Below are 70,859 nucleotides of genomic sequence, written 5' to 3'. Positions count from 1 at the left end.
AGTTTATGCCTTAAAGGGTGAATCACCCCCACTGCTAATGGCTTGCCAATGGCCAAATTCCTCACCTAAGTCCCATGTTATGGACATCATTAAGGTTCAGTGACGCGTTATGCCTTCCGCTGGTTCTCTGCATAGGGGTGAATTTCAACCTAACTCAGGAAGAAGCATTTCTAAAAAGTTGCAGTGGACTTTCATCATGTTGAGAAGTAGTCAGCTTTAGTTTCTTTATGGGCTGCTTTGTGCCAAGTGTCTCAAGCAACTTTGATAAATGTCAATACAGCTATGCTGATTTACACCAGGGGAGAAAATGGCCCACCGTATCTTCATGTTTTCTTGACCAAAATGCAAAAATCATGCATGGATCTCCAAAGGGTCAGGAAGCAAAAGTTTCAACAAGATTCATTAATATTTTTAAATGGCTTTTGTAGGAGATTACACTCAGAGAAGACTGTCAGGCGAAAACTGATGGCTTCCAGTACTTAACTCTCTCTTGGGAGTGTCCAGATAAAATAGTCTTGGTTTATTTGAGGATGCTTTCTCTATTAGCTGGTGCTGGAGACTGAATCTGGGCTCTGAAAAATCCTGTTGTCCCATCTATCTCCATCCTCCAAGGCAAAGAAAATTCTGCAGCCAGAACTCAGCTCGCAACTTGATGATGGACAAGAAGGACCAGGATCCAGCTCACTCTCAAGTAGTCACGTGAATGTTTCCAGGGCTAGCAGTATGACTACTAGGCCAGTCTGAGCTAGAGGCACAGGGAGCAGATTCTGTACGTTGAATAAGAAAATGTCTATTATGGCCATATCAGCCCTTCATAATGCTTAGTGGTCGTGGTGTGGGAGCAGACTAGCCATGGTGTAACCCACACCCTGCTATCCCCTTTAAATACAAGTTTTATGTGAAGTATTCCACAAACACTTTTTTGAGATGCCTAGGACATTTCTGGCTGTACTTTCTTGTTTTCGCATGGTGGAAGGTGCCAGGCTGCTTAACAGGAAGAGCTGCCACTAGAAATCTTGGAGGCCTTATTAATTCTGAAAGCTAAGTGGAACTGCAAACAGAAGTCATTGCTGTATTTCCTGGGCAGATTATATCATCCTCAGATGACTTCTCTCTTTTTATTTATTTGGCTATGTTTGCATCTAAGCATGCAGAAAATATCTAATATAGATATATAAACCACACAAAAGGAGCATTTCCTCTTTGCATTTGAAATATGTTCAGCTAAGCTGTCAATATGTTCAATTTCTCTGCAGAGCAACTTATTTTTTAGTGATTATTTATTCATATTCCAGTAGTACCTAGAGGTCTCAGCTGAGATTGGGGCCCCATTGTGTTAGGTGCAGTACAAGTACACAATAAGAGATAGTCCTTCCCTGAAAACTTGTAGTCTAAATAGACAACACAAAGGAAGGATTATTATCCACATATTACAGCTGGAAGCACTAGTTCCTGTTAAGATAGAATGTTTCAATTCATTGCTGATCCCTAATCATCAAAGAAATATTTATGCTTTTAAACCGTCTAATTCTGATAATCTGTACATGGGCAAATGACGAGTCTGATGAGTTGGCTGACAGCAGAGGCTGTTTCAGGAGAATGAGTTATAGCCCTGTGTAACTGAACTTGGAACCTTTGTGTTCCAATAAAATACTTGCTAACAGATACTATTTATCCACAGGAAATATTTTAATTTAGGCTGATTTTCACCTTCACTGTCAGTATAAAACTCAAAACCCTGCTGTTGTGACAAATAACACTGTAGAGCAGAGATTCTCAAACTGTGATGCATGGATCACTAGTGAAACAGGCTTCAAGCAGGTGATAAATGGGTTGGTTTAAGAATAATATCAAAATAAGAATCTATTGTATTGACACTGGCTCAAATTATGAAGGTGATACACTCAGTCCTTCTGAGCTGCTGGTGTAGTATGCTAGGCCTTAAATATGAGAAATACTGCTATAGCTGATTCAAGTGGAAGGGATAGTTACACAGCTCATTTAATTTTCTTGGCTTTTTTTGCATTTTGGACAATGAACACAGAATGGGCACTTTTATTTCCCATTTCTGCTCAGTATCATTGTTTTGTTTCTCCCAGGGCTGCTGCTGTGTTGGAGTTTCCAGCAGCAGAAGGGAATGTTTTAATTCAAGCCTACCCCTCCATCCAGGTTTCCATTTCATTCCCCTTCCACACCTCCCCAAAAAACACCCCCATAATAAACACAGACCTCACTGCTTCTTGCGAACTCTTCCATCATAGGTTGCCTTTAGCAGGACATAGGAATTGCCAGACTAGATCAGACCAGCCATCCATCTAGCTCAGTAAACTCTCTCTGACCAGTGCTGCCAGAGTTTCTTAAGCCAGAAGCCCATCTGAGATTTACAGTACCCTCCCTGACTCCAGGGCAGCCTCTGGACAGTATGGCTAGCCCCATTATGTTTGAGGCTCGAACCCTCTTATGAGAGCAGGGTGGGTAAGTTCCAAATCACAGAATGAGTAGCCAGCTTCCCCTGCAGGCAGGTAGGGTGGGGGTAGGGGAGAGGAGGCATAGAAAGGGGAAAATGTCACAGAAATCACAATCCATCTGCTACCCCCACAGCAGGAATCCCATGTATATTACTCCTGGTAGATCTTCTATAATGCATTGGGGATGAGAAAAAAAAAGAAAAGAAAATGTTTCCTGCACGGGCATGGAGATGTCCATTCTTATTTAAGAGAAGTCACCAATCACACCCTCTTTGAATCTGCTGAGCTACAGAAGCATTTGAGCTTCGGACCAGCAAGGAAAATAGTGCAGTTCTGTTTTGTCCAATTTTTCCCCCTGTTAACACCATGCACCTTGTTTAATAAGCGAGTACTGCTCTGGGATAGAAGAAAGCCATCTTTTTCACAACTTTTGAACATAAAGGGCCTTTTGGTTTCGCTCTCTGAAGTTTTTAGAACCAACCTAGAAACCAAAAAAGAAAACCATATAGCTTTATAGTTCCTAAATACAGGAGCAGAGGTTAAACTCAAGTCTTTCACCAGCTTACATAAACATTTCAGAGCTGAAGCCAAGCTGACCCCTGGCAGTGTTCTCACAGCCAGCTTTCTTGGTGTTCCAATGAAGCGTGGACAACAAATACAAAGGTAAATACTAATAGAAAAATGTAAGTATCAGATGCACTCAGACCAAAACTCTAAGTGAGATGGTTTGGATAAACTTCTTTATGTTTTTCTTGCATGGAGAGTGTAAAACACATGTGATTTACAAAGAAAACAATTGTAACTGGATTTTTAAAGGGGCAAAATCATATATATATATATTTTAAGAAGGATGAATTGTAAAGCAAAATTTAAGAAAATAGATTTTGAACTTTATTAATTCTTTATGAGGAACAAATAAATGGATCAGACTCCTGGTCCAACTTGTCCTGTATCCTAACTTTGACTGTGCTCACTACCAGAAGCTTCAGAAAATGGTGCAAGAAACCCCACCGTTGACAAGTGTGGAATTATTTGCCATATGAGAAGTTTCTTCCTAACATCCATGAATTAGAGGTTCATTTATGCCCCAAAGCAGGAGAGCTTATAGCCCTTCCAAATTTGGTTTCTTAAAAATGCTGTGTAAGCTAACTGGGGATAGTCTCATTACACACATAAATGTCCAATCCTTTTTTTTTGACAAAAACTTTGTTATAATGATTTCTTCTAGAAAGGACCTTCATAGAGGTGCTAGATCTTCTTAATGAAGCAGCTGCAAAACATTTGTTAATATTAGCAAGACACTGTTTTTCCTAACCAGGTTCTCAGAAAGAGCTGAACCATTTTAGCTGAAAGTTTCCCCCCATCTCCCATCCTCCTTCCCCCAAAATTTAGCCTGAGGCAGATACCCAGGATGGAAAATTTCATCCCAAACCCTTAAAGCCCAGCAACGTTGCAAGCAACTGAAAACAGGGTCTTAGAGCGAAAAGAAGGGGATAGCACTGCCTAGCATTAAGATTACCAGCTCCACCTATAATTAGGACCCTACCAAATTCAGGGTCCATTTTGGTCAATTTCACAGTCATAGGATTTTAAAATAATAAATATCATGATTTCAGCTCTTTAAATCTGAAATTGCACGGTGTTGTAATTGTCGCATCCTGACCCAAAAAAGAGTGGTGGGGCGGGGGTGGGGGGTGTCCCCACAAGCTGATTTTAGGAGGATCGGAGAACTGCTACCCTTTACTTCTGTGCTGCTGCTGGCAGGACACTGCCTTCAGCACTGCGCACCTGCCCAACCTAGCTCTTAAGGCAGCGCAGAAGGATGGCAATACCGCAACCCCCCTAAAATAACCCTGCGACCCCCCTGCAACTCCCTTTTGGATCAGGACCCCCAATTTGAGGAACGCTGGTCTCCCCCGTGAAGTCTGTATCGTACAGGGTAAAAGCACACCAGAGACCAGATTTTACGGTCGGTGACACGTTTTTCACAGCCGTGAATTTGGTAGGGCCCTACCTCTAATCATCACCAACTTAGCTTGGTAATTTTTCACTGTAGCTGAGCTAGCTGGTGCAGAAGCTGCCACTGAGTACATGAGACACATCATGATGGAATTCTTGATTCAGAAATCCTTTTACCATTCATCTTTACCAGAGTGGTTACATTTGACACCTGCCAATGCCACCCAGCCTTCTCTGAGATCATTAAGGTTGGCTCCCTTTTTATTGCTTTGCTGCCAACGTTTATTAATTTTGAATTTTCCAATTAGGTCACTAATTCTTCAACAGTTCCTGGGGTTTCTTGCCATATGCTGCTGCTCACTTACCTCCTGTTCAGCACATAGGCCCTGCAACCCTCTCCCTGAAATCCATTGCAAGGGAGTGATTATTGCAGCAAATGACCCAGGCCACAGGGCTACAGCCCAACTCTAGAATCTCTATCCTAGTCAGATCCATAGAGCGATGTCAGCGTTCCCCCATGGCCTTGTCCCTTTGTTTGCAATGTGGAGTATATCCTCAAAAAAACAAACTCTTCTCCTTTCTGTCTTCGTCTCAAACCTTGATGCTGTCATTTCTGAGATGCTTCCAGATACACTGTGTACAATTGTACGAGCAGCCTTACCTGGAAAAACATAAATCACCACGTTCCACACTCTCCGTAGCACCAAAAACTCCATCCGCTTGTTTTACATCCACAAGACAAAAAGAAAAGGAGTACTTGTGGCATCTTAGAGACTAACAAATTTATTTGAGCATAAGCTTTCGTGAGCTACAGCTCACTTCATCGGATGCACACAGTGGAAAATACAGTAGGGGGATTTTATATACATAGAGAACATGAAACAATGGGTGTTACCATACACACTGTAACGAAAGCACTATTACACATTCACACAGGAGTTCTCTACTTGGTCAAATGAAGGCTTTAATTTGGTTATGAAACAGAGCTGAGGTCCAGTTTACAGCACAAAACTGTAGCTATGGTCCTGCTCCTGCAATGGGACTCCATAAGGTTCTGCTTATGTGGATCCACCAGCATTTGTAACCATGTTGCAATCAGGTTCCCCGATATGGTTGAATTTGCCATGTAGGCAGGGCTACATCAAAGGTTCAGTTCCAGAAGTGACCAAGTTCTAGACGTGTCTTCCTTTCCTCACGCCTCTTTCGACTACCACAATTTAAGTCCAGTGTAACCCCCCCCATCCCCAACTCTATTACGCACAAAATCTGTAGGTTTAGCATCATCTGAGATATTTTAGGGTTAAGGCCATTCTTCACTGCTGTCTGGCCATTACTTCTATATAATAGCTTGATGCTATTCAGAGGTTCCCTTCCAGTAGCTCTGTAACAGGGTGGGGCACGGATCCTCGATCTCTTCTGGTTGGAATATAGGAGATCTGTTCGGAATCGTGACAACGTACTTAAGATAATTCTACTGACTGTTCCTGCTTTTAGAGGCTTGGGTTAGGGGCTTTGTTTTGAGCCAGTTGCATCTGTGTAATGAGACGGCCGTTTTGGTCCAGTGGTCTAAGTACAGGCCTGGTAGCCAGGAGCTCTTGATCTCAGCTCTGAAAATGACTCCCTTTGTTGAATCACTTAGGGAAACTGAGGCTGAGAAACTCGCTGTAAAATGGGGATAATTCTTACCCACCTCATGGGCCAACTTAATGTTTGCAAAAAATCAAGAGAATTACTTAAGAATTACTCACGAGAAAAAACATTAATTCCCAACTATTATTTGGCAATAGATTATTACAGACAGGGCCTTGGATGTCAGACTGAATTCCTGAGAACCACAGATCATCTGTACAAGGTCTTCTATAGATGGAGTGGCAAGTGCAAGTGGCTAGGTGGGGCATGTGTCTGATATCACCACCCCCTGTGGGACGCAACAGGCTTGCTTGCACACAGGTTCTTCTTGCAGGCTGAGCTAGTGAAGCCAAAGTCAAAAGCTCTGACAGAATGGAAGTGGCATACGTTAAATTTCAAGTGAAAAACCTTTAGCAACAGGAGACCAAAGCATCAGTCAAGCCCACCAGTGCTTAATGCTGCTGTGATATCATACTGTCCATATCCCTGTTAAAACCCTAATAAGAGATGGCAGATGACAAACGATAGGGCAGGATTTTTTTTTTAAATTTAACTTGTTATAGAAATAATATCCGGATATCTTATATAAATGAGACCATTACATAGTTACAACTGATATTCAACTTGTATGTTAAACATGGACTGCTGATTTTACTTCTGTTTGAAAGTCTCTGCTCTATATGTCAATCAGAATAGCAAAGTGCACACTGTAAGGGTCCTGATTGTGATCTTCCTTGCACTTGTTTTACAACAGTGTAATGCTACTGCCTGCAATGAGTTACTCCTGTTTGACACCAGAGGGACAGCAGAATCAGGACTTAAATTCCATAACATAAATCAGATCTCACATTTTATTTCCATTTAATAAAGCGTGCCAGCTACAGAGGAAGGTTCTTTGCTCAATATTTATTACCATTGAGGCTGCTTTGGGAAGGGTGCTACAGGATCGCCAATCAGCAATCTGAAACGTTTTATCTCGTTTCACTGACCTTTCTAGAAACATCTCTGCATCCTCCCCCAAAACATCATTTAATTACTGTACTTTTTGCAGCAGTAATCCAGTGATACATAGGGAATATCCCACCACCTCCTGCAGCAAACATGCAGTAGGAGAGGAGCTGTTTTTCTTCTCAGACCACTGCGGTCACAAAAGTCTGCGCTACATCAGGATGCCAGCCCTCCCACAGCCAATTACTCGCTGGAGACCTCAAGACCAGTGCAGAACTAGTGCTTCCCCCAAGTGACTCTCCCTGCCTCCCCTAGCAAGAGTCTGGAGATGCCACCTCTGCCATTGGACTCAAGCCTGCCACATGGCAGCCTGTTCTGTGCTCCGGGGCAGGAAGAAATGTGACTGAAAAAAATAACGCAAAGGAAATTTTCAAAGTACAAAACTGCATTTTTCTATTTAAAACCAATTAAGAGGCAAACCTGAATCACTTCCATTTGTAACTTTTCATTTTCCATTCCAATAGGACGGTGCCTGTGCTTTCTCCAGGAACCAATGCTGCCCATGCCTTTCCTTCTTTATCAAAGTGTCCAATCCTGCAAAATGCTACGCATTCCTAACACTGGCTGGGTACTCATCAGAATCAAGCTCTAACCTATTCCTAACCATTTAATTATGCACCCACCATTATGGTGTTCATGTGCCAGATTTATAATACAAAACTACATCTGATCAGAGGGAACATTAGGACAGCAGCACAATTTGGCAATGGCCAAACGAGGCCTTTAAAACTATAGATTTTTGCAGATCTGAGTTGTTTAGTTGGGCTGCAAAACAGGAGAAGAGGAAGATACAGGACCCAAACAAATGAACCTACAAAATCCTTCATCCAGAAACTAAGAGGAGTTTCTTCCAGACCACCTCATAGATGGACCCAAGTTGTAATGTTCAGTATGTCCGGACCATCCCATTATAGTTAAGAATCAGCCCAATCTCCCACCACGTTTAGGGTTGCTCAGAGTCAGGGTGTATTTTAGTTCCACCGCTATGCAGAAATAGATTTAGCACAGTGTGCTTTTTAAACTGATGCTAATCTTTAATGGTATAATACTTTACTGAAGGAAAAGTACCTACTCATAATTCCAAAACAGATCCTTCTAAAACACTCCTTTCCCCTCACCCTTCATAAACAGTAAAGGGTTTTCTATGCTACTTCCACAGCTGTCTTGAGTTAGACTACATGAATAAGCTTATTGGATAACTACCTAATGGCACATTAGCACGGAACCAAAACCCTTAAAATGTCACTTTACATTTTCAAGATGACTAACTGTTTTAATTGTTAACACAGTCCACAGAGGGTCATCAGGATGCAGTGATTCAAACCCAAACTAGTCAGGAGAACAGAGCAGAAAGAGGAATAGGATTTTCTTTATTTCATCATTCACTTTTCCATTAAAAAAAAAAAAGTCTGCTGAAGTGACTAAAGCCTCAGTTTAGTTTGACTGGTGCTCATATGTGAATTTCCTGAGCTTAGTTACTGTTGATTGCACTGACTGATAAGGACACATGGAACCTCAGTGTACGGTTAAACCCTTGTAGAAAGAGGGAATTAAGGATGACATTTTGAAAATTAAACTTATTTTTACGACTACATTGAAATGTACTCCCCAGCCACACACCAGACATCACGTGTAATAATACGACTGCACTGATGTAGCACTTTTCACTCCCTACATCTCAAAACATTTTACAAAGGGGAGTTTTATCTCCATGCTGCAGCTAGGGAAACTGCTGCACAGAGAGCTGGAGCATCTTGCCCCAAGTCACAAAGTCTGTGGCAAAACAAGCAGCAGAACACACCTGCCCTAGCTCCAGATCCTACCTAGCAGCATATTGCACTGCCTTCTGATAGCACTTGACCGAAAGTAGTCTTCATTTTGTTTTCAAGAAACTGAAGTGACCGAACAAACCTAGCTGTGTGCATTTGAGAGATGCTATTGCCATTCTTTACCCTTGTTTTCTACACCTTTGAAACTAATTGCTGATGGTTCCATTGTGTACCAGACATTCTGGGATCTCTCAGTATACATTACAGTGTTTTACTAGGGATCCAAGTTGGACAGTAATTACCAGGATCACTCTTTTCCTTTCATGAGGACTGGCACCAAAATCACTTTATTACAATACCTCCCAAATTCTCTTGGACTTTGATCAGATTGTTCCAGATTCCCTTATACAGGCCAGCTGATTTGTATACAGCAAACCTCAGAGTTACTAACAGAGTTACAAGCTGACTGGTCAACCACACACCTCATTTGGAACTGGAAATATACAATCAGGCAGCAGCAGAGACAAAAAAAGCAAATACAGTACAGTGCTGTGTTAAATGTAAACTACTAAAAAATAAAGGGAAAGTTTAAAAAAGAAAATGTGACAAGATCAGGAAACTTTCTGTGCTTGTTTCATTTAAATTAAGATGGTTAAAAGCAGCATTTTTCTTCTGCATAGTGAAGTTTCAAAGCTGTATTAAGTCAATGTTCAGTTGTAAACTTTTAAAAAAAATTAAAAAAAAAGTTTAGTTCAGAGTTCTGAACATTTCAGAGTTGCAAACAACCTCCATTCCCGAGGTGTTCGGAACTCTGAGGTCCTATTGTATATGCTGCTGTTGATAGTGGATCCTTGTCTACTCTTAACGTGCAGCTAAAAAGCATGTTCTCACTACCTGCAGGCACGGGTGTTTGAACTGTGAACCCACCGTATTTAACAAGCTAGACGGAGTAAACACTTGGATAGGACAGGCCGACAGAAAACTTGCATGAAGTGCCTTGGTGACGCCTTTAGTGGTGCTCTCGCCTCGGCATCAGTAATCAGCTTGATGGCTGTGCACAGAAGACTGAGCAGCCACATTATTTTCAATGATAATGTACAGCTAGCTCTATTATTTACCCTAGTTTTGCTTAGGTAAGAATCTTCTTTATCGCATGTCCTAAGCTATTGTGTGTTCACTGGGCACTGAGCAACTGCCATACCCCATTCCACATGCACAAATCTATTACCCAGGAAGGGCTCCCAATGATTTTCCAGGCAGTAAAATGGTCCTAAGGCCATATCAACATTACAGACTTCCTCTACATGGGTCAGGGTGTAATCTCTGACTCGCATAACTGTGCTAGAAGCAGCTCCTAGAGTGGATAGTTTACACTGGCAAAGCTACACTTTTGCAAGTACATCTTATTCCCATCCCCTTGAGTGAAATAAACGATATGATCAAAAGCAGCTTTGGCAGTATAATCTGTATCCACACTAGGAGCGCTCTGCTGGAATAGCGTATCTGTATACATATCCCAAGCACTCAGTGTAGACATGGCCTGAGGCACAGATTCAGTTCCCTTGTAAACTGATCTTAAGGCAAACTCTAGCCCCACAAAGAGATGAGCTGGTGCACTGATCTGTTACATGCACACAGTCCTCAGGAAAAGACCATCTTTAAACAGGAAATCTAAAATGAGAAGAGTGCCTTGTTAACTCTTTAGGCCCTGAGGCTTTGGTAATAAAACATATGGTCAGGATTATTAGCCAAAGCAAAGCAAAGAGCTCAATGTAGATGTTCCAATAACTTAGAAATACTTTAACCTGGGTCACAGCATTATAATTTCTCTTTATATCAAACTTTTTGTTTTTAATGGAAACCATTTTATTCTGCAATAGTTTAATTCCTTCAAAGAATATATCTGATGAAAATTAGACCTGTGTTGTTAGATTTAGATCTCTCAGCAGGATTTCTGAAGTTTAGGATCGAGGACATTTTTTATAAATGAAGTTTCATGGGCTTTGGAGTAAAGTTGACACAATATTTATATTCAAAAAGACAAAGTTCTTCCCCCCCTGCTCTTCAGCACACAACTGGGGTGGGAAATCTTTGCCTTCCATCTACTCTGACCAATTTGCAACTCGAAATTTGCTAAGCCCATCAAGAGATTTACAGCTGCAGCATTCATATAAATCTAAAAACAACCCAGCAGATCTTTAAAAAGACCTTTGGATACATTATTTTAATGAAAGAAATTTCAATTTGCTTTAGAAATCGAGTCATACGTATGGAAACTGGAAATAAGTGTAGGTAAAATCAGCTGCTTAAATTTACTTGGTGCAATTCTCCTTGGAACATTGAACACAGGGCTTGTTCAATGAGAGGTTTATTATAATAGGACTTGGTTATCACTTGGTTCTAGGAGATTAAATATTAGGGCTGGCCTTCAGTTAGGTGGCAATGACTTGTTAAATGCTACATCACTGTACGAAAAATATCCAGCAAAAAGTAGGACTCTTCCTCTCCTTCAAAGTACGAGTCCTTAAAAACAATGTAAAACTAAGATCCCCCCAAGAAGGACAAAATGCTTTATTACAGAGTCGAAGGAGCATTTTAAAAATTTCTGCAGATTCTTTGTTCAATTGCTTTGTGGGTAATGGAAGTCCGTATTTATTCCTGGAGGTTGCTGCTCTGTTGGCTCTTGATGCAACTCCTTGTATCCCTCAGTCAGTGGGGATTCAAAGCTTGGTCCCTGCCCTCAGGCGAAACATATGTTCCACTCTAACCTGACTCCACCAAGGCTGTTTGGAATGGAATAATTGTTTTATGTTTATTAATCACCTGCGTGCAGATGGGTGCCAGTAATAAATAAAAAACAAAGAAAAAAACCCCAACAAAACACAAGGCAGATCCTTTGCCAGGACGTAACTGGGGTTTAATGGCACAACCATCACACCCATATGTTGGTGTCTGTTAAAATAGTGAGCCTCCTATCAGGGGATAGTTAAACACTTTTTCTATTTGGTATGCAGCGAAGAAAACATCATACCAGCTCAGCCAATCTGTAATGAGCTCTTCTAAAACAAACAGGAAACATGCAAAAACATTCAAGATTGGTGGTAAAATAAATTAGAGATGCTGCTTACGAAAAGCTAAAAAAGACAGTAATGCAACACAGTGAGGGTGAGATTTCAACCACCAAAAAGTCAGGACATTCCAAGTTAAGGATCCTCCTATCACGTTAAATGTGACCTGCCAAGAGAAAATAATTTGGTTGAAATCTTGTTGCTTTACAATGTACAAAGTCTGAAAAGTTTTTTAAAAATCTGAGTTAAGTTCAGCCCAAGATTGTTTCAGAAAGGTTTAAAAATAAAAGCCACTGTTGCCACAACTATAATAAAAACAGCTGATAAATAAAGGCAGACTAGCAAAGCCTGATGGTAACAGAGGTCAAAATTAGATACAACTAAGGATGGCCTAGAAAGGAAGAACTGTTTCCTAGTTAAGGCACTGAACTGGGACCCACGCTCTGCCACAGACTTCCTGTATACCTTGGGCAAGTCTCAAGTTCTCTTTCTGTAAGATGGGGATTTAGTACTCTCTGTTATCTATTTAGACTGAACTCTTTGAAACCCCGCCCCAATGTGAAATCCTAGCCCCACTGAAGTCAATGGGAGTTTTGCCACTGACTTCAATAGAGTCAGAATTTCACCCAAAGCATATGCGGAGCACCCACAATAAGGCCCAATCTCAGGTAGGGCCTCTGGGTCATACTGGAAATACAAATATGTTCATAAAAGGATGTTTGTGTAGGGGATCAAGAATGCTTTGGAGGTTAAGGTTGCCAAGTCTAAGCCACTCATCTTCCTATCTGTCAGAAGGATCAAATATCTGTACTTGGGAACTAGACCATGATGGGTACAGTGCTGAAAATACTATCCACTGTAAATAGTTTTTCACATGGCCACCTTTATTTCTGAGCAAAAAAGCACATGTCACATGTACCATCTGAAGATTTTAATCAAATGTGTAATTATCCAAGCACAAAACAAGCATCTGAACAGAACATTTGAAATGGTTGAAAACCGCTTCAGCCCCAGATTCAGGTAACTCACATTTCTGTGTGAAGTTTGAGCCTTTATAAATGTTCAATTCTAGGCCAAGATTAAACAAATGTCAGCCACTATATGGCAATTATTTGAGGAAGTTACATGACAGATAATAGAATGGATAATTTAGAATGGAAGCACCATCTTAACCCTGGACAGGTTAGTGATTGTTCTCATGGAATGAAAAAGGCTCTCTTTATTTAGCGCGGAATAGTTCACAGAAGCTCCATGAGAGGCACAAGTAACATTTAAAAGTTCCCTACTGTGCATATTATAGTTAAGCCCAATTCAAAACAAGTGTTAAAAATGGATGCAGTTTAGCACACATTCTTTTGGACATGCTGACTTGTGGTGCTCTCCTAATTCACATGATTCATACTAAAATAATTATACTGTTAAATTTAGAGTGGCTAAGATCCAACTGGCAAGCAAAACATTACTTTCCAGAAACTGGATTTCTTCCCCAACCACTAAGCCATAAAGGGTACCAGTTTCTCCGGACACTCATTTTCTATCCCTACATATACTCTTTCCCAGAAAAACCTCTTCCCTCAACTTCAAGATGGTCTAAATAACAAAATCTAAGAGACCAAGAGAACTCTATTAAGATGTTCTGATAGTTGACCCCTTTACTATAAAATAAAATTGGATAAATTCTTGTAACTATTCTATAGATCAAGTTAAGCTGTTTAAGACAAGTGGAACGTTATACCAGCTGCTTGCTGGACTGCACCACGTACTGACAGGATGGATGATGGATACTTAACTGCTAAAAGGGAAAATTAATATTTGATCAAGAATTTAAGAGGGAAGACATTTGGAGCAGCAAAACTAGAACAAGCTGAGAAAGCACAGAGACACACTGATAAGGGCGCAGAACAGCAAGGAAGGAAGTTGCTATCTGCACAGTCAAGGATTGGCAATCCCAGAACCCATCCGCAGAGCGATGATGATTTAATTTACTTTGGGAGAAAAGGGTTAATGGAATAAAGTGATAAGATTGATATAGCCAATGTCAATCTTTATTTGAAGTCCCCAAGTGCAGTACATTAATTGTGTAGTACATCAAACAAGTAGAAAAAAACCCCAAAAGTGAACTGAAAGAAAAATCCCAGGAAAGATCCCACGGGTTAGGATGACACTTTTGGAAAGGGTATGTTGTCCACTTCGTGGATGCCGTCTTTGTCAATGAACCGGACGCTGAAAGAAGGCAGGTTCAGGATGAAGCGTTTCTGAAGCTGTTTAACAGACAGAGAGAGGGGAAAGATTTGTTCAATGCTTAAATAAAAAACATTTCTTTGAGAGAGACATCGTTGCATGTCCTAAAAGCATTAGTTTCTCTCCTCCAATTTCTCCTGCTTCCACTTTGTTTCTGCAACATCTCTGGACACCAAAACTGAGAAGTGCCTTTTATATTCAGAAATCCTGGAGAGCTAGAATTGACTGTGATCTCTGTGGAAGTCAGTTTGGAAATTAAATAGAAATCGGAGGGTTTGCATAGTCACCTTAAAGAATTACATGGATTTTACAAGTAGAAAAAAGCCACTAGCAGCAACGTTTTAAGCCTACAAACTTGTATAAGCAAATAAATATATTTTAATTCTGCTCTTATGTGAGTTTTAGTATTTACCTAAAATTCCTTTTGAACAAATCTGAAGCAGGACTTGGGATCTGAATAAGGAGCTTGCACACCCAGTGATGTAGTATGTTAGACTTGATAAGAGAATAAACTTGTCATGCCCAAATTTATCTTGATGTACATCTTAAAGAATCTGTCTTAAACTAGTGCCTAACAAGAGAACAACTCTGTTGAAAAAATTCACTTGACTATGTGCCAGGGCTAAGTATTTAACAGGTCCCCACAGTACACACTGCTTGGGATATAAACTTCAGTCAATCGTGCATGAGACGTTGGCAGCATGAGCTCCCTCTCCCACATGCCTGTTATTTCAGCATGAATTATCTCAGTTCTCTAACAAGATTTTTCATTCAAGTGAAAGTGGAGAAGATTACAATCATTTTCTACCATTACACTTAGATACAAACAGGCAAACATTTTAGAGGGGCCTGAGCTCCTCTGCTTGTGATGTATTTACATTTTTAAACTTCTCCACCCAATAACCAACACATATGAGTTAAGGTCAAACCCTTTCTTAGGCAAATGCTGAAGTCACCTTTAGGGTAAGACACTTATGAGCTCATAATAAATGGTCAGTTTGATATATGGAGGATAACGCCACTTCTTACCTTGCTTGAGAGCAGGATGCCTTGATTATATAAAATACAATGTGGTATTGTTTGTTCCTTGTATTAGGATGAACTGCATTGAGTAAAGAGGCTCTGCTGTCACATTATTTTCTTTTGTAGCTTATTTGTACATTCTGAATTTTTGGGTTAGGGTGCATTGATTACTGAGGGTGCACCAATATAGTGAGCATTTGTGACATTCTTGGTTTTAATTTTTTTTAGCAGTAGTGATAATTGGGGGTACCACGGTAAGCATAGATATGAACTAGACTGCTGAGGCAAGACATGGAGGGCAAAATGTCAGCAGGTCCTCCATGTAGCACTGTATGGTAATATACTAGTCTTCTTTTAAGATGATTCTTCACATGCTCCAAGTGTGTTCTTAGTTTATACATAGTTACCTAGTAGGCCAACTTCTAGAAGAACTGGTCCTGCAGTTCTTGAGGCATATTCAAGGCAGGATCCCTAGATTTATGCACATTTCTAAAGCACATTTACAGTGGCATCCAAAGTTAAGCAAATTAGTGGAACTTGGTAGTTCTTGCTGTGTCCCAGAAACCATGAGCTCAATAGCATATGACAACAGCAAAGCTGACATGTACTTATCTAGCTACTGAGTTACCATGCGAGACTATCCTTTCAACTCACTAGCTGTAAGACAGGTAATGGTCAGAGAACTATACAACACAACTTCTTTCAGGATAGGGTTGGGCAGCACCCACCAAAGTAATTTGTAAAGTACTTTGCTAACTATCAGACACCATGATTGACAGGAAAGCTAATCTACTAAAAACCTTACACATCACCAAAATGCTTGTAAGGCCCTTTGCAGAAGACTTCTCCCCAGTAACACCAGTTCACCTCTTTAACCTCCAAGAGACAATGACACCGAATACTGCTCTGATAAAGATTTATGATGTGAAAAGGATATTTTTGCTAAAGCTGCTGATCAACTGCTTCAGTGCCTGAGGTCAAGTCATTATTGGAGTTAGACTTGGTTATTCAACTTATGAACTAAGGGGAGAAAGCAGTTTAAAAATGTCTAGTAGAAAAATAAACTTACCACAAGCACAGGAGGATAAGTATCAGAAGGATAAAAACATTTTAGGCAGAAATAACATAAAAAGACAAAGTCAAGGGCTGTCTACATCAATATTATGTTAAGTATGGAAGGACCAGAAGTAAAGAAAAGCAATTAAAGTTTACATTCTGGAGGACATGAACCATGCTAAGACAACGTAAGTACGCACAAATCCTTTTCCTCAGTAGCTGGTTCCACATCTGGCCAATGTATATTTATTACCCCTTCTGGCAAAGGCAGGGAAAAAATGTGACAGAGGAACAGGAAAAATATCAGTAAATGAAGGCAAACAAACATTCCTTTCTCAAGATCACACAGGCCCAAGTCTTTGGTGACTCACCTCCTCTAGACATTTCTTTAGGAGCTCCATTGCCTCCTCGCGTGTGATACCTGAAGGAGAAAACACCCACAGATTGCTTTAGTTAGAGGCCATCTCTCTCAAGTCAATCTTTTTATTAAATTTAAACAACTTTTCAGCTGAGCACCAAAAAAAACCCTCCTTCCCAGTTCACAGAAAACACATTCCATATGTACTGAGGATGCCCTGCACTGAAGCACTCGCGCTGCAACAAGCCATTGAGAATCGATTTGTTATACCAATGGGAAGCATGACGGAATTTTGCCTCCCATGGCCAGGGACTGGGCTTCGGAGAAGTCCAGCCGTCTCTCTCTCCTTGAGTTTATTACAGCTTTAAATCAGCTCCATCTGTCCACAGCCGGCTGCAAGTCAGTGAACGTGGGCGGGGATTGGTTTTAGTGCTACATTCCCTGCTGGGTATGAGCTTTAATAATGGGAAAGGCACGTGTGTGATGCCCCTGCTAGTCTCACACATTAGGATTAAAAAAAAAAAAAAAATCAGCATTCAGTGGGGATGGCCAACTGTGACAACATATTGTACTTAATTTTTTTCCTTTTGGAAGGGGTGGGGAAAGAGAAGAAAGGCAGCATCGCTTCCAGAAGACGCAAGTAATGAAAAAATTACAGAGATGCATGCTTAGCATGCAGCCTACTTGGTTCAAGGGCTTTTGTTCCCAACTCACACCTGCTGCTCAGGTGGAATAAGCTCCAATTAGAAGAGAACTGCCAGAATCCTGCTGCACTGGTTGCAGGAGGCAGATAGAAATACTGCTAAAGGAAGGTCTCTGCTATGAGTCAGTAAATTAAACCTTGCACGCAAAATATTGCTGCCAATGGGTAAGGTGCTTTTGTGGCTAAAGTACAAGGGAGTCAGAAAAAGCTTAACTCTATTCCCAGCTCTGCAGATTTCCAATGCGGACAAGTCATTTCAGTTGTGTTTCAAGTTTCCTCATCTGTAAAATTGGGATAATGCTGCCCTGTCTTTTGGCAATCAGAGAGGCTAAGTTTGAATGCTTTAAAAACATTGAGAGCTACAGATGTGCAAAGAATTATTCTGATGTAAACATTAAACAGTAGGAAAAGGTTGAAAAGCAGCCAAAACAAAGCATCCCCATACACCAGATCTGCAAAAGGATGAGATAAACATATTAGAAAAGAGTGGAGTTTTATTTTTCTGGTTTTTTAATATGCTATGAACTGAGCGGATGCAGTTATGGAGAAATGGGAAACTAGACTGCACTCTGAAGAGGGACACTTCAGGAGATAATTGTATGCACATCATAGCCAGCAAACTAGGTAACATACAGCAGCAGCAGAGGTATTTGAACTATAGCTTGTAGAGGCAGATGCTAGTTGAAGACATCTTCCTGCCTCACGGTTTAGTTTTGAACAGCATGATTTAACTACCATTTGTTAGTCTCTTGGTACAGGATGATAGAAATGCTAAGTAGTAAATTATCAGTGCAAAACCTGGGGCAAAAAGTCAGTAGTACCCAAAATACTACAGTAAAGCCATCAAAACATTATTTATTAGATGAAGATGGCCAGGAACTAACAGGTCAGTTTAAAAAAACCAACAAAACTTCTTAACTTTAAAACAGGAACAGCAAGCACTTGGAAAAAAGTCTAGTTTCACTGCAGCCTCCATTTCTGCTGAAAAGCTAGTCTATAGATTTTTAGATCTTTACTCCTCAATGAATATCTAATCTCTGTGCCTACTACAGCAACAGAACCGGCTAGAGTGACTCAACAGGATTCACAAGCGTGAGATCCCACTTTATTAAGCCTTTGATTTACTAGTCAGTAGAAAGAGAATGGTTTCTTTGCCACAGGCTTCATACTTACTTGGCTTGTAATAGCGGTCAAGAATGCTCAGGGTTAGGAATGCACCATATCCATGTGCTGCAAAGGGAGCTTTAGCCAGGGCTGCAAGGTAATCCATATAATAAAGGGCAGGGCCTTCATGTTCATCGTAGCCGGCCAAAAGAAGATTGACATGGTAAGGGGTCTGCAAGCAGAAACACAGAATTTTGATTAATGCAGCAATACTAACCACCCTCCCCTCTACTGTCCCCCATAACATGTAGAGACTGGTAATCCAGCCCGTTTCAACATGCTCCTTTGGACACAAAATGTCTCTAGTAACTGTGCAAATTGCTTCTGAGGAACACATTTGAATTCAAAACCCCGGAGTGGCTGAAATTTTTTGTTGTTGGGAAGCAAACTTCTTTGCCCACTGCATTCCTTTAAAATGTGTAAGACTTTTACTTTCCCTTCAATCTGCTCCTTAGGACCCTTTCACAGTTAGTGTTTCAATCTTATGGGGACAAATCATACTTAAAAATACTTTCCCACCACTGTCCATCTCAGAAAAATGCTTAGATTTTTGACTGTCAGCATGCAAGCAAAATGTGGACTTTTTTGGCAGGTACAAAGTTTCTGTTAATTTAATATGCTGTTTATTTAGTTACACTGAGTTAACCACGCAGCATTTTAAGCCAGTATGAAAACAGAACACAGTGTGAACAGTTTTATATATAATGTTGCATTGTAACATTAATTGCCAATTAGACTTTTATTCCACCTACCAGATTTAACCTAAAAAAATCACTAAGCTTATGTGAATAAATTTGCTTCCATCTAAGACTGAAGACTCTGGCCCACTTTCTTGTTATCATAAAATCAAGATAATCCAAGTCCCCCCCGCATCACAAACATTTAAGAATTAAATATTTTCACGTGTGTCTTTTAGGTTTCAGAAATGGTTTGACAGATGCAGAGAATTAAGTGTTAGTCTGCTCCAGTTTAATTCTTTCCTCCCTATTCTTGTTTAAGACTTTAAACGCAACCCATTAAATAAAGATGTTTTCATGTTTATTCTTTAGCCAAGAGAGACCACCCATTTCCCTAATACAACCATGCCTTTTACTGGGTTATAAATACAGATCTAGTAATTCTGCAAAGCCCCAGGAGTTTGCATCATGTTTTATATGGGTTATCATTTGCTTTAAAAACCCATGTATTCTTATTGCATTTTCCACAGTGGGAAAGTGGTTGTGTAAGCACATAGCTATAGATATTCCAAACACATGTGAACACATTATATGTGATTCCATACCCCACACACACACACACGATTACCAATTTGTGAAGCACAGGCTCATACAAGGAGTACATGGGATCACCATATGCCTGCTCAACACTTTTACACTTTTAGTAGTTCCATACTGATTTTAGTACTTGGCATTAAGAAGAAACGGTCATTGATAACAGCGTGTTCATTAGATTTTCAGAAAACGTAGATCAACAAACCAGCCAGCCAGAGTAGGGAAGATTTCAGAGTAGCAGCCGTGTTAGTCTGTATTCGCAAAAAGAAAAGGAGGAACTTGTGGCACCTTAGAGACTAACCAATTTATTTGAGCATAAGCTTTCGTGAGCTACAGCTCACTTCATCTGATGCATAAGTCGGGAAGAATGACATCTACTACTAGTGCCAGAGCAGAGAGCAAACTCATTTTGAAAGTCTGGGATATGTGCCGTTGGTAGGAGCTTGTTTCTTATATACTTGAGAATGTAAGAAAGTGGTTAAATCCTTAGGAGCAAAACTGATTCCTTCCTTCCCAGAGTGCTATCTGCAGTTATTCTGTCACACTGATTCCTTCAATGAGAAGTTATTAAAAATCTTAAAATAATAGATTGGTATTACATGGTTGGGATAACATTAAGTTGAGACCAAAAAACCATGACAGTAAAGGACATCACTGGATACAAGTGTTACAAAGAACCTTGAGTTGAAATAGTTTTTAAAATGAAATGACAGTGCTATAGTTTGAATGCCCTCCTCACAAAAGGAACTGAACAGGCTGCTGATCTTTCCCACTTCATGAATCAACATATCCTTATAAAACGGGTTAGCAAATTAATTCACGCAATGGTTTTGGATATTCTATTTCACTACACTGCTTTTATTATATACATTTTAAGGGTTCATCAAACTTTTAAAAAGTGTTATTGAAAGATATTCCATGAAAGATTGTTTCAGTTATTCCAGAATCAAGTTGCTACACAAATGTATTAGTTTAATTAGCCTGTGTATTATCATTTATTTATGCTTAAACATCTCACATGCACACCAAAGTTGTCATTTAAAAGCCATGACTAGCACAGAAGACAACTCACAAATTATTGTGCTACTTCGAATTACCAACTTTTGCATGTGTGAGAAGCTTAAGCATAAATAAGTGGTGTCACAGACTAATTAAAGGTTTCAGAGTAACAGCCGTGTTAGTCTGTATTCGCAAAAAGAAAAGGAGTCCTTGTGGCACCTTAGAGACTAACCAATTTATTTGAGCATGAGCTTTCGTGAGCTACAGCTCACTTCATCAGATGCATACCGTGGAAACTGCAGCAGACTTTATATATACAAAGAGAATATGAAACAATACCTCCTCCCACCCCACAGCTGGGTAACAACTTGCAGTTTCCGAAATTCTTCTGCAGAAGCTCCATGAGCTTTTTAAAGAATCTTTTGTTTGTGCTTTTTAAAAAATTTCAAATGTAAATAAATCTTATGCTATTTTACTACTAGAGCAAAGTGGGGCTCAAACATTAGATAATTATTTTCACATTTTATTTACTATTTCTACATCTTTTCTAACTGATTAACACCCTTTGGGATGCACATAGTTCCTGATCTGTTTCAGAGCCTATGCTTACAAAGAAATGCAATATTAAAAGGGCATTTTCATACATCATTTTGGGGAGTAAAATTCATGTCTTCCACGGAAGAGGTCTCTTTTCAAGGTACGTCTTTTCTTGATATCTAAAGTCATCTTCGCTTCCTGCTGCAGCGCCCACAACACTCACCTACTGCTAGAATTTTAAAGTATGCCAAGATTTGTTTAAAATCTAGCAGTTCAGGACTTGAATCCAAGGTCCCACAAGGCTACATTTTGGAATGTGGCATTCTAATGGGGAATTGTTTTGGGTTTTGCCATGACATTTTACTGGTTTAAAAAAAAATATGTATTTTCATAGGTGAAAGTTAAAATGGTTTAACTTGATTAACCTTAAAACATTTAAACTGCAATGGTATTTGGAGCAAAAGGTAAAACACTAACCTAAGTGTTGTGCCTTTAATGCCAGGTGCTGCAATTTTTCCTGTTGTGAAGGCTTAAGGAACCAACTTCTAAAAGACACTGGACCACAAGGAAATACCAAACTCTACACTTGTTGAATTATGTGCTCCTGACCCATCAACCCCACAATATTAAAATCAAAATTTGTCCTACTCTGCTTTTTTTAGTTTTGCTGCAAATATCATGTAAAATATGAGCCTTCCAGTATCCAACGACCTGACACTCCCATTTACCAGACACGCCAGCCAAACAAATAAAATCAAATCTTGCAAATGAACCACCTCAAATAGTTTTTACCCCCAAAAGGGAGGAGGATCCAGAGACTCTAGAAGTCCACTAGGAACTTTGCACTTTCTATGTAAAAATTAAGACCACAGATACTATGGTGACTGGCAGCATTACAAAACCCCAAGAAAACCTTCATATGAGCATTAATGTTACGCTTTTTAAAGTGCCTGGTTCTAATCTTTCATAGCATGGGTAGGCATGGTGGAAGTTTCCCCTACTACAGATCACTGCACCTTAACATGGACCGGCAACAACCTTGCTAGTCTAGTACTGGGGTCCTCTTGCACCCTCAATTCTTCTATGCCTAGTCTTCCAACTCTGAGGTTTTGAGCAGAAAAGCACCAAGTCAGACATTTGTTAAATACTCTCTACACTGAACTTTAGTTTAGTAGCAGGATGTTTATCAATTTCAAACTAGGCATGGAATTTTGTTGCTAATTAACATGAGCAAGAGCTTTGAACTTTTTAGAATGTTACTGTGATTACAAAGGTTTAACATGAGAGATGATGGGCTAACACTTTGGGACGGAGTCAAAACAATCCATTTTTTCGTCTCTCAAGAAATGCAAGCTTTCCCTTCAGTTAAAAGAAGTATTTTCCATCTCCATCTAGCTTTGCACTCTATGCCATTGGATTTAAAATAACTGCAGTGATTAAGAAGAGCGTGAAATTCTTCAGAATTTACAGCTGAAGAGAACAGTTGTGAGAAATACACTGAAACAACAAGATCAGCGATGGGAGGCTGGGCGGTGACAAGCAGCGGTGTGACATCTGGCGGAAGCCAAAGTCACAGCAAGGGGGAGAGAGGTGGGCGTTAGGAAGCATCCTGCCAAGCGTGGACAGCAAGGGAGGAATTGACAGTCTTCCTTTGGACTCAGTCCAGACCCTGTCACCTATAATTAAACATAACACAATAAGAAGCTGCACTTTAGAATTTGGGTTTTTTTTATTTAAACAATGTGCTGCAACTTAGTAAATATACCAACCTTGGCACTGGCATTCCCAGCAGGTAAGTCACCTGGGAGATTGGGGAAGGCAGTAGGTCGAGAAAGGAAACAGCAATAGTTTCTGCACCAATAAAAAATGGTACCAGAGAAGTATGCATGTAGATTTGTGCTGCAGCAGCCAAATAGGCACTGACAAAAGGTCTTTTCAGAGAGACACACGCTCACACAAATACACTGATTATGCCAAAGTGTGTCCTCATCTGCGAGGGTGTATACCCAGTATGAGGAGCACAGCACATCAGAAGTGATCAATCAGAATTAAAAACACTTCCTTAACCAGTACAGTGTCAACAGTTTGACCTGGGAGACATTTACAATAAAGCCCTTTGACTCCTCCCTGGGAGTGTAAAGGGGCCTTCAAGTGAGTGAACACTGCCAGAGTAGCATGAAGAGCCCTTCCCGTAAATAAGAATCAGGTTCTATGATCCCAAAGGAAAGTGTGACTTCTACTCTGAGCTTAGGCAGGGTTCCACCAGAAATAAATCATGGACCCCCTCCCGTAAGCTAAGGGTATGTCTACATGCGGGGGGTGGGGTGGTGAGTGGTGGGGGGAAAAGCTATACAATTCAACTTGAGTTAGTAACCTGACTTCCCATGTCTTCACTGCTATACTAACCTGACTTAAGAACACACTTTCTATTTTTGCAGGGTAGATACACTATATTTGGCTTCATTTTCACAATCCATACAGAAAACTAAGGCCTTGTCTAGACACAGTTTTACACTGTTTAGTTAAACTGGTGTAAACCCAGGTGGAGGTTCTTATTTTGGTTTAAAAATGGCTTACTTTAATTCAGCTGTTTCTAACAGAATTAAGCTAAATCAAAAGAAGCCTGGTTTAAAAACAAAATAAGAGCATCTACACAGCATTAACCCAATTGAAACTGGTTTAAAAAAAAAAAAAAAAGAAAATCACACCTGAAACTAAAAGAGCACAAATGCACATGTAGACAAGCCCCAAGTCCAACTGCCAATGAATTAAGTGTCAGAGTGTAAAGTTTAAAGAGTTGGAAAGCTACCAGTTACAGCTATTGCTGTGCATCTTCAGGACTGCAGTGAAACACTACAAACTTGACTTAAATTAATATTAGCTATTGTCCATCAGCAAAGAGGTGGGCCATTTTCTTGTTGCTACACACGATGTTATACTCCGGCAGCAGCTCCAAATTTGCGTGCTTTCTTGTTAAAGGTGCAGCCATATTGTAATTAGAGAGGTTTCAAAATTTAATGACTTAAAATGCAACATGGCACAGATGCCTTATTATACCAGCTAGTTAACACAGTATTTGTCTTCTCCATTCATTTCACTTGCTAATCCAAAACGCTGTCTCTACCCAACAAATAAAGCTCACAGATAAAATCACTGACTGTCCAATGGCAAAATGTAACCCCTGTGTTTATTAATCGGTAGTGTTTTTAAGGGGAATTCAGGCAAAATTCAATATTTTGGGGCAGACTCCACATGTTGAAGCAGAATTACATGCTGCAAGGTAAATGTAGCAAGTTATGAATGCTAAACACTCAGCAAGTGCTAGAAATATGAATAACTATGATTGCAAAGCATTACATTAATGCTAGTTCATCCATAGAGATAGACAAATGAATTCAAACTAGCTGAAGTGGTGAGGGACACAGATGGTGGTTAATAGTGTAGAACATACCTCAGTTTGGGTTGGGCTGTAACACTCTAATACCCTGCAGAATATTGTTTCAATATAACACACAGAGACTCAAAATAATCTATTTCAGTTGGTGACATTTCACTGAAGTAGACCCAGTGCAAAACACCAATGTCCCTGTGTTGCCTTCACTGCATAATGTGGACAGCCATAAAACCAAGAAAAAGCTATGAAGGGAAAAGATTATATAAGATGTCCCCTCTCTCCTCCGCATCTGGCACTTTTGTAAACACACAGTCAGCAAAAAAAGGGGAGGGGCCAATAAGGAGGACAACTACCCAACCAGCAAGCTCCACCCCCTCCACACACTAAAGGACACAAAAACAAAGATTCCTTCATGCAGCTTCTCTGATCTGCAACCCCCACCAAAGAGGTCAGAGCACAAAAGCTGCCCAATGCCAATTGCCATGGGGGAGCGAGTTGGGAATAACAACAACTGAATGGCGCACACAGGAAGAGTTCCTATGGCCAGGGCACCTTGGGACTGAGGCATTCCGCAGGTGAATGACCTTCTGGAAATTTTCTGGTCTTACCCCTGCTTGCAAAACAACACTTACGGGTCCCTCAAAGTAAGGAGTAGGAGAGTACAGCCCAGCCACATAGCTAGTCCCATGGTATTATTCTGTCCCTTACTGTGAGTTTTACCCCCCCAACTCCTTTACTTTTCACGTGAAGGAATGTCGACTACTAATTATAAACAGGAAATTCGGAGTTGGACCCCTGGGTTGCATTTCTGACCGACCTTGGGCAAGTTGCTTCACCTCAGTTTGCTCATTTGTAAAATGGAGATATTATTTATTCACCTTCCTAAAGTGATCGGAAACCCCTGAGTGGACGCAAAGCATTGGCATGAAGTTAGACCAAGACGTCAATAACAAAGCAGCACCGAGTGAGTGCAATGCTCAAGCTCAGATTATAGCAAACTCTTCTACATTTTGTAACCCACTAAAATGATTTAAAGACTCCTGCATGTTAATGACCAAAAGTCCTGCTCATACTCAACTTGCTTCCTGTTCAGATTTGTACCTTGTAACATAATTAGCTAGAATACCTCCAATTATTGGGTTTATCCCAGATACATGTGAATGGGGCCCAAGCACCTTTTGGCATGGAGCCATTTCACAACCTATTTGGAAAGAAGAGGGTAGTGTTGAGAAGTGTTCTGGATTTAAGTCACCAATTTCAAATCATAAGTATTAAGACAAACAGTTTCCATTACCAGATTCTCAATAGCTGAAGACAATTTTTATTCTGAAGACAATTTTTCTAATCAGTTTATCTATTGGTTTTAGAGTTAAAAGTTACAGATTTAAGACAGTTGTGTGGGATTAGTGTGCAACTCCTTAACGAGTAGAGATTCAGAAAAATTAGGGTTGGAGTAGACCTACAGAGGCTTTTTACAAAGCCAAAATCTTTGATATAATATCACTATACTTCCAATGCGACTATTTAGCACAGAAACAGGGATTTCTGATCTCAGCAGGCACCTAACTGGGTAGCACACACACTCTAGGAGTGAGAAAGCAACACCTTCTCACATACAGTCCTCCTGAGAGAGGGGATTTACACCTGAAAACTCATAACTGTATCAGCACTGTGATGGGCAAAACAGCAAGTTAAAAAAAAAATTCTAGTTAATTTAAACCAGTATAGCTCAGAGTATAACCTCCAAAAGCATTACTGAGACAGAACAGTGATTCTATAGCCTGGCTCTTCATAAAGGCCAGCCCAACATAAAAGGTTGGACTTTTGAGGGTACAAGTAAAGGAAAAGACAGAAGGGATCATGGATGAACTACACCCAAAAGCTGGAGAAAGGCAATATCAAAATACAAATTAGGGGATGTTTTCTAACTTGCCTGCTCTCCTGCCCCCAAAATTAGGGGAATAATCACAGTTTGGTAGGGTCATCATCTTTTATAAAATTCCAGTATCAGGTATTCAACCCACTAAGGTAACATTTCCCATTGCCAGACCTAGACAATCCCTGCCAATACATGATCCCACGTTTAAAGTGCTCCCTTGTGTCAGCACAGAGCAGAAGACACATGCAACTCAGGTTCAGTCATAAGTGACTTTCCAAATATTAAGAAATAAATTGGATTTGGGCAAGGCAAATTGTTTTACATAGCCAAAAATGGAATATCTTAAAAAACCTCTTCATATTGGCCTGGCCAAGTATTAGCTGCTATTAGCCAAGGGTCTAGGCTCAACTCAGCTTGCAGGGAACTTTCCACACCTTACTGTGCATCAAGATGAAAATATATATTTAAACATGTAGGTAAACAACCTAGTCCCCTCCTCTTCCCTTCCCCATAAAGTATAATTTAGCTTGGCACATATATTCTGTTTTATGGCTATAACCAACAGTATTAGATTAATAGACTTCCAGAGTCCTATGTGAATGATTTCTTTGTACAAAGCACTATTGGCTATATTTTTATTGATTCTAACTGGGTCACAACAGGCACAGAAATAACAAATATCTGACAAGTGATTGAGCAAAGAATACAACTTTCTGATGCCAATGTTCGTAACTTCGTGTTGAAAGCTCCGCACTTTCATACGAGCACTAAGTGCAAAGTTTCAAAAGATGATAGTGTTCTCCCTACAGCACAGAGATCCCTGTAGTCTGACAGCGGTGTCAAAGTGCGCCATTTGCTCAGGGGCATTGCCATCTGCAGCAGCACAACATTTTGTCTCCGGTAAATAAACACATCTGCCTTTGCCAGTGTCCTCCCCACTGTGTCGCCCATCTGGAGCAGGTGAGCTGGAAGGCAAGCCTGGGCACAGGGAGGAAGGGGGGTGCAGAGAGGATCAGGCCTCAAGGGACATGGCACATAGAGGAAGAAGACAGTGCCGCATCATGTCACATCCTGCTAACCGCATTTGCCAAAAAGCATGTTAAATTATTACCCTCGTTAGTGATATTTTTATCATATGTAACAAATGGCTGTCTGTGCTTAAGTAGGCAGGACATTCAAAGACAATTTCACCTATGCCATCTGCTCTGAGGGTCCTGTGACATTGAGACAAATAATCAGCCTCTTATGCAACTGATAGACAAGTCTGTGTATGCACAACAGAGGGAGGAGAATTACAATACTGCTTCTCATGTCACTCATGGAAACTCAGAACAGCTCCATGCAAACATACAAGCCTTTCAAAATGTGAACACTTGAATGAAAGTTAAAATAAATATAATTCTTATAGGACTAACATCTACAGTCCAATTTGTATCCATTTAATTTGCAAGAGGTATATTACACTGATTTCTAAACAGAATGAGGTGTGGTTTAAACAGAGGACTAGGAGTCAGGACTCCTGTATTTTATTCCCAGCTCTGTATGAACTTGGGCTAGTCAGAGCCTCAGGTCTCCCCTTCTTCCACCCCTTTTTTGTCCTGTTCATTTAGACTGAAAGCTCTTCAGGGCAGGCTCTATGTACATATGAGGCCCAACAATAGGGCTCTGATCTGGGTTGGGGCCCACAGGTACTACTCTACTACAAATAAGAAGACTGACGGCAACCCTGAAAAAGGTTCCCTGGGAAATTTCTATAAAATGTCCTAGCAATAAACAAATCTCATCCCTGTTCCTCCCCATACTAACATATTTGCTCAACTTAATTCACAGCATCATCAAGTCCTCTTATTTTCCCTGCTCTTCTTTTGTGTGGAGAATATACATGTGCCAGGCAGAGGACTCTTGAAATCCCAAAACTTGTATATTTAGATACCACTTTGCCTTTCTGTAACAACTTCCAGCAAAGAACTTTATAGCACTTTACAAGCAGTGAATTAAGCCTCCTCTCCCTGTGAGGTACCCAAGGATTACGTATTTATATCCAATACCCATTTTACAACTGGGGGAAAGTGAGGCACAGAAGTGGATATTTGACCTTGAACATGTCGCATGGCAAGCCAACAGCAAGTGTAGAACCCTGAAGTCCCGACTTCCTCACTATAATTGCCAAGCATCAAAGGGCACTTATAGGAGGCATCTGAACGATGAATGAGGAGACAGCATTTATTAGCAATGCTTTGAAATATTACCTTAAATTAGTCCGTCATTACACTCTGCTAATTCGAAAAAAACAGCTTCCACTTGGTTTTGATATTTACTGAAAGCTTCATGTCTGTTTACAAAAGGGGCTTGTTTTGCTAAGTACATCAAATAGTTTCACTCTATTAAATCATTTTGGGAGAAGATTAAATGGATTCAATGCATTTGCATGAGAAGTGTTGGCCTTATCTCGATTTTAAAGGGGCTTAATTCACTTAGCTGTCTGGTATTTATGGCAAAATGTTTACTGGGCCCAAAGCTGGAATCTTAACACTGTAGTTGTATTAGTTTCTGATAAGTGAGGTGATAGGCAATTTAACGAGAAGAAAGAAAAAAGCAAACCATAGCTTACAATTTCCATAAAACAGACCATTTTGAGAAGGAAAAACCATAGGTGAAGAAAGAAGAGACCTCTTGATTAGAGTTCATCCATCTGCAAGTGAAAGTTATTCCCTAGTAATTCATAGTGGGTAGTTAGCGGACATTTGGTCTTCACCAAGACCCTGGATTCTGGGCCATATCCCAACTTCTATGCCACACTTTGAAGACAATTAATCAATCAGATTGTGATCAAAACAAAATCTGAAGTTTTTCACAGGTTGAAAACTTCCCCCCTCTTATATTGCTTCTATCCATTTTTCATTTTCAATACACAGATATAGATAATTTAAATGAACAGTAGCAGTGCTAACAGGGTAGCCATTTGGGTAAAGATATTAAATGATACTTCAAGTTTTTCGCGTCCTTAACATGAAAACACAAGCAAGCCTATTATAAAAATTGGTAAAAATTCCTTTCACAGGTAACATTTTACAGAAAATAGAATAGTTGTCAATGTCATCTCCTTAAAGCTGAACACAATGTTATTGTAGCTATTTAACTAGTAATACAGGAGAACCTTAATTTGCCAAATGTCTCCAGGGTCCCCGAACCAATAGGGGTTTGTTAAAAAGAGAACATGAAACAACGAACACAAGCAGACAAAGATGGACAACAGGAGGCACTACTGTGGTACAGTAATACTTTATTCATACCACTGAAATTATTTAGGGCGTAATATAGCACGTAGTATAATTAAGACACAGGAACCACAAGGGTGGATCTTAACACATGTATCTCATAATGGCAGCAGTTTTTAAGGTACTTTGTGAGGTTTATATTTTTCAAATAAGGCATTTCAGAAATGTGGGTTTAGGAAAAAAAATCACATTTTACTGTACACAAGTTACATCAAACAACTGAAGTAAAAATCTAGTTATGCTAAATGAGAAATTGCTAAAATTATCTGCACCAAGCGTAAGAAGAGAGCATGGAATTATGAAGTGAAAGTGAACTATATAAAACTGACACAAAAGGGAAATGTCTTCTCCACCCCTTTTGTAGCAACAAAACCTGATCGCTCTCAAGGGTCTCAGTTCCACGCGACTCACTGTGGGGAGCCTATGGCTTCACTAACTCAGACCATACTCAAATCATTTGCTTATTTCAGAAGGAGAGAGAGAGAAACTTGGCCAGTCACATGTTATTTTCATTTTTATTTTGTGTTTGCTGCCCTGGAGCATTCAGTCATGTGTAAGCACATGTTTAAATTGTGAGCCCGAGGGAAAAGAATGAAACAAAAACATTGCTGAGAAGAAAAACGCTGTTGCAGCAGGAAGGGATGTAGGGAGGGAAAAGGGCAAACATAGTGTTTGATTTTTGCGAGAAGCCCTTAGTAACTTCAGCCATTGCTGGTATGCCTCAGTTATTACTTACCCGACTGCGCAGGTAGTCTGCCAAGTTTCTGCGTGTAAAGTTTGCTGCTGCAGTAGGAGACAATTCATACCCTGATATAAGAAACAAATGCATTGATGAGGAAACTGGAGTGCAAATGCATTCTTCTTACTGCTTTGCTTTCACTATTTGTTTCATAATAAAACAGAAAGGCAACATGATCGAGGGCAATTCCAAGTTCCTATTCTGACTCTGACAACTCATTTATTATGTTCCCTTTACCTCTGTCTCCATTTTCCTTTGTTAACTGGGAATAATTATACTGACCTATATCAACAGGGTGCTAAGCATTCAAATTACTCATATCTATACAGGGATTCAAAATACAAAGCCCTAGAAAATTGCAGAATATTACACATCTGTATTCTGAAAATTTTTTCATACAAACTGTAACCCAAAAAATGGCGTGGAGTTAAATAGGAGAGACACGAAGAGGGACAGAGAAGATGTTTTTCACCCAGGATTTGAAGACCAATGGAAAGTTCCTACATTTCTCTAAATCACAGGGTATGCCTACATAGCAATTAAACACTCACAGCTGACCCAGGTCAGCTGACTCGGACTGTGGGGCTATAAAATTGCTGTGTAGATGTTCGGGCTTGAGCTGAAGCCTGCGTTCTGGGATCTCTCAATTTTTAGCCCCGCAGTCCAAGCCCTGCAAGCCCAAGTCAGCTGACCCAGGCCAGCCACAGGTCTTTTATTCCAGTGGAGATATACCTTCAAAGGCCTGGACTGCAGAGAGAGAAGGCTGTTGCCCCACAGGCAAGACTGTGGACAGGAGAGAATTCTGAAACTAATGCTGAATCTTTTTTGGGGGGTAAAAGCCAATCCTTTAGATGTGTAATTCCATTTTAGTGTGTGTACAGGAAAGAGACTTAGTAAAAAAGCATGTGAAATGTTCTACAACCTGTGACAATGAATAAAGAACCAAATGACTGATGGCTTCCATAAATAATACAAGACACTTGATCAAAAAGCCTAATGCTAAGGAGAGCAGAGCAAGTTATTACATGATATCCTACTGTCATTAGAACCTTTACCCTGCCCTAAAGGATAAAAGTTTTTTCTAGTAGTCTTTGCTTTTTTCTTTTTTTTTTTTTTTTAAAGCGATGACATAAGGTGCTCAATCTATTGCTTCATAGAGATATAAACAGTGGATTTCACCAAAATACACAACACAAATACTTTTACAATTCAGTAACGACTCATCTATATACTGAGTATACGTGAACCAAAGATTATTTAATTAAGAGTTCAAACATTTGCAGTCACTCTAGAAATCCAGAAAGCTGAAAGACCATACGGCCAAACTGTCTGCTCTTTTCGACTAGGTCAGTACAAATCTGATTAGAGATCTGAACACACCACAGGAGGTGATCAGTGCTTGCAAAGGCAGGAGGAAAGATTTTACAATGAATTGTATATAGCATATTTCACTAGATGATCTCAGAAGTGCTCTGCAAACTAATTGCAAGTACTCTCATAAGTGAAGTATTTTCTTCTCCTTTTGCAGATGGAGACACTGAGGCAGAGAGGTCAGATGACTTGCTCAAAAATCAACCCACATCAGAACTAGCAACAGATACAAGAGTCCTGATTTCCTGTCTTCCCCTTTCTAACAGCTAGGCTATCTTCCCTGTTTTGTACAGACCCAAGCGTACCAATTCTGATGTGTAGTTATACTGGGACATATTGTTGATAGGGAAGGGAAAAAACTTTTTTTTAAAACTCATTTAAGAAATGAATTATTGAAATCAAAATGGAGACGTTCATATACATATTACATACACATACACACACACACACACACAGCAGGAATTAACTTTTTATGAATATATAAATCTGGGTGGCTTCAATGCCAAGTATTCAAGCCCCTAACTACCTATCCTGCCCTCATCACCATATTTACTTGAGCTCCTAAAAGGCAGAAATCCACAAACTAGACAGACTAAGAAAATGAAGTGTCTCTCCCCTCCCCCACCCCATGACACCAACCTGAAATAATCTAATAGTCATCTTTAAAGGAACAACAACTTTATTAAGAATCACCCCCTATGTCTGAATGTTTTTGAACTACTTGTTAGAAATAACTCCTAAAATTAAGAAAACTAAAAAAATTAGTACATTTCACAGTACTTTTTATATAATAAGTTTTATTGTTTCCCTTGTAGAGAATCTGTTTATTATTTTTTCCTGTTTGTGCCAGTTCTTCACTCAGCAACAGGAAAGGTCTTTTTAAAAAAGATTAGCAGTAAACTGTAAATCCACAAAAACTGGCATGGTCACTAAGGGCCATTGTAATACTCACAAATATATTTTATTTAAAAAAAAAACAAACAAACTAGATTTCTAGCTGTCCTTTAAACTCTCAGTACCTCTAACAACATGCAGTCATATTAGCTCTCATTCATATAATTATAAAACATGACCTCTTGTTCTGGTGTTGTACTTACCATTTCTCATTTTATAGAGCTGAACATTTTTCTGGATGTACTCTGCAAACTGCACAGTGTCTCCAGCTTCCCCCACACACAACAGCAAGATCTTCTCACTCATTTTAAACATCTTATCATGGTCTAGGCAATGAGACAAGAACAAACACGACAGTCATGCTATTTTGCCAATACCATAGCAGTTTCACAATTTATTTAATAAGTACCAAATTAAAGGATTTTAATCACTCAATTATGCTAATCAAAGCATCCCAACTAAATTACAATATTCAGCTTCTCTCAGTCTCCCAAATTAATCTGTTGCATAGTGTTCCTATGTGCCGTTAAAAGCTGTCACACTTCAGAGAGGTGACTGCATTTCAGTGATTAATGTAGCGCCCTACATCTACTCTGTGAATCAGTGTATGATCCCAGTTGTGCAACTGGATCCATGCTGACAGCCTCTGCACCTGCAGGGAGCATTCATGGAGACAACTGAGCTCAACACAAGGGTCCACATGTGCAGATCCAAGAGCAGAATCTGGAACTAAATTTTGAAGTGCTTTGATATTCTTCAGGAGGGAAGATGCTACAGAAATGCAAGCTGTTACTCATGTACCAACGTTGGTTAAAACTGCACAAATACAGAACAATACATTTTAAAAAATTAAGTATTAGCTCTTTCATTCTATTATTTACTCACCAATAAAATATTCAAGAATTTTGCTTGATAAGCTGTTAGGTTTTGCTTTATATAAATACATGATAGTTCAGGGCAAGTGTAATTCTGGGTAAGTTGAAACATGTGAACACATTAAGCAAAGAAAAATTATGAAAAATGTAGGATCAAAGTGTATGTCAAAGAGACTTCCGTTTCCTGGATATCCAAATCCACTAGCAGCTGTTTCAGAAGGGAGTAATTTGGATAGACAACCCTTGACAAACAAAACCACTTATTTTAAAATACGGGGTAGTCAATATCATGACTGAACTGTATTAGAACACTGGTGATAGGAAAAAATAATAAATATTGATTACAAATTGAAAAAATAGCCCATTGAAAAGCAACAAAATCATTAAACTCTAAAACAGAATTCTTTCCTTGAAATCAAAACTTTAAAACTGTAATTTTCTGAGGTATTTTTCAAATCTCAGCTATGACATCAAAACTATAGGAACACAATTTTGTACTACTCCTAATACTGTAATCTTATCTGACCACCAGTCTGCTTTAACTAGATAAGATAGATAAATATTCAAGCAGCTGTTAGTGCCTAGGGAAAACTGCTTCTCCACATTCAGGCTAGGTCTACAGAACAACAGTCTAAATCTCCATATCTGAATCTCACTTTCACTTTCAATTTACTAAATACTGCTGAATAATCTTCCCTGGAAGACATTTTTGAAAGCTTCTGAAATGTCACAATCCTTTAATAGGATTTGGAGAGTATTATGCAGTTGTTAAATACTTTAAAAGTTGCTTTTGAGTGTTTAGGGATTGCTATTCAGATTGATAATTCTCTGCAATCTGTTTACAATTTGAAGGAAAAGACTACCAAATACCAATATGACTACTACCTATAGCTTACTATTTTTCAAACTAGGATTAATAAATCCCACATCACTATGTTTGCCTAAATAGATTAAATAAATTCCAACAGGAATTAAACACCATTAGTTTACAAACCAAACTTTTTAAAAAAGTTGACTGTATTTGGTAATATTTAGAGTAAAAACTGCAATTTATTACAGAGATTTCTCCCTAACTTGGTGTCCTGCTTATGAAACAAGAACATCACCTCTGTTCATTTCTGTAGCCATGAAGTAAGATATAGTGGTCAGATTCATCTAGCAGCATAGCTAACGTTTGCAATTTTATTGAAATACTCCCAATATTTGCGGGGAAGGCATGGTGTTGAGTTTGCTTTATTTTTGAAGCCCCAACTGCTGCATTCATGTGATTATGTGAGAATATACATTTTTAAAGAAAGGAAGTTTAACTCTCCATGTTGAAGAAAAACACTTGGAAGTGGAACTGCATTAACATAAAGGCTCAAATGTGAACATGAAGGCTGAAACCCAAAGTCAAATTAAAAACTTTTTTTTAATCTCATGGTTTTGGGGGCCTGACTCATGATTTCTCCATGCTTGTGGCTGACAACACAGATCTAGTACAACTTTTTAAGAGGAAAAAATTATATGTGGAACTTGAACATTCGACTGCACTTGTTTTACTTTGCTAACATAAAACTCAGTCCCACAAACATATGTGTAGCTTTGTGCATGCGAGCAGTTCCACTGACTACATGTAAGTGCTTGCAGGATCAGGCCCTGAAACCTGATGTGCAGTGGGGAAATTTTAAAGTGTCTTCACCACCAGCTCTAACACCAGTTCAACTGAACCACAGTGAAAGTTGGTCGGAACCCTAATGTTGATAAGACTTTTGTGTCTGGACCCATGTTTTCTACCCTTTCAATTAGGCTTACTTTTAAATAGGGTTAACTAAAACAGGTCCAGCCAAGGAAGCCTTGGGTCCCACTAGTTCAAATGAAACTGTGTTAAAATTGCTGGGGGAAATATTTTATATATTTTTCTAGTGAAGACATAGTCAATTGCCTTTGGATGAAGGCTCAGAAAGGATGTAAAACCTGGGAACATGTAGTATCTGTACTAATCTCCAACACTCGAGTAGATAAAAGGTACACATGTTCAGGTAACTTATTGTTCAGATGGCTCAGCATTCTAACTGTTTTCATTATTTAAAAACTGTTGCTAGAAGTGAAAAAAACAAATAATGGGTGCTTTATAAATCCCAAAGATCAGCAACAGCTCCCCATAATATCTTTTCATGTTCAGTTGTTACATGTGCACAATCTGAGACACAAAGTTACCTCTTTTGGTCTTGCTCAGCTCTCTCACGTGAGCAGTTATGGATATTTTTCTATTTGAAGTAACTTAGAAATGGGTGGACAACTTGGCTCTTACATCTTCCAAGAGCTAACTAACACCGAACACTTTACAGATGTTCATTTGATTAATTTCTGCTGAATAACCCTCAAATACCTTTTCACTTCTATGCTGCTTCTCATGTAAGGGAGAAGAGCCAATAAAAGTCAGAAAAAAACACTACACTGTCAGCCATGAAATCCCTCCTCAAAACTCACCTTTGCTGTGATGCCTACGCATTGCTCAACAATGGCTAAACAGTGGGTGTACTGTGACTACTGCTTATTATACCAACCATAATCGTTTCACCGATACCTTGACCTCCCTGCTGATTCTTTTTCTCCACCCGTTGCCTCTCATCTTATATTTAAATACACTATGGGGCTGGGATAGAGTTTTCTTTTATAAAGGTGTGCAGTGCCAAGCACAAGGGAACCCTAACCTGGGCCTCTAAACTCTACTGCAAGAGATTGAGGCGACAAATACATTAATTCACTGTAGAACCAATACAGAATAAATAAAAATATCTAAAGTCACAGCAGAGAGACTAGGAGATCAATTGCTTTTTGAAAACTTTTCCCCTCTGCCAAGTTTGCTACATCGTGAAAATACCTTTCCAGTGGGAAGTTAGCAGCTACACAATACACTCTTTGGGGCAGGGGCCAGGCCTTCCCAGGTGGCTGCACTGCATGCAGCCTAATGGAACCCGGATTCTCAGCAGGGCCCCGGGGTGGTGTCACAACACACCACCACAGATCTTGGTGAATACCTTGGGTTTTTGTTGGTTTGTTTTTAAATAAGAAAAGCAAGTTCCTTCAGGGTCTTCAAGGTAACCTGCTTCCCAGTGCAAAGGTGCATAAATAGTAAATGGTGATACAGCAGCAGGTGCACCAGGAAAACCGCCATCAAGGGGGCAGGGATCTCCCGGACGTGTACCAGTCCCCTGGGCTCTGCAGCAGGGGGGAGGGTAAAGAGATCTTTACCCCCCCCCGAGCAGCTGGCCCCCCCATCACCCACCACCCCCCTCCCTGAGCAGCTGCCCCCCCAAGCAGCTGGCCCCCCATCACCCATCACCCCCCTCCCTGAGCAGCTGCCCCCCCCATCACCCACCCCCCCCTCCCTGAGCAGCTGCCCCCCCCGAGCAGCTGCCCCCCCCATCACCCACCCCCCCCCTCCCCGAGCAGCTGCCCCCCCCGAGCAGCTGCCCCCCCCATCACCCACCACCCCCCCCGAGCAGCTGCCCCCCCCGAGCAGCTGCCCCCCCCATCACCCACCACCCCCCCCGAGCAGCTGCCCCCCCCGAGCAGCTGCCCCCCCCATCACCCACCACCCCCCCCGAGCAGCTGCCCCCCCCGAGCAGCTGCCCCCCCCATCACCCACCACCCCCCCCGAGCAGCTGCCCCCCCATCACCCCCCCCTGAGCAGCTGCCCCCCCATCACCCCCCCCTGAGCAGCTGCCCCCCCATCACCCACCACCCCCCTCCCTGAGCAGCTGCCCCCCCCCCCGAGCAGCTGGCCCCCCACCACCCACCTCCCTGAGCAACTGCCCCTCCCTGAGCAGCTGCCCCGCGACTTTCGTATCCCCCCCGCCCCCGGGCCCCACCGACGCCTCCCACCGTGCTTCATCTGGACGATGCTGGAGGCCGCCACCGTGTCGGACGCCACCAGGATGTAGTCGGGGCCCTGGATGCCGATCAGGTACTCCATGGCGGGACCGCGGGCGGGGGCGCGCGCGCGCTTCTTCCTCAGGCCCGGGCCGGCGGCAGCTTCCCTCCCTTCCGCGGCGCGACGTGACACAGCGAGGCCGCACGGCGGGCGCAGGGGGGATGACGCAGCCGCCCGCTCTCGCGAGAGCCCCGCCCGCCACGTGACCAGGCCCGCTCCAGCCAGCGACCTCTGACCTCTGACCCCCGCCCCTTACCCCGGGTCCGGGGACTCCGCCCGTCTTCCGCCCTCCTCCGCGCCGCGGCCTTGGCTTTTCCGTTGCCGTGTCTCCACCTCCGCGAGGCTGCCCCCGCCCCTTCCCCTCCCCGCGGGGGAGACTGAGGGGTCTGGGTCCCCTGCCCGGTGGGGCCCCCTGGGCTCCCCGAAGCCCGGGGTTTCCTGCCGTGCCCCCGCGGTGTCTGAGCCCCTGGCCCGGCTGCAGGCTGGCCGCGGAGCGGGAGCGGCCCGGCTCGCCTCCGCTCCCGGCGGCCTCCGGGCGTGCCTTGGCGGCGGGCCCTCGGCGGGTTCCTGGCGGGCCGGGAGGAGCACGCCCCCGAGCGGGTGTCCCTGGGGCAGCCTCCTGGCTGCAGGACGAGGACGGGCCTCGCCAGGCTGAGCAGCTCACCCACAGAATCATAGACTATCAGGGCTGGAAGGGACCTCAGGAGGTCATCTCCTCCAACCCCCTGCTCAAAGCAGGACCAAGCCCCAATTTTTGCCCCAGATCCCTAAATGGCCCCCTCAAGGATTGAACTCGCAACCCTGGGGTTAGCAGACCCATGCTCAAACCCCTGAGCTCTCCGTCCCCCAAACGTGTCGCCGTACCCCCCGAATCACACCCCTTCACCGCCTCATGCACCGTACCGAGCGGGTCATAGCGTCACCCTCTGTTACAGTCAGCCCCCCGGTCAGCCACTAGACCAGACTGTTGTTGATCTGACAATAAGAAGGTCAGAATGGGTAGACTGGGTCAGGCCAATGGTCCGTCTCGCCCAGTATTCTGTCTTCCTACGGCGGCCAGTGCCAGGTTTTTCATAAGGAGTGTACAGAAGAGGGAATTTATTGCGTGATCCATCCCCTGTTGTCCAGTTCCATTTTCTTGTAAGTTGGAGGTTTAGAGCACCCAGAGCACGTGGTTGTGTCCTTGACCATCTTGGCTAATAGCCATTGATGGACCTATGCAGGCCAGGAAAGTATTCAGCAATCACAGCCTGAAGGGAGAAATAGCCACTCTATAATCTTTTTCTACATCAAACTAATCTGGTGAGTGTGACACCCTGGCACCCCAATATTCACCATTGTCATGTAATTAGCATATGTTTTGTACAAAGTATGCCTTGTGAGGTATTGTTCTAAAAGTCTTGATCTGCTAGACATTAATATCTCGTTGGATTGTATGTGCTATCATCATATGTGAAGTTATGAAGTTTAGCTATATATGTGTTACTAAAACATGTTAGGTTGAAAACACCCACAAGCAGCCTTTCAGGTACAACAGTAAAAAGGCCAAACAACGTTCATGGTTTATTGAGGAAATGCACACAAGCACAAGGATTACCCCAGAAACTGTGTACAATAGAAACCTCTCAGAGATAGCACTACACAATGGGAACCGTTTGATCCAGGTCACAGCAAAAGAGCTTTCCAGCAAGTGGTAAGAAGATATAAAAGGGGGACAATGACATCATGATGATACCTCACTCCCCCTACAACAACACACCTGGAAACACCTGAGGAACAAAGACAGAACTGGGGGAAGTGATGGTTCCAGGCTAGAGGGATTTCTAGCCTGCGTATGAAAACCTGGGAAACCCAAGCTTGAAAAGCCAAGGCAGCTTGTGCCTTAAGAATCTGCCAGCTTGTTGATCACTCAGGGTGAGAATTTGCTAATCCATATCCTACCTGTCTAGTATGTTAAACTCAGTTTGTGGTTTTGTTTATTTACTAAGGTAATCTTTGACCTATTTGCTATCATTTAAAATCACTTAAAATCTATCTTTTGTAGTTAATAAACTTGTTTTTGTTTTGTCTAAAACCAGTGTGTGCAAATCCTAACTGGGGACAGAAAGCTGTTGCATATCTTCCTCCACATTGAGGGAGAGGGCGAATTTCATGATCTTACGCTGTACAGTTCCCTGTGCAGTGCAAGATGGTATAATTTTGGGTTTACCCTTCAAAGGAGGATGTGCACTTGAGTAACTGGGCAGTTCCTTAGCTGAGCCTTCCCATGCAGAGCTGATCTCAGGATCTGTGTGAAGCTGCAGCTGGGTGTGTCCCTAACTGTATGTGTGCTGGAAGGAGCTTGAGAGCCTGTCACAGCAGTACAGTGAAAAAGTAGCCCAGGTTGGTGGGTTAGGCGGGCTTACTGGTATTCCAGTTCCAGGTGGCACCCCAAAGGGGTGAAGGGCCCATAACAGTGAGGACACTAAATAAAGTTAGACACAACTTCCAAGCGATCCTAAACACCGTTATGTATGCAGGTATGCAACTGTCTTTTCATGCCATCATCAAGTGCTAGTCCCTGATGTGGCAAAATCTATGTCACACTGAGGTGCAGTTATACTCCAAAATGTATAAAATCACACTGTGAGGTTCCCTGTTGATTCCTTTGGTGATTCCAGATCAAATGTGCAATGGTTACAGATCAAAAGGTTTTTCCCACTGGGAAAAAAAACCCAGCAAAAAACTGGGATCTGAGTTGGTCTTTAGTTTGTCTCCTACATCATCCTGAGAAACGAAGACTGCAATTAAAATTTAGCAGACAATTTTTGTGATGATGTGTGAGACAGGATAGCCCCCAGCTTGTTTTTTGGTCTCTAGCTGTCAGCTCAGTAGGATTTGCAGGCAGGAGATAGAATTACTTTGTCAAAAATCAAGATAATCCTGGAAAAAAAATTAGCGATGGTGACCCCAATTATAGAAGAGCTCGGGTCAGGGAAGCATTTTCCACAATAATGACACACATCTTAACTTTAATAAAATATCTTATTTACACAATACTTAGAACTGGTTGGGGGAAAAAGTGATTTTCCCCCCTCCCTCACACCATTTTTCATGGAAATTTTACTTTTTTTATCACTTCTGTTATTATTTGTATCAGTGTAGCAGCTCGAGGCCCCACCATGCTAGGAATTGTACGTATACATAGTGAGAGACAGCCCCTGTCTCAAAGAGTTTACAATCTAGAAAGACAAGGTAGACAAAGGGAGTAGAATTATACCTCTTTTACAGATGGGGAACAGACACAGAGAATAAGTGACTTACCCAAGGTGTCTGTGGCAGAACCAAGAACCGAGCCCAGATCTCTTGAATCACAGTCTAAAGCCACAAGACTTTAGTCATTCCTCACTAATCACACTTTTCACCCCAAAGGCCTGGGATGGGAGGATGGCAACTAATAGGTGCACAGTTTGCTGTAGGGCAAAGAGATTTTGTCCAAGGACCACTTTGGTGAATGTGTTGATCAACATGTGGATTGTGTGATATGTTGACGAGTGTGTCTAAATGCCTGAATAGTAAATTTGCCTCAATATCTCCCTGATCTCTTTTCCCGTCTTTGAGTTCAGGCCCCCAGGCACACTGAAATTCTAAGATGTTCAAAGGTTTTCTTTTAGAGTAGCAGCCGTGTTAGTCTGTAATCGCAAAAAGAAAAGGAGTACTTGTGGCACCTTAGAGACTAACCAATTTATTTGAGCATAAGCTTTCGTGAGCTACAGCTCGCTTCATCGGATGCATTCAGTGGAAAATACAGTGGGGAGATTATAAATCTCCCCTCTGTATTTTCCACTGATAATCTCCCCACTGTATTTTCCACTGAATGCATCCGATGAAGCGAGCTGTAGCTCACGAAAGCTTATGCTCAAATAAATTGGTTAGTCTCTAAGGTGCCACAAGTACTCCTTTTCTTTTTGCAAAGGTTTTCTGAGGGTGGTGTAGTGTAGAAGGAAATGTTTTTGCGTCAGGAGCAGAACTGTGTGAACGAAATAGAAAACCAGTTAATTCCCCTAGTTTCTGGTTTTGTTGTGGACCTGAAACTTGGTCCAGGATAATTGATATATTCCCTGAAGTTGATGCACCTTTCAGGCAAACTTGGGTTTAGTACCAGGAGAATCCCAAGGATTTAATGACAGGTGTAAATCTTGTTGTTTTGGAACCAAGCATTTTGGGATATAAATGTACAAACCTCAAAGCAAAACTCAGAAGGAGAAGGAAGGGTGATTGAATTTGTGCTGTCTAAACATCACCGCTCTCTAAGAATATAGAGTTGCCAGCCCTTCTAGCAACATAAAACTGAAAAGGTTTGGTCAGCTCTACCAGAAACAATTAATGAGAGTGATTAACCTACTTTCTAGTGAAGCTTTTTGACGCTCCAAATAGAAAGGAAAATTATGAACCCTGTTTGTAAGGTAAAAGTTCTTTGGGCATGAATTCTTTCTGAAAGAAATGACTGTTGCTTCCACAGCCTCCAGTCTTTGTAGTCAAAAGGAACTGAACTGAGAAGAGAGCCAGTGAAATCATTCCAGGAATGAGGGAGTAATTTATCTATTGCCCAACTTTGGGTCTGAAATAGCCAGCAATGCCAGCTGCACTAGAGGTGTCTGCCCATGTCTCTTAGTGACTCTCAGCATACTTAGTAGTGAGAATGCTGAATGAGCTAGAGCAAGCAATTGAAAATGTAGATTCAGACATTCAGCCACTGTCCCCGTCTGACCCCAGTAACACACCTCCCCCCCGCCCCGTCTTTCAGAGCAGTCCATATTATACACTTCATATAATAATGATCCTGCTCTCATTTAAGTCAATGGTAACATTCCCTTTGGATTGAATGGAGCAGGCCCTAAATTTTGACCCATCTGGTTGTTCATCAAAACTTTGTTTTCCTGCAGAATTAGTCTGTCGGAGTCAGAAACAGGACATCAGGGGAAAGCTCCTGAACTCAAGATGTCAAAAGCAGCGGGTCTTCTACTTGAACAGTTTACTGATGGAGCCAAGGACATTTCCTACTGTGACAGTTATTTGTCGATTTCACTCCATTGGCTTGAGCTTGAGTTTCCGTAAGTAAACACACAGCTGATGTTCAGCAAGTGGTGATTTCCATTGTACCCCGCATAATATTTCCAGCGTTTCTCCCACTCTTCATCTGTTTAAATTGTAAACTCCTCAGGCCAAAAACTGTCTCTTATTATGTGGATGTACAACACCCAGCACGTGGGAGGCTCTAGGTGCTACTGTGATATAAATAATAACAACAACAACCAATGTTCTAACTGTCTGGCCACTGAAAAGCAGTCACTGACTTGAGGTGCAGAATAACCCCAACTGGCACTTAGTTTATTAATTACACTCCACCATAGGTTAGGACCTCATCTATTGTGCTCAGTGAGGCTATGGCTACACTACAAGGCTTTAAGCAACACGGCTGTGCCGCAAAAAGGCATGCAGTGTAGCTGCTGTTTGTTGGCAGGAGAGAGCAGTCCTGCCAACAAAAAGCTTCCCCCCGCACAAGCAGCAGCGGCTTTGTCGGCAGGAGAGCGCTTTTTGTCTGGCTCTTTTCGTCTGTAAATCTTTCGTCGTTCGGGGGGGTGTTTTTTTTAATACCCCTGAACGACAAAAGTTTTGTCGATGAAGTGCCAGTGTAGACAAAGCCTAAGAGTGGTTCCATAAAGATTTAGCCGTCCGTTAACAAAAGGGCCAATTGAAGCTTTAAAAACCCCATCACTAGTCACCATACCAGTCACCATAAGGAAAACTGTCCCAGGAAATAATATACTGGACGCTGTGCTGCATGGCATATACCCGACTGCAGCTAGGCCAACACATTCACCATTCAGTCCTTGTGGGTTAAAAAAATTCCAACCATGCCAAAAAGCTACAGCAAATTGTCTTTAGGAAACAGTTTCAATGAAAGTAAGCAGCAAATTCACCATTTTGACTGTTTTCCAATTGCCCATAGCTACACTTGTTAAATTGAGTGCTGCGTGCATAAATCAAAACAGGATGTTTTCTTTTACCTAACAATGGCAAAGCTCTGTGCCAGTTTTTAAGTGTGTTTTCCTGTGTGGATCCAATTTGAAGTTTTAAACACATTTTTCCCTATAGGTTTCTGTGCATATTGCACATATACACACAGCCAGCCGGTCTAACTTAGCAGGTTTGGGGTTTTTTTAAGAGAAGGTTAACAAAAAATCAACAACTACCATCCTTGTTGATTTTTATTGTGCCCTTGGGTGCAATTAAATGTTGAGATGGTTATTGAATTTTCATGACAGATTGAATTTTCCTGTTTAGAAAGCACATACATACACTACATACCTACATCCCTTTCTGGGGCTAAGGCAGTTCAGAAACAATTGTACTGTTGTGATAAAGACAATGGTGCATCTGTGCCAAGGAATACTCAGGAAATGGAGACATCCAATAATTAAATGGACACTATCAGGGCAGCTGTGTGTTTTAAGATTCGAATGGCTGGAATTTTTTCCTTATACTTGTTTGCAAATGTTATTTATTTCTAGCCAAATATTTTAGGATTTTTTGTTTTTTTTAATTTTATTATAGGGGGTGTTGTAAATAGCCCAAAATTTATATGCAACGATCTATTTAGATATCTTAGGTACTTATATGGCTTCCCACTGCTCTAGTATCTGAGCATATCACATTCTTTTAATGTATTTCGCCTCCCAGCATCCCTGTGAGGTAGGGAATAGCTACCTCACAGGGATGAAAAGGGCAGAAAAGGTGGGGGAGTTACACTGTGTATGTAAGGGAGCAGTATGACTGCTCAGAGCTCAAGTATGAAACTGCAGAAAAACCTGAGTGTCTCTGGATTAAGTTGAGAAGTGTGAGCAACAAGGGTGATGTCGTGGTTGGAGTCTGCCATAGACCACTGGACCAGGGGGATGAGGTGGATGAGGCTTTCTTCCTGCAACTCACGGAAGTTACTAGATTGCAGGCCCTGGTTCTCATGGGAGACTTCAATCACCTTGATATCTGCTGGGAGAGCAATACAGCGGTGCATAGACAATCCAGGAAGTTTTTGGAAAGGGTAGGGGACAATTTCCCAGTGCAAGTGCTGGAGGAACCAACTAGGGGCAGAGCTCTTCTTGACCTGCTGCTCACAAACCGGGAGTAGGGGAAGCTAAAGTGGATGGGAACCTGGGAGGCAGTGACCATCAGATGGTTGAGTTCAGGATCCTGACACAGGGAAGAAAGGAGAGCAGAAGAATACGGACCCTGGACTTCAGAAAAGCAGACTTTGACTCCCTCAGGGAACTGATGGGCAGGATCCCCTGGGAGAATAACATGAGGGGGAAAGGAGTCCAGGAGAGCTGGCTGTATTTTAAAGAAACCTTATTGAGGTTACAGGGACAAACCATCCCGATGTGTAGAAAGAATAGTAAATATGGCAGGCGACCAGCTTGGGTTAACAGTGAAATCATTGCTGATCTTGAACACAAAAAAGAAGCTTACAAGAAGTGGAAGATTGGACAAATGACCAGGGAAGAGTATAAAAATATTGCTCGGAGATGCAGGAGTGAAATTAGGAAGGCCAAATCACACCTAGAGTTGCAGCTAGCAAGAGATGTTAAGAGTAACAAGAAGGGTTTCTTCAGGTATGTTAGCAACAAGAAGAAAGTCAAGGAAAGTGTGGGCCCCTTACTGAATGAGGGAGGCAACCTAGTGACAGAGGATGTGGAAAAAGCTAATGTACTCAATGCTTTTTTTGCCTCTGTCTTAACGAACAAGGTCAGCTCCCAGACTACTGCACTGGGCAGCACAGCATGGGGAGGAGGTGACCAGCCCGCTGTGGAGAAAGAAGAGGTTTGGTACTATTTAGAAAAGCTGGACGAGCACAAGTCCATGGGGCCGGATGCGTTGCATCCGAGAGTGCTAAAGGAGTTGGCGGATGTGATTGCAGAGCCATTGGCCATTATCTTTGAAAACTCATGGCGATCCGGAGAAGTCCCGGACGACTGGAAAAAGGCTAATGTAGTGCCCATCTTTAAAAAAGGGAAGAAGGAGGATCCTGGGAACTACACGCCAGTCAGCCTCACCTCAGTCCCTGGAAAAATCATGGAGCAGGCCCTCAAGGAATCAATTCTGAAGCACTTAGAGGAGAGGAAAGTGATCAGGAACAGTCAGCATGGATTCACCAACGGCAAGTCATGCCTGACTAATCTAATTGCCTTCTATGACGAGATAACTGGCTCTGTGGATGAGGGGAAAGTGGTGGACGTGTTGTTCCTTGACTTTAGCAAAGCTTTTGACACGGTCTCCCACAGTATTCTTGCCAGCAAGTTAAAGAAGTATGGGCTGGATGAATGGATTATAAGGTGGATAGAAAGTTGACTAGATTGTCGGGCTCAATGGGTAGTGATCAATGGCTCCATGTCTAGTTAGCAGCCGGTATCAAGTGGAGTGCCCCAAGGGTCGGTCCTGGGGCCGGTTTTGTTCAATATCTTCATAAATGATCTGGAGGATGGTGTGGATTGGACCCTCAGCAAGTTTGCAGATGACACTAAACTGGGAAGAGAGGTAGATACGCTGGAGGGTAGGGATAGGATACAGAGGGACCTAGACAAATTAGAGGATCGGGCCAAAAGAAATCTGATGAGGTTCAATAAGGATAAGTGCAGAGTCCTGCACTTAGGATGGAGGAACCCCATGCACCGCTACAGACTAGGGACCGAATGGCTCGGCAGCAGTTCTGCAGAAAAGGACCTAGAGGTTACAGTGGATGAGAAGCTGGATATGAGTCAACAGTGTGCCCTTGTTGCCAAGAAGGCCAATGGCATTTTGGGCTGTATATGTAGGGGCATTGCCAGCAGATCAAGGGACGTGATCGTTCCCCTCTATTCGACATTGGTGAGGCCTCATCTGGAGTACTGTGTCCAGTTTTGGGCCCCACACTACAAGAAGGATGTGGAAAAATTGGAAAGAGACCAGCGGAGGGCAACAAAAATGATTGGAGGACTGGGACACATGACTTATGAGGAGAGGCTGAGGGAACTGGGATTTTTTAGTCTGTGGAAGAGAAGAATGAGGGGGGATTTGATAGCTGCTTTCAACTACCTGAAAGGGGGTTCCAAAGAGGATGGCTCTAGACTGTTCTCAGTGGTAGCAGATGACAGAACAAGGAGTAATGGTCTCAAGTTGCAGTGGGGGAGGTTTAGGTTAGATATTAGGAAAAACTTTTTCACTAGGAGGGTGGTGAAACACTGGAATGCGTTACCTAGGGAGGTGGTGGAATCTCCTTCCTTAGAAGTTTTTAAGATCAGGCTTGACAAAGCCCTGGCTGGGATGATTTAATTGGGGATTGGTCCTGCTTTTGAGCAGGGGGTTGGACTAGATGACCTCCTGAGGTCCCTTCCAACCCTGATATTCTATGATTATCTCCATGGTAGAGATGGGGAACTGAGACACAAAGAGGTTAAATGACTTACCCTATGTCACACAGGGAGTCTTTGGCAGAGGAGGGAATTTAACCTTGTCTCTCCCAGGTCCAGGCTAGCACCAATAAGAAGCAGTGCATGTGGCTCTGCTCTTATAAGGAATCCAACAATTAAAAAAAACCCTGTGTGGGTGTGACTGACTTAGCGATCATGAACGACTCAGCAACCCTGTGTGTGTATCCAGCCCTCCCAAGTAATTGCATTATAACAGATCAGCTTGGTCTTCTGATCTATCCTGCAATTACAAACCAAGCCCATCTCTCCAGGGCAACCCTACAATAACATTGACAAGGAACTTTACAATAATAAATCAGTGTAATGTGTGAAAAGTGAGTAGAAAGACAGGCTAGGATGAAAAACTGAAGTGTTGTCTTCTACACCAAGGTGGATAGGATATTTGACAATACTGGAAAAGCTATAAACCAGTAAATGTCAGTAAAAAGAACACTAATACAGGTCCACAATCTCTCCTTTTTATATGAGTAGGGGTCCCGCAGAGCAATGCTGATTTACACCAGCTGAGGATCTGGCCCAGAGAGTGCCCTTTTGTCCTCTTCCACTGACATGGGCAAAACCCCCTATTTACTAATTTAAGATGGCATTTGCAGGGGAAAGGGGAGGAATAAATATCTGTTTACTAGGTGCTGATTGCCCCAGCCGAGAGCCAAAAGTGAACAAGTCATTCCACCAACAACTGGAAAAAGATAGTGTCCATGGAGTCGTACACTGTTTTTTCAAACCTTTCAGCAGCTCTTTTTTTATCCCTTCACAAGTTGTCCACCCAATATTACAGTTGTTATTGTTACGCTTACCCAACAAGCAAACAGTTAACCTGATCAGATTGCAGTCTTTCCCAGAGTATCTGTCCATCAGCTGTCTAGCTATCCTGGAAGATGTCTGTGAGCAATAGCGCACATCAGGATGTGTGGTTGTAATAGTAATACTGAATACTTCAAAAGCACTTTTTACATTTGTAGCTCACAAAGCATTTAACAAAGGCCACCCCAGTGGATCCTTCCCAGATTTTACACAGAATCTAGTGCCCACCAGGACAGGCAGTATCGTGTGAAAAGTCATGCAATACAGACATGACCAGTTTTTGTAGTTGTGGAAACTGAGGCTCAGAGCAGTTGTGTGTCACTCAAGGTCACACAGCCAGTCTACATTAGAGCCAGGTATAGAATTCAGGCCTTTACACTCTTGGGTCTGATCAAAAACTCCCCCACAAACATATTAGTTTATCAGGCATAGTATAGGGTTAGAAACAGTGTTATCTGTTGGCTGGAGCAGGGGATTGGGAATTAAAACGTCTGGGTTTGATTCCTGGTTCTGTCACTGATATATCATTTGACCCATGGCTGTCAATTAATCTAGCCGTGCTTCAGTTTATTCAGTAGTAAATGGGGTGCCACTGTTTTACCTATCTTACAGCAGTGCTGTGTGGTTTAATCTATGATTATGGAATGCTGTAGGAACACTGAGCAAGGGATGTTTTGGAAGAGCAAAGCACAAGGATTAGAGTTTTTATTTTCTAGATGATTTGATTAGTATTTCTGTTATGCTGCTGCCCCTCGCTGTTGTATGTTTCAGCATTGCATTTGTAGAGATAGTTTTATAATGGTCATAACTCTTGGCACTTACACCTCATTTTCTAATGAGAATCCCAAAGCCCTTCCCAGAAGTGGGAAAGTATTGTTATCCCCATGTTACAAATGGGTGAAATGAAGGCACAGAGAGGGGAAGTGACTTATCAAAGGTGACACAGTAAATTACGGGCAGAGCTAGGAATAGAACCCAGGTTCACAGGTCCCAGCTGAGCTGCTGGACCAGGCTACTTTCCCATCATGTAACACATGAATGACGCTTTATGAAGCTGAGATGATCCTTTGTTCTTATTTAGCCTGTCAGCCCAAGCTCCACAGATGCAACTTTCAGCCTCACTCCTTCATCTTGCTGTGGGCTTAAATAAAAATAAAATTAAAAATGGAGCTTTTCTCTAATCAAACGGGAAAGGACTCCTGCAGCAAGAAACCTCAGGCTCCTCCTCCACCCAGGGGAGGCGAGGATGGTGAGATCCCTTTGTCATGCAAGTAAACTGATTTTGCCCAAGCTTACTTGAGTCTAGCTCACCTGTGGTGAACTGTGCTTGTCGAGGTTTCAACTGGCAAGGTTTCCATTGCTGAGCATTTGTTTCATGTGTTGTTTGTTTTGACAGATGGGTGTTAAACACTACCGAGGTGAAGGGGTTTTGTCAGTTTATATTTAAATCATGAGTTTGGTTCTCCTGGGATGCAGAGTGAACTATTAGCAGGATGAAAGGCAGCTCACTGCAGTGCTCGCTTTCATGCACACAGCAGCTTTGAATTGGGTGTCCTATGAATATGGAAAATCTCCCGTTCATCTGACCCGCGCATCCTGAAGCAGTGGTGATTATTGTTAATATGGAAAGAATGTGCCTTCCCCATATAGAGACGGTAAAGCTCCTTGTTGAGGGCCCGCTCTCACACTGAAATTGAAGGAGAAGCTAAATGGGAACTGGACGCTCCGATAATGCAAGATGTTGAGCACCCAGAGCTATCACTGACTGGCATGCAGTGGGTTAACTGGCTCCTCCGCTTGGAGCTATAACCGTTTCCTGATCTCCAGTCATCTGTAGAGTGTTTACTCTATACCTGTGATGGCAAGAATGGAGAATCGATTGGAGTTTGCAGGTGAAAATGGATTGTAACCTGCTGTCCATAGTGTCAATGGAGCTGATTAGCACGTGCGTCTATCTCTAATGGATTGTTCTCACAGGTGAGAATCATTCAGAGACCAGCTGGGGCCATGGCCCGCCTGTAGGGTGTTCATTCAGTGCAGCACTCACTGTATCATTGTTCACTCTGTGTCGACAAGGGGATGTTCACTGCAACAAAGCAGCAGAATGAGTGTAATTTGGACTTAATATAGCCAACGGACATGGGACATGGGAAATGTCAGTGCTACTGTACAGGATTACTTTAAAAGACTCCCCAATAGCATAGCAGGATGCATTCCCTTCCTGCTGTATTACAGCTCAAAAAGAGAGCAAACGTTAGGGAGAGTAATAGGATGCCCGTCTCATATTACTGACAGGGGTTAGAATTGTATTTGCTTTTACCTAGGACCTTTCAGGCCCCAGGTGTCTCAAAGCACTATAGAAAGCAATTTATTAGCTAGTGATGCTGTTGTTATTTATATTCCAGGGAACATGTAGAGGCCCTAATTAAGGTTCAGGGCCCCATTGTGCTAGGCACTGTACAAACATGTAGTAAAGAGTAAAGACTCTCTGCCTTAGAGAGCTGAGAGTCTTGTGCAGTGGCTCTGCTGCAACTTGTGGCTGCCCTTGCATGCTTCTTGGCAAGAGAGGGAATTTAGATGGAGGCACCGGGGTGATATCTTAGGCCCATTGAAGTCAATGGCAAAACTCCCATTGATTTTAATGGGGCCAAAATTTCAGCCCCAGATTCTGTGTCATGGGATTTTTAATGGCTGCTATGGATAACCCACTGGTGTTGGACAAGAAATGGCTTTGTTTTAGTGTAATCTCCGTTGAAACAATGTAGTAAAATTGGAGCAATATTACATCAATTCTAAATCATCACGCAGTAATATGATCTTATATTTACATGGTGCATAGCATCAGCAAGGTTAGTGATTGTGATTAAGGAATCCCTTCACCCACAAGTGCAATGCAGCCACATCTTGGGTGGAGCCTGTCAGCTATTAAACAGCATTTAGTAACTCTACACAACAGGTAAAGACAGGAATAGACAAAGAATCCCGTATCCAGTTGAAACAGCAAGGAGGATTTAAATGGGCAGAATCAGTGACCCAAAATGGAATTCAGTCAGGAGACTGGGGTTAACATCCTTGCTCTTGGAGAAGTTGCCATGGTGTGATTGTTCAATAGGGACAAGCGCTCAGTGAGACTACAGGATAAATCAGGAATGTCCAGGTACTTTAGTGAGATAGCTGCTCGTAACTAAGGTAACCCCAGGAATGCCTGAAGTACTTGGAGATCAGGAACCACTTCATCCCTGGTATGAATCCACTAAGTCAACACCATTTTAGCACCTTCACTCAACTGAGGCCCCAGGACTGGAGTAACAAGAGCAGGTGTAGGTCATAACTGGAATGTATCGACAGAGCTGTCTGGGGTCTCAAGTCAACTGAGGGCAGATCAGGACTGCAATGCATTGATAGAGCTGCAGGTGGGCTCAGAACTAGAATGGAGGTGGCAGGAATGCTGTGGGCCAGGAGCAAGGTATTTTAGGAAAGGTTTGGGGGAAAGTCTGCCTGCGCTGTACTTCTTTCTAGCCAGTGATCTCAACTGTTCACTTTCCTGAATGCCAAGTACACAGAAATGTTAAAAAGAAAAAAGCCCACATCACAATATGGGTCAAAGGATCCCTTTCTTTTAACAGGAAGAAGCTTTGCAAGTTGGTACATAGACTGCTTACTTTATAATGATATTCAGAAACATAGAAGTCATCTCTACTCTCAAGAATAAGAGCCAAGAATAAGCTAGTTTCATTGCACATTGCAGGAGAATTGCCACAGTACAATCCACTCCTATAGATAGATGCTTCTACTGCGGCCGCTTGCTAATTCCAGAAAGACAGCTACTTCCACACATGGATGCTGCAATAGACGAGGTGGTGGGACACACACTCTGGACCATCATGTACCAAGATGTAGCAGGACAATCTCAACACTCCAGAGATAAAACATGCAGTGGGAAAGGTCATTTAACATGGCCATTTGCTTAGTGCTGCTACAGCCTTGAAGAAATCTGCAAATGAGAGTTGGGGAACTGTTGGGGTTCAGAGCTTTGATTTGGTTCATTATATAGACAGGGGAGAGCTGTAGCATTCAGATCTGGATTCAGACTTTCCCAGAGTTTTGGGATGTTCCGATCTGGGATTTTGCCACGAAACCGCTTCACACTTTTCTACTGCACTCTCCAGAGAGCTTCCCTCGTAGAACTTTTTTCATGCAGGTCCTAGTCTTATGCCATGTAGGGGCCAGGCAAGGAACTGAAATGTATTCATTAAATCAAAGAAGTGGTGTGAAGCATATCATCTGGGTTGTCGTGTTTCACTCATTTTCATTGTATCCCCCAGCTTGGTGCTCCTGTTTGATCTTTTTGGGGAGCCTGAGAGGTACAATGCAGAGCACACTTGTACTCCAAGAGCTGCATGAGGTGAAATAGTTCAGTGTGTCCAAAAATGATTTCCAGTTTCGAGCAGCATGAGCCGTAACTGTGGAGGTCTGTGGAGACCAGTGTAATGATCAGATTTCACAATCAGTTGCTAAGCTTGAAATCAAGCCATGAGAGAGAAAAAAAGCTGCTTCCCGTTATTTGATACTTTTTCCCCATTGAGAACAGACCAGACAGGAAATCAAGACTCAATGAGCTTTTAACAAAACAAATGGAGACTTCTTTAATGCTCTGGATGTTTCATAGACGGCAGCATCAATTCAAACCTTCTTCTCCAATTTCTCTCTAACTCTGTCCTTCTGTTTGAATTCCTGCAGGTCACTGAAATGTCTGTCTTCTCACCATTTCCTGTGTTTCAAAATTGGGGAAAGCACAATCAAAACGTCATCATGCTTATTTGGTTAACTACTCGCTTAGTTACTTATTCAGCTAATTAAAAAGACTGGCCACTTCCAATTCTAAGGAAATTCGGAGAGGCAGTTCGGAGACAGGATACAGGGTGAAATGGACCATTACTCCAATCCAACGTGTAGCAATTCTTTATATTCCTTCATTTCCACTGTGTCACTTCTGTACGTAGTTCATTAAGGATTCTGGACAACCACAAGAGAAAAATAAATCTTTGGCTAGAGATTCTTATTGTTTGTTAGGATCCATTTAGCATTAATCCAAAGCGGCATAGAAGACCAGACCACATACTTTAGGGTTCCTTTTTTTGCTGAGAGAAATGCACTGCTCCACAGGTCATAAGATGTCTGTAATTATGACCCTGAATAGATAGAAATGTTGTTTCTTGAGACAAATTCTATCTGACAGTTTTTACAGAACGTTCGTTCAGAGCAAAATGCCCTGTCCCCTGTCACCCGGATTGAAATTATTAAGAAAGACAGACATTTCACTGACAACTCTAGCCTCAGGGGGGAAAATATTCCTTCTGTTCCCCTCTGAAGGTCAGAGCTCACATAATGCAAAACACTTACAACACACACACACATACACACACACAAAATAAAACTTTCTCTTCACTGGAGCTCTATAGCAAACAGGAACCCATTTCACACACATTTAATAGGAAATTCAATAAAAAAGGATGATCCTTATAATTTTTTACCATAAAGCTGTTTTTCCAATGTAATTTCTATCTATTTATCTATTATGTATGAACACACATATAAACACACACGTAAATATATAGTCATACATGCATACAGACACACACACATATATATACCCATATACACATTACAGAGAGAGAGATTAAGTAGCTGAGCAAATAATTCAATGTGATTGTTTTTCTCTGACAAATTTCACCAGGGAGAAGATCACAATTTCTTTGTATTTCTTTGTTATTTGAAAACAAATTATGATTTTCTTTTTTTTTTGCCATTTTAAAAAAATATCTGTGATCGAATTATATTCGCCGTTCACTAGCCAAGTTATGATGCTGACTTTTTATTGGCCAGATAAGTCACATGGCATTGTTTCCATGCCAGGATTGGATGAGCACACATGTGCTTTCCATCTGAACACTTACTCATGTGTCTCTATATTTGAGAGGCTGTTTGTGCTGTGGAAGACACAAGGCATGGATGGCTCCTTTCTCTATCCACAGGTCTGATTGCATGTGTTAATATGAAGGTACACGGCAGCATATGAGCTGTCATTCACTAAGACCTGTGTGGGCAGCACTCAGCTCACTTAATTTAGGGCTGCAAATTGGACTTGAGCCAAGGTTGCTAAAGGTGAGAAACTGGAGTTCAGTTCATTAAACTCCTTCCATTGCAACAGTTAAAGCAATATCCCCATCTTCCAGCTCAAACCAGCTCCTCACCACGCTGACCGCAAGTGTGTCCTCTTGGCCTTGTATCATTTGTACTAAATATCTTTGAGCCTGAACAAAACTGGGTGTATGCGTTAGCCCTTCCTTTGTGAATGCTTTCCGGATGAGGGCATAACAGCCTGGCTTTATGTTCAGAATTCTGAAGTCAGTTTTGCTTGGGAGCTTGGGGCCACCCTTTGTGATTTGACCATGCTATGCTATGGTCTTCATGCCCTTTTAGTCAGTAATCCTCTGCTTGTCTCCTGAGCTCTTTTAAATGTTAGTGAATTCAGATGACACCCCTGTGAAGTAGGTCAGTATCATTATCCCCACTTTATCAATGTCAAAAGTGAGGCACAGCAAGGTTTAATGGAATACCCAAAATCAGCAAGCGAGTCAATGGTAGAGATGGAAATAGAACCCAGGATTCTTGGCTCCCAGTTCACATCACTGGACCATACTTGCTCTCAGCCACGGGGGAGTCCTGATCCTTAATCCCCTATTCTAGGCACCACACCGTACTCCCACCTAGCATTAAAGACAGAAACCAGGAGTCCGGTCTCCCAGTTTCCTGCTGTAACCACCAGATCATGTTTCCTCTCTGAAAGCTGCATATAAATTTTGTTGTGGAGAGCAAAATAATTTCTAGTTGTGCCTCAGTTATTCCACTTCAGACATATCCAGGCCCTCTGTCCTCCTAACATCCTACAATCCCCTCTTAGAGCTGGTGTCTTGACATTTCTTACATTGGTGGATGCTCTTGAAGAGAACAGAGGTGATGTTAAATGGGATTCATGGTGCCAGATCCATAGCTTTGGGCCTATGCTGGGGATAAACCTCTCCAGATGCATGGCTTTTGCATTTGTTTACATGCTGTTGTTATTCTTCACTGAGTGCCATATGGACACAGGGTGCTCTGGAAACATGACAAAGGTCCTCCCCTGAAGAACTTACAGTCCCTTAAGTATTCAGTCCTCCAGGCTGCTGAGTGCTTCCTCGAAGGCGCTGCTCCCATTCAGCTTCTTGTGTTGAAGTCAATGGGAGTTGAAGATGCACAGCTCTTCCACAGGTTCAAGCCCTAACTCAGGCTGATACAATGCACTGGACGCCAGCTGAGATGCAAGACTATGAGGAACTATTACAGATGAGAGAAGCAAGGGCAAGTTGTAGAGTGGCTTGAAAGAGGAATTGGAAGGTGCTTCTCACATGAGGAATGGGACGTTCTGCCAGGCATGGGGAGGTGGAATGGAAGAAGGAAAGAAGCTAAGAGTGGGAGAAGGGCAGAGAGGGATAAAGGCGGCAGCAGTTACAGGAGAACATCTGGGAGAGCATAAGAGCTCTGGGATCTGACCTTCAACACCAGCGATCTAGCCCTTGTGGCCTGGCTTCCCCTCTCTCAAGGAAACCCCAGCTCCTGGACAGCATCATCTTTTCAAATTTGTAAGAAACTTAAACTTTTCTTTCTTCTTCTTCTCTCTATTTATTTATTTATTTAAGTTTAATTCTGAACAGCCGGCTGTGTTCAGCCTGACTGGTTTGTTATGGCTTATAATTTGTGTTAGGATTAATTAACTAATTACCGACAAATGTCCGTTGGCAAGATTCTGCTTCTGCTTGTCAACTTGAAGTATTTAATTATTTTAATCATTTACTTTCATCTTCAGAATTTATGCTCTTCCAAGAGCGTTTCTAGGCATCTTTTAATTATTATTCTGGGTTTTTTGTTCTGGGGTGGTGTGTGTGTATAGGGCTCGGGGATGGTATAATTTCTCATTAACTATTTCAGCAAGTCAATGTGCACTGCTACATCCTAGAAACTTGTCCCTGATTCTTAAACCGTGGCTCAGAGGGAGACAGGCTGAGATCAGAGTTGTGTGGGTGCATAAGAAGGGATGGGTGTATGTTACATAAGCACTAAGCAGGGGCTAGCTTACCAAACCTGTTTCAAAAGAGTCATCCCTTTCCTGGAAAAAGATTTTTACAGGGATTCTTGGGAACAGACCTTTGTCACACTACTATATTCAGCTTCTTATTTTATGAACCCAGTCCTACACAGATATATGCACATGATTGACTTTATTCACTCTGAGTGGTCACACTGCCTAAAGTTAAGCACATAAGTAAGTCGGTTCCTAATTGTCTTTGGATTCCAAACCAAGACCCTCCTCTCCACTAGTAATAAAGTAATAAAATAATGGGGAAATGTCCATTGATACAGCATCTTTCATCCTTAAAGGATCCCCCTCCCTTTTTTTTAATACGGTACAAGCCAAATTGCATGCTCACTTACACTCCATTGACTTTAATGGGGGTGCAGGGGGGCATATCAGTGAAGAATTTAGCAATATAGACATACTCCTATAGCAAATGCTACTCCTCTGAAATGCAGCCAGCTCTGCGGTGGGAGGGAAGCAGACAGCTAGCTGAATGACAGCGCGGCGAGGGGAAATCTCAGCAAAGAGCAGATCCCTCTGTTCTTATTGGCGCTATGGGATCATCAGTGTCATGGGCCCTTCCTAGGAATCCCTGTGTTAAAGGGTGATTTGCTATTTTTAATACATCTAGTGGGAGAAGGACATCCATTTAAACATATATGCAGTTTACTCAGTGAATTCTGTGTCCTTCAGAACATATTGAACCCTTAATGTTCCTTCCTGTCTTTCGGGTTAAATTCACAACAAGGCACCTACTTACATCATAGATTTCACTTGCCATTCAGTTTGTACACAAAACACATGCTCATATACAATACACCGATATATACACAATATGTGTACTGGTACCACATATAGACATGCTGGGTGTCCGATCAATATGCATGTATAAGGTACTCATGTATAAGGTGTACACACAATATGCTGGTATACATATAATGCATTTGCAACATACCGTACCCAAGTCTGCATGCACAGATATGTGTACAATATCCCACTATATATACACAAATGCATATGGTCTATGGAAGCATATACACAAGCACAGGTATACATAAGTATATATACACAGGGGCACATAGAGTTTGCAGATACACCTACTGCATAGCAGCAGTGTTGTCCAGTTACTAGTGCTAAGCACTCACAGCTGCCATTCTCTTCAGTGGGTATAATGGATACTCAGCACCTTTAAAAAAATATAGATAGATAGATGATAGATACACCCATACGCACATACACAGTGCCTAGGTATATATAAACAGAAACATAAAATCAAATAAGCATAAACACGTAAAGCTAAACACCAAAAAACATCCGATGAAGTGAGCTGTAGCTCACGAAAGCTTATGCGCAAATAAATTTGTTAGTCTCTAAGGTGCCACAAGTCCTCCTTTTCTTTTTACCAAAAAGATCCAATCTCTCTCTGCCTGTCCCTTTCTCTGTCTTTCACATATCAGGCAGAGGGCACTTCTAAAGGGTTAAAAAATGAAAAAGGAAAACAGGATGAGCTGATAAAAGAAATAGAAAGTCACTAATGTTTTCATTATTATGGTTCATCTGATTTTCCCCCCAAAATACTTTATACTGCCGATGCCCCAAATCCTGAGGTCCATTCCGAATTTTTACTCTGTGAGCAGATCGTCAGCTGGTGTAAATCAGCATAGCTCCATTGAAGCTGATTTGCACCTGCTAAGGATCTGGCTCACTGAATTCAGGAGGAGTTTTTCCCAAATAAGGATTGATGAAGGATTAGGCCCCAAGAATTTTTCTTTTAGGAAACAAATGAGTCCCTTGGACCAGAGCGCTGATGAGACCGTGCTATTTAAAAGGTTTCTTCAGGGTACATAATTATATGGAAAATAATTAGGGACAATGCAGCAGTATTATTACTACGTATCATATCACTTGAAAGTTAATCGAGAGTGATCTACAGAAAGGCCCCAGAAGAACTGAAAATGGAACTTCCTTAACTAAGGTTACTCCATAATGCTGCCAGCTTGCCAGACCGATGTTGGTGACACTGGGCCAAGTTTATCATAGGCATAACTCCACTGAAGTCAATGGGCTTACACCAAGGATGAATTTGCTCCCGTATTTCTAAGGCCCTAATACTAGATTGTGCTCAGCACCCTCACCCCTAACCCCCGGTGGAAATTGAAGATGCTCCATTCCTTGTAGGTGAGACTCTAAGCATTGTTCCATCCTGGGATCAGAAACATGCTAGTTACAATGGTCTTTGAATGTAGTTGGCACTAGATGAGTCCTAGAATAACTTCCCCAAGCAAGAGTTTTACTAGCCATTGTTGTCAGTTGAACGACATGGATTTATACCAATTAAAGAGCTGCAAATGAGGTAGTTACACATCTAATGCTCTCATTTCTACCCACAAAATTGCAGTCACAAAATGAAATGCTGGTTTGAGAACCCTTTAAAATGTGGGACTAATTGTCACCACCATGACACTCTATTGATGAATGCTTTAGAAATACAGATAAGATAAATAGGTGGTTGACATTTGGCCTGTTCATTTTGTGTTATTTTTTAAATGTGCCCAAATGCCCAAAGACTTAGTCATGAGCTAATTTTGTCAAATTAGTAAATCAGTGCATCAATCTCAGAGCAGGACTTATGCTACAATATAGCTCCATGAAGCCTCGACAAATATACCATGATACACATTGTAATTGACATACCTTTTCCTATACAGTACTATTTCCTTAGATCTGCATTTCAGAAAGAACAACACCCACTACACCAAGAGACTTGCCTATTGACTCACAGCCAGATTCTGTCTGGGAAGCTCTCTACAGTCCATCAGTCCTATTGCCCCAGTTTAGTCTGATGCTAAATTTGCATTGAAGCACTTTTTCCAATCCCAGATAAAGGTGTGGACATGGTGCCTGATGGGGCTACCTGTTGAGGAGTTTGTTTGACTAGGAAGCCTATTCTAAATGCCAATGTTATTACAACCCCTTGGCTAGAGCCCCTGATTCCTAGGGACAGTGCAGTGAAAAGCTGAAATGCAATACTGGACATGCTGGGGTATTAGACATACAATGCATTGTTATCCCTTCAGACGAGCATACGTTTGTGGATCTGTCAATCTTTTCAGATGACATTCCAGTGCCTTGACTTGAAACATGACAGATCCTGCAGTGTGCACTTGGAGGGCTAATAAGGGCTCCGTAGCAGCTCACCGAAAGCGACATTGCCCTGGTAAACTGTAAAGGAGAGATCTAAATGAGATTAGAAAGATTGTCTTAATTAACTTCAAAATCCCATTAATTAGAAGCCTCACTGCATTAAAAATTGCTTCAATGACCTGGCCAAACCACAGCTATAAATGAAGGCTGATACAAAAATGGCACTGGGGCACAGGCAGGAGCTGGATTGCATCCAGCTCTGGGGCTTTTTCAGTTTGACTGTTGTATTCCGGACAGTAACTTTGGACTCTTTCATGCAAAGTGATGTCTATAATGCATGTGAGAGAGGGGAATCTGCACACAGACACTATTGTTTTCTCCTCTTTCCCAGCCCAGAAACCCACTCAGTACACCCTTCCCCAAACAGACAAAGAAGCTCAGACATACACACATGCAGAGCTCCCACCCCCTGCGCAAACTCAAACCTGTGAAGACACCCACACACATATACACATACGCAGAGGCATAGAAACACACAGAGAGAAATGCACATTCAGAGACTGACACATAAATGCAAGTCCACACACACAATCCCTTTCCATCGCCCACCATCACACGCATGTGCACAAACACACACAGCACACACACAGGGCCCTGCATACACGCACACACACAGAAGAATCACTCCTGCTCACACTTCCACCTGGGCCATCCACCCACACAGACAACCGCGCTCACAGTGTGGGTGTCCTCCACACAAAGGACTCTACACTAATTTTGTCTCTTTGCAGTGTATCTGGAGACCTGGACATTTCGGCACTACCCCTTTAGTTATTTATACATATTGGACCAGATTTTCAAAAGTGCCCAGCACTCCGCAGCTCTCAGTGTGACAGTCATTTAGGTGCCTAAATGAGATATGGGCTTTTATTGAAAATCTGGTCCACTGTTTTATCCCTTACAAAATATTTCCATCCTGGTCTTTCTACCTGCCTATCTGCCTGGTCTTGAGTTATAAGAGAAGATGAATAAAAGGCCCAATTTACCTTCTCTATCCCATTCACTGTATACCTGTACCATGCCCCCTCTTATTTAACTCCTCTCTAAAGTAAAGAGTCCTGAGGAATCAAAGACAAGAGAGAACAAATATGATTTCCCCTGATGGGGCAGCAAAATACAGGGTGGCTGTTGCAAACAGCAGCAAGGGAGAAGGCTCTTGAATCCATAATGACGATGGGTGTGAGGGAAGGGGAGGTAGAGAAGTGCCGGATGAGCAATGGGTGGGAGGAACAGAGTGGAGATCATGATACAGGCCTTGAGGTTGCTGGTGGGGATTGTTGGATGCAGGAGACCGAGGCTCAATTTCCACCTCTGCTGCAGATTTGCTGTGCGACCTAGGACAAATCACTCAATCAACCTGGGCCTTGATTCCCCATCTGTAAAGTGAAATAATAATGCTTCTTTTCCCCCATCCTTTGTCTGTCTACACTGTAAGCTCTTCGTGGCAGGGACTGTCTCTCACTAGGTATCTGAAGAGTGCCTGGCACAATGAGGCCCCAGACTCTGTTGAAGGCTGCTACGTGCTACTGTAATGTAAACAGTAACAATAATGGAAAGATTTAAAAAGAAAACAGGAAATGCTGCGCTGGGAATAGATGGATGTGAGTTTATGTGACACCCTGTCTGGTTCACTCTCTGGCACTGCTAAATGTCATACCGTTCAAAATCAATTCGAACCACGCCTCCTCCGAAAACAGCGCTCCTGCATGTGAACATGGGCCTGACTCAAACTCCATGGACTCCTGTCCATGTAGTGTGGAAGAGCAGAGCTGAGTTCACAGGGCTGCAGCAGAGTGTAAATACAGCAGAGTGAGCGGAGGTGGAAGGAAGCAGCATGCTTTTGAACATCAAGAGGAAGAAACCACTGCAAAGCACAATGTCAAATGCAGCTAAAGAAGCAGAGAGCACCTCATCTGACCTAGTTTTAATGCTGCTGAGGAAGGAATCTTCCAGCCATGCTTCAGCAGAGCTCTGAGTCGCGCCTATGTGCTATCTACCAGGAAGAAAAGAAAAGTGTAGGAAATAAAATAACTGAGTGTGTCAAAGGGGGAAGATAATTCACAAGTCCAATAATTAGCTAGAACAGAATCAAAAAGCTACACCCATCTTCTATATATGCCAACCAAAAGACCTCTTCTTAGGTATTTATCTATTTATAGGCATTTCTGTGGCATTCATCCATATAGGCAAGAATGAATGAATGTAGCCTCCCAGTCCCTCAGTGAGGTAGCTCATCACGATCCCCATTCATCAGATAAGGAAACTGAGGCACAGAGAGAGGAGGAGGTGACCTGGCCAAGGTGACACAGTGTATCAATTGCGGCACTAAGAATAGAATCTTAGTCTCTGGGCTCCCAGTCCTGTATTTTAACTATCCCTCCCTTACACCTGAAACCAGCCATATAGAGAGCGTGATGGGTTTGCAGAAATCGCCATAGGAATCTATTCTCTCTCCCATATAGAACTTGAAAAATCACTGCCGCTCACTGAGGTGCAAGGCTAACATTGGCTCTGAAGGGTATATATGTGATTCCTTATAGGAAGGAATGCCTTGCCCTACTGCAGGCTGACAGAATGAACTTCAGTTTTTGCCCCTGGCATTTTTTTACAGCTCAGCTATTCCATTTAGGACTTCAGAGCCAGTGGAAGGAAGCTCAGATCGCTTCACTGACCAGCCATAACATCTAGCCAGTACATTAACTGCCCTGTTGCCCTGATCTGATGTGGTTTTACAGACAATAGCTACTGGCTATTTAGGCAATGTATAAATTAACATATTCTGCACAAACTAGGAACATATTTAAATTAGGGGAGAGTGCCCTTTATTTGTCAATCACTCAACATCCACATGCAAATGTTCGTTCAAAAAGACAATTCCAGCCTTTTAAATTATATCTCCAACTATTTGTTTTAACAAGGGGAAAACATTGTTTGATTGTTCAACTGTTTCTTCTGCCTCTCCTCCCCATTCCTGCCCCCCCTTTAATTAAAACAATAGCAATCTGCCCCCCTGGAATTTCGTTCCCAGTTTCGCTCAGTAACTTATGACCTTCGAGTCAGAACACGCTTATTTCTGATCGTGCTGAAGTTTGCCTGGCGTTTCAGGGTCACAGATGCAGAGATAAGGAAGTCAGATAACAGATTAGCAGACAGAATATGGATACCCAGTAGAGTCTATGGGACACTATAGTTGAATGTTATGTAGATGAGATCTCTAAGGCTGTTTCGGTCCCAAACTTTCCCTGTCTTCAGCCATTCTGCTTGTTGCTTGTTGGTGTCTGATGCTGCAGAGAAGCTAGAAATGGGCCAAGACTGAAGTTGTGCATTTGGACAAAATGGAACTCAGTCCTGAAAGCAAAACCCAAACATGACCCACAATATTTTGCAAATCTCAAAACAGGCAGGATTTTGCCCTTCTCTGAAGTGCTATTGCAAATCAGGAAGCTGTTTTAGTTTGGTGCAAAATTCAAAATAGCATCTGTGGGGACAGCCCTGGAGCCCCAGCTCACAGCCAAACTCCTACTGAAATCAAGGGGAAGTTAGCATGAAAAAGGACAAGGTAGTGTGTACTGAAAAACATAAACTATCTGTAATGATGAGGTGCAAGGGAAGGTTCTGAGCTGTCTATCCCTGCCATCTACCCAAATGAACATGGTGTCCAGCGTGATGACTAAAATGAAACCTTTGCTCACCTTTCTCCCAAAATGGAAGTGAGCAGCAGAAAGAATTCCATTCAGATGGGAACCTTGCGCCTGCCTGTCCTCATATATCAATCTACCTTCACTTGGACCAGCCAGGCAGGCTACGGACAGGACGCTGTCTCACTGTTCTAAGAACTTTATCAAGGTTCTAGAACGCCCAGCCACCCATGTCATTGCAGAACTCACAACACTGCCTCAGGGTTCTGGAGCACAAAATACTGTGCTGCTTTTTAAGGGACAATAGGCATTTTTGAGAACACACCTTGGTTCCAAGGAGCAGCATTCACTCTGTGTTCCAAGTGCCCTCAGCGTGCTAGAAACATGTGCCCATGTTTACAGATGCATCAGACTTCAGGAACATAAAGATGCACTGCGTTCAAAGGGGAATGGCTATTCTCGGACAGACATGCAGACAACACATTCTAGGTGTCATCCGCATTCTAGAACACACAGTTACTCTGTGTCCTAGAGAGGACATTGACAGTCTAGACATCACAGGCTCTCAGTGTTCTGGAACAAAGTTATTCAAAATTCTGCATGTCATTTCCTGGGGTTTCTATCATTTCCCTGAGAACTGTAAATCCAGTAGAAGTAAATTTCTACATCTTAACAAATTATCTAAAGGTCTTTCCTTCCACAGCAGCTGTCATAGGGCACCTGCTCGTCTGGCTAATCTGACCAATCAACAACAAAATACCTGAGAATGCTCAGTGGGAAAATAATACTAGATACCAGTTTCCCCTGCAATTATTTCTCTTTGTAAAGAAAACACAATTTAGCTGAGAAGATCCAGATCACCCATGTCTCCAAACCTTTACAACTGTCACATCCTGGCTTTTCCAGATCTTTCCCCAGCATCTATGCAGTAATGCTGTTATGGGTGGGTGGGGGGTGGGAAAGGAAAAAATAGCTCTCTGTTGAAGAAAGAGAAAATAAATGTATATTTTGCAAAGCTTGCCCCATCTCGTTCTCTCTAAACCAAATACTGACACCTCGCGCTTCCCCAGGAAACAGAGGCCATTGTGTTTATGTAAGATCAAAATCAGCATCGATCAGGATCTTTCAGTCATTACCCTGGAATAAACTGCTTAGGATGCCAGCAGCAGGTTTTGTAAAACAGGGAGACAGTAATGGACGCACGCTTGAATGAGCTTCCAGCCATTCGACTGATAGCCCCAAGGCTGGGATTTTTATTATTATTATTATTATTTAGAAAATAAACTTTTGTTTGTTAAGAAAATAGATTTAAAGGAGCTGAAATGGAGTGTCTCTTTAATACCAAGAGGCCTCTCTCATAAACAGCCTTGGAAAGAGAGACCCTCATCCAGGCATCCTTGGAGGTTATAATGTGAAAAGCACATTAGAGCCACATCGTGAATTACCTTCCCCTTTCATAAAACAGTAACCCTTTCAAACGTGCTTTTAAGCTAATGGTTTGCTTTGTGTAAAGTGATCTCCGTCCCTGATGGGTTCGTGGTACCATAGCCATTTCGGACACACAACACTGATCAGTACAAGAGAGGGGAAGCAAATGCCTTTCTTTTTATTGCATGTGAAAGGCACCAGATTGACACCCCCAGAGATTGAAGTCTGGTGTTTATCCACAGAGCACAGACAGTGTGGACAGTATCAGTACAGGCTTCCTTCTTGTTCTGTCGATGCGCCTCAACCCAGACCTAAATGCAGTCACATTGCATGGTCCATGCAGCCTTTTGCCAGGATTGCTGACAAGGGGGTCAATTAATGTCGGCCACAGAGGTATTTTTTTGTAAAGTGAGCACTGGGAATGGCCTGAGACCCTGCCAAACTTATTTCACAGGCTGCTTCTTGGTAGCAGCTATGTGGATCTATCAGCTGTTTCCCCACTCATTCACCACAGATATCAAGCAAGATATTGTGGCGATTACCCCAGCCCTGAATTTGGAGTGACCTCTGTGGTAGAATTCCTGGGATCTCCCCAGCACACATAATGGCTGCTCAGGCTGTGGGTTCAGAATTTGGCCTGAAGACCATCTATGCTTGCAGATATTTCTCAGTGAATCATATCCTGATAATGTTGGCCAATGCTGGGTGCCAACTCCCAGACTAAAGCAATGCAGGCCAGGTAAGTACCTAGACCAGAAGCTAGAACTGCTGGGATCCAACCACTGAGCAGCTTCAGCAGAGTGGGGAGAGGAGAGCTCTTCCTTTAGAAGGACAGCAAAGATCCCTTAAAGTTTTGTAGGGCTCCCAGATCCCACAGGGATGGGCATGTTTGAAAGGCACAGTAATACTGAATGATCACTCAGGGACAATTACTCGTTAATAACCTGTCCAAGAGGTTTTAACACTGGAGCCTTTGGGAGACAGCAAATTACTAATAAACAAGTAAAAACAACAACAGAAAAAGCCCAACTGATTTCAAAATGGTGCCTTTCTCCTCCCTGCTTCCTCCCACACTCCCCCCCCCAACTTCCCCAGCACCCACCTGCCTTTCATTTCTCTCATGCATGGAAGGTATTAATTACTAAACTTGCTTTAATAGCTCACAGGAAGTTCCCTGCGGCAATTCCAGTGCAGAGTCAGCTCTGTCCTGCGCTGCTTCCTAGCCTGTATGGCTGGCACAGCTCTTTGTGACTTTTGCTTCCTAGCGGGCAGGGGGAAGGAATAGCCCGGTCTGCCCATTGGCCTGCCCTGTTCTGTTGTAGGTTCCAAGCTGCACATGCAGAAGGCTGAGTGAGTTTGGTAGGAATTTTTTTGTGTCTTAAAGAACAGCTCCCTCCATGTCCGGCTCAGTGACTTTTCACAAGAGAGTTTAGCGTGGTCACGGCCTCACTCTTACAACCACTTCTTTAGGCAACAGAACAGTAACTCTTGTGAAACATACTCGAACAATTGGACCAAACACACAGCTGGATCCTAAACAGGAAGAGTGATCTTCTGCTTAAGGCATCAGACTAGGACTCAGAAAATCTGAGTTCCAGCCGTCGCTCTGCCACGGACTCCTTGTGTGTCATTGAGCAAGACAGTTAGACTCTCTGTGCTTCAGTTCCCCATCTGTAAAGGGGAGGTAATAATCCTTGCTTTCTCCCACCTTTTGTCTGTTTTGTCCATTTAGACTGTAGGCTATTTGGGGCAGAGGAGCAGAGTGGTGGCTCCAAATGTCCACCAGAGACAGCATGTTGTGTGCCAAGGAAAAAGGTAGAGAAAACAGAGTAGACAGGCAGCTGTCACCTGCCTGCAGTGTGAGCACTGACATCCTGAGAGGGCCTCTGACAGTCACACCAAGCTGTCTCAAAGTGATCTGGATGCAAATGATCCTCCAGTAGAGGGTGGATGATCCATATTGCTCAGGGTCTGCAGATCGGGAGATCTATACAAGAATGTTCCAGGTACTGTTCTCATTGCCCTGTGCTGGGTGCATGGGAGGGAAGCAGAGAGAAGGAGGGAGGAGAGGTTATTTTGAGGATGGAGATTTCCCTGTGAGCTTATTGAAGATGGTAGAAAAATGAAAACCTATTTGTGCAAAAAAGAAGTGAAATTTCTAAGTTGTCTTCACTTCCAAGTGTTTGTAATGGACCCATTTTTCATACTTTCAAAATAATTTTTGTAGACTCTTTGCAATTTCTTCTATCAAACACATTGAAATCTTTCCTGTATCACAAACCTGGGTTTTGGTCAATAAAAAATATGTTAACATTTTGATTTTTTTTTTTTTTTAAAAAAAAAGCATGAAATTTTTCCTGAAAAATCAATTTTCTGACAATGTTGAGAGAATTTTTTACAAAAAAAATAATTTAAGGAAATGACTCCATGAATGAAAAAAAAATTTCCCCCCAAAACTTTCAACCAGCTCAGAGATTATGCCACTTTCTTATATTTATTCTTAATTCCATCCCATTATCAGATCCTACCCTGTCCCATGTTAAATAATTCCTCTCCCTTCTTGATGCTTACTCTTTTACACCCTGTAATGGACATCTAGATACCACAGTGATGGGCTTGCTGGCAATACATGAAAGCAAGCAAGCAAGAAGTTAGCTTGATGCCAGAGATGTATGTCAGGCAAAACTCCTACTGCCTTCAATGGGAGTTTTGGCTGAATAAGGGCTGCAGATTTGGGCCCAATACTGAAATGTTTATTCCCCCTGGAGTAACACTCGCTAATATGCCAACTGATTTTCTCAGTGATATGGTCAACATGCCTGCTCTCATTAAAGAGATCCTAATGTCCAAGGCTTTGTGTGAGTTATTGGTGAGTACAAAGGGGCTAGCTCACACAGGCTCTGCAATAGCAGTATCCAACTCCCTCCCCAGCCAACACATATAGACACACTTTGAGGCCTCTTGTTCTTTGTTTTATGTTTCTACAGCACCTGGCACAAGAGGGTCCCAATCTATGGCTAGGGCTCCTAGGCACTACGGTAATAAATAACTAATAAAAATCTAATTACATTCTTACGGTCGTCCTTAGTGCGTATGCAGTCATACCGGTATACAGGTGCCTTTTACTGCTATAGTTTATTCCCTTTCCCATACTGGAATAGCTATACCATTATAAGCACCTTTGTAGCCATATATCTGCCCTAGGGAGTCTAACTGATTTATCTGTTCTGTTCAAGTTAAAGTGGTAGAACTTTGGAGTATAGATGAGCCCTAGGGCTCTGTTTTATTCTAGTAGCCTTCTCTGCTACCTAACTTTGTCAGATGTTGATGGCTCTTGTGTGTGGTTAGTTGGTTAACCTTGTTGACATGACAATGCGTTAACCTTTTACCTCCTCAGTAATAAGCATTGCAGCTTGGTCCCATTGACTAACTTATTATTCCCCAGCACTCATCTGTGCCTAACCTTGTTAAGCTTATCAGCTAGAGCAGTGTTTCCCAAACTTGTTCCACCACTTGTGCAGGGAAAGCCCCTGGTGGGCCAGGCCGGTTTGTTTACCTGCCGCGTCCGCAGGTTCGGCCGATCGCGGCTCCCACTGGCCACGGTTCACCACTGCAGGCCAATGGGGGCTGCGGGAAGGGCGGCCAGCATGTCCCTCGGCCCACACCACTTCCCGCAGCCCCCATTGGCCTGCAGTGGTGAACCGTGGCCAATGGGAGCCGCAATCGACCGAACGTGCGGACGTGGCAGGTAAACAAACGGGCCCGGCCCGCCAGGGGCTTTCCCTGCACAAGCGGTGGAACAAGTTTGGGAAACACTGGTCTAATCCAAAGTTTGTCCTAACGCTCGGACCCAAAGCAGATTCCAGGCAGATCCAGCGCATGGCAAGCTGGGCTGTCCATTCTGCCTTCCCCCTGCTTCTCCCTTCACAGTCTCTCCATCCCTCTTGCTCTGTCGTCCCCAATGACCCTCGGCTGTCCAATGGCAGCCATATCTGGTCAGTAACTCAGCAAGGCAATCAGAGGGACAGACAGAATGACTATAATAGTACCTAGCTCTTACACAATGCTTTCAATCTGTAGAGCTCAAAGCACTTTACCAAGAAGGCAAGGATCATTATACCCATTTGTACAGGTGGGGAAACTGAGGCACAGAGGAGTGATGTGACTTCCCCAAGGTCGCTAAGAAGGCCAGTGGCAGAGCTGGGAATAGAGCTCTCCTGATTCCAAGTCCAGTGCTCTATCCAGTACGCCAGACACACCAGTGAAGGGGGTGGAAGAGAGTGATGGGGAAACACCTATAAAGTTCCCTGCTTTACACCAGCAATTTTGCAATTTAATAAGAAGGGAGTAAGAGAATAAACAGGCAGAGCAGCAATGAGAGAAAGGGAGGGGGGCAGAGAAAAACAGGTGCTCCATCCCCAGTATCTGCTGTCTGCATAGACACCGCACTTGTTAAATTCTCTGGAGATGTAACTAACCCACAGCCTTTGATCCAGGTGCTCACCGTGCAAGGGCATTTAGAGGAAATTACCACATGTAAAATGATTAAGCAGTGAATGTCCATGAGATAGGCACAAGAGATGCACCATGGGAAAGGCATCATTTCCAGCAGTGCAGGTCCCTTGGCACTGTCCTGCATGTGACCATCACTGGCAGTGGGTGTTATTTACTCCTGATTAGTATATCATGCTTTGTCCTGCTCTTTACAGTAGAGAAAGCCAAATGTGGAAGCCATTGTTCCCATTGGCAACATCTGGGTCAGTAACATGGGGCAATGGTGCTATGGGCAGTTGCTCAGACACCTGGGGGACGGTCGAGTAGTTTGGCTCCCTGTTTGTGTTTGGGCTGCCCCCGGGCGCCACTTTATTTATACCAGCCTACAACAGTGGGTAATGTCTCATTGTATTGACATGTGTCTGTAATATCTAATGAATGTTATGCAAAGCTTCCCACTCCCATGCGATTGTGCAGCTGACTCTTCTGGGGCAAGCAGTGATATAGTCCCAGATCCCAATAGAAAGCTATGATAGAGGAAGGACGTTTCCAGCCCTTAGAAAAGCTGCAAGTTACAAGTCCTGGAGGGGATGGTTTTGGGTCTAAATTTCAGGTCTGGAACTCGTTGCCTACCTTCAAAACATCCCATACAGCACTAAGTTATTGTAGAAGGTAACGCTGCAGTCTTGTAATCTTGCCTGTGCTCTGTGCAAGATACTACTTGGCTAGGAAACCTTCAAGGAGCACCTAGATGCTAGAGGACTTGGTGTTTGTGATTCAGCAGGGGTTGCTCTTCCCTATGAGTCACACTGAACCTGAGCACCCTTTTCCCAAGGGAAGATGTTTTAGTGTGGGAGCCCGTGCCAATTTCTTAGTTAATTACATCCTGCCTCACCATTTGGATACAAGAGTCTCAAAGATTCACTTGATGTCCAAAACCACCCTTACTGATATGGCAGGCTCCATTCCAAGGGGCCTTTATTTCCAGTCCTGGGTAAAGTGTGTTGGGATCCTTCAGGTCTATAAAACGTAATAAGAAATCTGCTCTCCCTTGAAAGCCTTTTAATTTGTAGACTCTATTCCATGCTTAGAGGCAAGGCCCTCGGTTTGGGTCCTGACTTGCCTCTCTTTTCCTGCTCAGTCTACTCTGTCCCTGCTCCCTGCACCAGGGAAACTGAGCACTATCAACTGAAAAGCCAATTTGCTTCATGCACACATGTATGGCACCTGCAGAGACAGCATTACAGAATGTTGGAGAGAAAGGCAAAAGAACATAACAGTGAAGCACAGGACCAGAAGGACATTAATCACCTCACCACGATTAGGGGCTCACTGAACACAGGTTGCCTCAGGGCCTTTCTGCTCCTGTACCTCCGAGTGCCCCAGTTTGCAGCACTGTGAAACAAATGCAGCCCAGACGCATGCATGAACTTTAAGTCTTGGAAACACTGGCTGGTTTATAATTCAGCTCTCAGATTCTGGTTGCTTTTTCTTCCTGTGCCTCCTTCTCCCCATCGGTTCCTAAAGGCTGATGTGTCCCCATAGTGTAAATGACCATTTCTTATTTGTTTTTGGTGCTTTGCCATGTGACTGATCAGTAAAATAAGGAACATTTGTACAGAGATGGTTATTCCTTGGGCAAGTCTAGACTGGGACCCTACATGGCTCCAGCACCTCTTTCCATTATCCTCCAGTGGCTTGAAGCTTTAGCACAGGCCATGAGATTGGTGTCTTGCTGACAGCCTGAGGACTTGTAGGTTGGGCTTTTCCCCACCCTTACCCGTGTCTGTTTAGCAGAGAGCCAATTCCTGGGGCCCAACGCATCTCCCACTGAAGTCAATACAAGTGTTTCCCTTGACTTGCATGGGAAGTGGTTTGGGCCCTGGGATAGGAAAGCAATTAGGGCCCACTCAAACACAAAACTCCTGTTGATTTCCATGAGAGCAGGAGCAGGTCTTTGCCTGGTGGGGCTAGTGCTTTCAGAACAATAACCTTGTAAGCAAAGAA

The 70,859-nt window shown here is 42.4% G+C and overlaps 1 protein-coding gene and 1 long non-coding RNA gene across 4 annotated transcripts; one reads left to right on the top strand and one right to left on the bottom strand.

The window, feature by feature from the left end:
- Nucleotides 1–13,928: 13,928 nt before the first annotated feature.
- PSMB2 (proteasome 20S subunit beta 2) lies at nucleotides 13,929–37,807 on the bottom strand. Its single transcript, XM_077838106.1, has 6 exons — nucleotides 37,554–37,807; nucleotides 33,012–33,134; nucleotides 30,541–30,611; nucleotides 18,456–18,618; nucleotides 16,593–16,642; nucleotides 13,929–14,162 (listed from the first exon to the last, which is right to left on the bottom strand). The coding sequence occupies exons 1-6, from the start codon at nucleotides 37,642–37,644 to the stop codon at nucleotides 14,055–14,057; spliced, it is 606 nt and encodes a 201-aa protein (XP_077694232.1). The 5' UTR covers nucleotides 37,645–37,807; the 3' UTR covers nucleotides 13,929–14,054.
- A 1,019-nt stretch (nucleotides 37,808–38,826) lies between these two features.
- Nucleotides 38,827–53,021, top strand: LOC144277362 (uncharacterized). 3 transcript variants are annotated; one of them, XR_013348438.1, is made up of 3 exons: nucleotides 38,827–39,516; nucleotides 42,528–42,695; nucleotides 52,653–53,021. It is a non-coding gene; the product is annotated as an uncharacterized LOC144277362 (long non-coding RNA). The 3 variants fall into 3 exon arrangements; XR_013348439.1 differs by lacking the exon at nucleotides 52,653–53,021 and adding an exon at nucleotides 51,539–52,192; XR_013348440.1 differs by lacking the exon at nucleotides 52,653–53,021 and adding an exon at nucleotides 45,388–45,502.
- The last annotated feature ends 17,838 nt before the right edge of the window (nucleotides 53,022–70,859 follow it).

Source organism: Eretmochelys imbricata, chromosome 19, assembly GCF_965152235.1.
Source record: "Eretmochelys imbricata isolate rEreImb1 chromosome 19, rEreImb1.hap1, whole genome shotgun sequence".
NCBI classification, from domain to species: Eukaryota; Metazoa; Chordata; order Testudines; family Cheloniidae; genus Eretmochelys; species Eretmochelys imbricata.
Note: the sequence above shows the minus strand (reverse complement) of the source record. Positions and strands in the feature narration are given on the sequence as shown.

Coding starts and splice junctions, on each gene's coding strand:
- PSMB2 (XM_077838106.1), bottom strand. CDS start 37,644: ATGGAGTACCTGATCGGCATCCAGGGCCCCGACTACATCCTGGTGGCG. Junction 18,619..30,540: donor CAGACTACCTGCGCAGTCGG/GTAAGTAATAAC, acceptor TTCTGCTTGCAG/ACCCCTTACCATGTCAATCT. Junction 16,643..18,455: donor TGACCGCTATTACAAGCCAA/GTAAGTATGAAG, acceptor TTTCTCCTTCAG/GTATCACACGCGAGGAGGCA.